Source organism: Vulpes lagopus, chromosome 10, assembly GCF_018345385.1.
Source record: "Vulpes lagopus strain Blue_001 chromosome 10, ASM1834538v1, whole genome shotgun sequence".
Classification (NCBI taxonomy): domain Eukaryota; kingdom Metazoa; phylum Chordata; class Mammalia; order Carnivora; family Canidae; genus Vulpes; species Vulpes lagopus.
In genome coordinates, this window is record NC_054833.1 from 11,862,932 (window position 1) to 11,935,020 (window position 72,089).

A 72,089-nucleotide genomic window follows, 5' to 3' on the forward strand; every position below is an offset into this window, starting at 1 on the left:
CGGAATTACTGTCCAGGCTGCCCTTTCTCCCCTTTCTTCTATTAAACTTACCCTGAAAAAAAAAAAAAACTAATCCAAGATCAACCCAACTATTTAGTCTCATCATCTTAGGCTATTTGGGGACCGGAGGAAACACACATATTAATAAGGGCTTGATATGGGAGACAGAAGACATTCTAGAGATTTCTAGCAGAAATGGATTTAATGCCATGAGTTGGGTACTGACAAAACTGTGAAGATGGGAAGGTGTGGAGATCAGAGTACCTCTGGATTCATAGTCACACCTGGAATTTGGGATTCACTTGGAAGGAATTGCTCAGTCTGTTGCCATGCCCAGCACTGCCATACACCTGGCAGGATGGTGTCCGGGTGATGAGATGCACTGGAAATGCCCACATCTGCAGAGCTTGCTTATTTCCTGCCGTGTCATAGAAGACGACCTTCAATTTCCCAGTATCACAAAGGGGCACTTGACTAGTACAGTCTATGAACAAGTCACGTTGAGATTTCTACCTGTACGGGAGCCTGAGGAATGTGGCTTTTACTCTTCTGGCTCCTGGAATGTTGGGAAGGGGTGATGGTTGTGGTAGTGGTGGTAGTGGTGGTGGAAGGAAGAGAAAATGGGTGCTGGGTGCCAACAACACCTAATGTGGTGGCCTGCTCACCTAAAACTCAAGGTCACCTCAAATTTAAGCCCCATTAGTTGCTAGAAGTCACAAAACCCACCCCTTTCGTTTTCCAAGCCAATCGCTATGGGATTCATTTTCCCTGTGCACTCCCCTTTGTGTCAATCTCTCTCTCAACCTTTTCCATGACCACAGCTACATTTCGCTGGGTCCTTGATGCAGCTAGACACCTCTAGGGGGACCATATTCTACTCACTGTTCTCTCAAACTACTCTTTATTTTTATTTTTTATTTATTTAAAAGATTTTATTTATTCAGGAGAGACACAGAAAGAGGCAGAGACACAGGCAGAGACTCCATGCGTGGAGCCTGATGTGGGACTCAATCCCCGGACTCCGGGATCATGCCCTGAGTTGAAGGCAGACGCTCAACCACTTAGCCACCTAGGCATCCCTCAAACTTCTCTTTAGACTTTGTATGTTGGGAGTACTTGTTGTTTTATTTTTTAAATCCAGTCTTAGGTTGTCTGGGGAGCTCAGCTGGTTAAGTGTCCCACTCTTGATTTTGACTCACTCAAGTCGTGATCTCAGGAGTATGAGATTGAGCCCTACATGGGGCTCCGCACTGGGCATGGAGCCTGCTTAAGATTCTCTTTCTCCCTCTGCCTCTTCACCCTCCCTCCTCGGACACTCTCTCTCAAAATAAATCAGTAACTAACTAAATAAATCCAGTCTCTGTTTTTTTTTTAGCTATGCTTTGTTATTTTTAGCATTTGATCCTTCCATCCAAATTCAGCCACAAAAATTTGAGGACATTAAATAATAAATACATTCTAGCCATCATTGCTTTATTCCTGATTGCTAACACACAGAGTGAATATATATTCACTCTGTGTGTATATATATGTATATATATATATATACATATATACATAGTGTGTGTATATATATATAAAATGTATATATATATATATAAATTTTTTGTTTAATGCATGTGACAGAATGTATATTTAAAGACAGATTGCCAAAGCAGAATTTGCAAATCCATTCAGTAAAATATCCAAAGACCTTTAGTTTCTCCAATGCACAGGAAATCAGAGATCTTGATGTATAAAGAACAGAACAGTAACTTCTATGCAGTCAACTGCAGACAGGACTTAATTTAGGGCCAGTAGAGTCATGGCAGAAACGAAGGCCAGACGACTGGAAAGATGATTCTAGAGAAAGTACTCCCCTGGCGAAAATAATTGTTTGCCCTATGAAAAGATTTAACACAATTATACTTTTAAACACATCATTTAAGATAATCTCAACTTGCCTATTCCCTGCCTTTGTTCTCTCTTTATAGTTTGCCATGTACTACAAGGGGGTGGATTTCCTGAGGAACTGAGTTAAGTACCACCTCCTTCCCTCCTTAGGCTGCCGAATCTTGCCATCTGGCCGTGGAGGGAAGTCAAATAGACAGTGTTTTAAGTGCCTTATCCACCCCTCAGATGCTCTATGTAAAGTCTATCTTTGACTCATGGTGGGAGGATAAAAAATGTGGGTAAGTTGTTACATTTTGTAAGAACGCGTTCTTTCCGCTTTACACTTGTAAATTATATGGCAATGTTGCAGAAAGTTATACCTTTGCTATCTCTTTATAGGCCATCTTATCCTGTAAGTAAAATTAATAACAGTAAGAAAAAAAAAAATTCCTTAGGAGCCTGATGGCCTGGCCCTTACAAAAAGATTCTTTGCTACGAAGATGACGATTTTACACAATCAGACTTCTCCTGTAGTCCCTCTCAGGCCAAAAACCAGAAATAGAGAACAGAATAATTGAGGTAAAGAACATTATCATTACTTATTATAGTTAATGGACACAAGGCTATAGAACCAACAGATAGTACGAACCTGAAATCCAGGCCCACGGAAGAAAATGTTAGCTTCTGGGAACGAGCCTCAGAGAATGGATGGAAGTAACTGGATCTCATCCCCCTCTGTGATTTGGAGATAGCTTACTTATGAAATTAAAGTGCCAGTAAGCAACAACCCTAAAATGTAACTAATGTCAGATAAGATGTAATCTAGGAAATTGTAATATGCCCATCATGAGGTAATGTTGTAATGGCAGTAGCTCTTGGGGGCTGATAAGGAATATTGGAAAAGGTGGCAAAGTGAGAGAATGACAATTTTTAGCTTCTCAGGCAGGGACCCAGCCTGCCCGTGCCCTGACCGCTGACTCAAGTGCACTTTCCTGGGTGCTGGGTGTCCTGCTGCTTTGTGGACAAGAGCGGATGGGGCTACCGCTGGAAGCTGTTCTGGGCCCCCTTCCCACTCCTCTCCAGCCACCCCTGGACTCCTCCAGAAGCTGAAAAATCTTCAGTGGATTTCCCAAGTTAATTCACCAGCGCTGGCAGGAGAGAGGGCTGAGTAGCTTGGGAGGCGGGAGCAGGAATGGGAAGAGTGTGGTCAGAATTTGGGGGCAGGTGGTCTTCAGTTAACTCTCCCAATCCGTTTTCTTCTCATCTGTATAGGGAGGATGACGGTATTTTCCACATGGACTCCCGTGGAATGTACACCAAGTCATTCACTCAAAAAGCTCGAGGCCTCTCCCAGCTCCACCCCCCCGAATATTCCAGTTAGTTTGGCACTTTTATTTCTCTAGGTAGATGAGAAAGTTTGCACTCTGTTTCTGTTCGTTCATTCTTTTGCTCCTCACTCATTCTTTTGCACTCACACTTGGTGCAGCAGATGTTTAGGAAATGAGGCTCCTGTGAGCTTGGGCAGTGTGAGTGGACCCTCCAGGGATACCCCCCCCCCCCCCAGCCAGGGTCATGCCACCCTTTTGAAACACAATGAAGGCCTTTGGTCGCTGTGGTGGGCATCAGAAGGCACAAGGCTCACTGGGTTGGCTTCCTTCTGGAAGTCTTTTCTGAGCACTTTGGCTCTCCCTCTGTGCTTTCCCCAAATGCTGTGCACAGAGAAGCAGGTCAGGATAGAGGTGGAGAGCATGGATTCTGGGGCCAGCTTGCCGGCATTTGAATCCTTGCCACTTACTGGCAGATGCTTACTCAGCCCTCTCTAAAAAGTGGGCATGATAACAGTGCCCATCTCTTGGGGTTGCTATGAGGATGAAAGGAGTTTGTGTGCAAAGAGCTTAGAACTTTGCCTGGCACATAAGAAGTGCTATGTGTGAGTTAGCTATTATTAATTATTATTATTATTTTAAAAGATTTATTATTATTTATTCATGATAGTCATAGAGAGAGGACAGAGAGGCAGAGACACATGCAGAGGGAGAAGCAGGCTCCATGCCAGGAGCCTGACGCGGAATTCGATCCTGGGACTCAGGGATTGCTCCCTGGGCCAAAGGCAGGCGCTAAACTGCTGAGCCACCCAGGGATCCCCTATTAATTATTATTATTACATTAGGTTGAACCATATGAAATTTCTGCTTTTGATGGGCAAAAACAACCCCGTATTGGCAACTTCATTTGGTTCAACCCCGTACCTGGCACAGTGTGCTGCATGCTTAAAGTTCATCTCCTGCAGTTGGGGCTGCGGGCAGTCCCTGCTGGCTCCCTGGGAGTGTCTGGGTGCTTCTGACTTACCCTGGTGAATTCCAAGGCAAGAGCAAGGTCAGAGTCACTCTTACTTGGGCCAGTGCAGCCACAGAACAGGCAAGGAAGTTTCATAATGTCCTGCCCAGCGTAACATCACAGTGTGCAGGGTGGTGATTCTGGTGCTTAAGGGGAGGGGAGAGGAGGGTTGTCCTGCATGGTTTAGCCACCAGAGAGCTTGGCCCTGGCAGGAGGCCAGGTCAGCAAGCCAGGCTGTCACTTGAGTACCTAATCCTCCATCTGTGCTCCCTGTCAGCTGCCTGTTGGCCTCTCTCTGGGGGCAGACCCTTATCCCTGGGCATTTGTCCTAACCTTGTAGTTGGCCACCTCCGACCTTATGACCAGAAGTGTTAAAATATCACTCGAAGATGGATATCCAGCGCAATATTTCCTCTGGCTCATGGCAAGAACAGTCCAGACCAATACCTCTCAGCCCGGGCAAACCAATGGACAGATGTAAAAAACAAATATGGGACACCTGGCTGGCTCAGGCATAAGAGCATGCCATTCTTGATCTTGGGGTCAGGAGCTGCTGTTCTTCCTTGTTGGGTGTAGATATTACTAGCTAACTAAATAACTTAAAAAAAAAAAAAAGTTTAAATGGAAAAATTTTGTTTGGCCCAGGGCAACACACACCCTTTATCAGGGTCCCAATGTCTTTATTTACCGGCATGGGGACCATAGCTATTCCCCAATGTTGAGTGAGGGACAAGAAGAAACCTGACATAGTGGTCCAGGAGCTCAGCTGTCATCTCTCTCTCTCTCTCTCTCTCTCTCTTTTTTAATTTTATTTTTTATTTTTTATTTTTTTTTAATTTTTATTTTTATTTATTTATGATAGTCACACAGAGAGAGAGAGAGAGGCAGAGACACAGGCAGAGGGAGAAGCAGGCTCCATGCACCGGGAGCCCGACGTGGGATTCGATCCCGGGTCTCCAGGATCGCGCCCTGGGCCAAAGGCAGGCGCCAAACTGCTGCGCCACCCAGGGATCCCTCTTTTTTAATTTTAAAAGATTTTATTTATTTACTTTTGAGAGAGAATGTGTGTGTAAGAGCAGGGGGAAGGGGCGGAAAAAGAGGGAGAAGCAGGCTCTCTGCTGTGCAGGGAGCCCGACTTGGGGCTGGATCCCAGGACCCTGGGATCATAACTTGAACTGAGGGCAGATGCTTAACCAACTGGCCCACCCAGGTGTCCTTGCTGTCTTATGTTTCCATACTTGTTCCTTTGGAGCAGGAGTGTCTTTTTAAAAATTTTTTTTGAGAGCAGGATTGTCTTATTCATCTTTCTTGTCTACAGTGCCAAGTCCAGTGTCTGGCATAACATATGTGATCAATAAGTATTTATTGAATGACCAAAGAGCAGGTACTCAGGAAATGTTTGTTGGCTGTTCCTCATGAACTCTGGTGTAATTACCTTCTCCCCTGACCTGAAGCCTGGCAACTTTTGGGTGTGTGGCCAGGGGAACCAAAGAGTAATTAGGTTGTTCTTCATCCTCATTCATGTGTCAACATGCTCTGAGCATGATGTGCTCAGAGAATTGACTTAGGGTTTCATGGCTCCTCTCCTTAGGCTGTGATGGCTGCTTATTTTAAAAAGTTCTCCTCCTAGCTTCCAGACAGGCTGGGGGAGATGGAGGGAAGGGTTCATCTCAGCCTGCCTCCCCCTACTCTGGCTCTTCTCATGAACCTTCCTCCTTCTGACCCCATGCCTACAAGAAAAGGGAATCATTTGTTCAAGAACATTTTTTTGAGCTCCCAGGATAGTGCCAGACTCTGTAGGGAGTTGAAAAGGAAGGCCTTCTACTCTTAGTGGGCTCATAGACTGAAATGTGGGAGCTTAGGATTTTGAGAAGAGTCAGGGGCACCTGAGTGGCTCAGTCAGTTAAGAGAAGTTAAGAGTCAGTGTAGAGTAAGGAGGCAAAGCAAAGCAAAGCAGCCATCACCACCACCAACCTACAGTCCAAATAACAATACACATATTAAATTCATTCTGTGCTTTTTTTCTTTTTTTAAGATTTTATTTATCCATGAGAGACACAGGGAGACAGGCAGAGTCACAGGCAGATATCCCTGCAGGGAGCCTGGTGCAGGACTTGATCCCAGGACCCCAGGCAAAGGTAGACACTCAACCCACTCAACCACTGAGCTACCCAGGTGCCCCTCATTCTGTGCCTTTCATGCTCAACCTTAGTACTTGTAAAGCCACATCTGTTCCTAAGTTTTAGCTCCAGGAGACATGTGAAATGATCAATATTCTTAGTTCAAAGCACTTAAGAGAATATTAGGAACTGAATAGTGTCCCTCCAAAGTTTATGTGTTGAGGGCCTCATCCTCAGTGTGACTGTACTTGGAGATGGGGCCTTTATGGAAGGAATTACGGTTACACGAAGTCATAAGGGGGCACTAACCCAATAGGACTGGTGTCCTCATAGGAAAAGGAAGAGACACCAGAAATCTCTCTCTCCCTGTGAGCATGCAGAACAGGACCGTGTGAGGACACAGTGAGAGGATGGCCTCTGCAAACCAGAAAGAGTCCTCACCAAAAATCAATCTTGCTCACATCTTGAGATTGGGCTTCCAGCCTCTAGAACTATGAGAAAACATGTTTCTGTTGTTTGAGGCTCCTGGTCTATGGTATTTTGTTATGACTGCTAGAGCAGACTAATATAGAGAATTTTAACTTTTCTATCAGTGCAGATTCAGAAGTAGATAAATTTATGTCTTTTTCTCTGCAAAATTTGTTTAGTTTGAAAGCTATTTGCTAATATCTGAAAGGTCTGTATCTCAACCAAAGTGTTCAAATAAGGGATGCAGCTCAAATGCTTTCTCTCTTTCATCAAAAATGCCAACATCTTGCCTTAGTTCCCCCTATCTCTCTCTCTCTCTTTTAAAAGATATTTTATTTTTAGTAATCTCTATACCCAACATGGGGCTCGAACTCACATCCCTAATAGCCAGAGTCGCACGTTCCTCATACTGAGCCAGCCAGACAGGCCCTCCCCCAATCTCTTTAAGTGCTTTCATCACAAACGTGTTTGGAAATAAAGACGCAATTCAGGCATCCTATATGTATTTTCGGTGGCATGTAATGCATGTTGATTTAATGCATGAGCACAGATTTTATTTATCCACTGCACTGTGGGATCAGGGATGGGCACAGGGGAGCTCTAGGTGAATAATGTGATGGTACTCAAATAACATCTGTTCCCCAAAGTCAGACAGCCCAGTTCTGCTGCAGGCATTGAGAGGGGCCACTGGTGGGGCTCACACACGCCGCCTGATCCTGACCAGCTTCTCTTCATTTTGTTCTTGCATGTATTGATACATATTTATACAATACTATGTATATTCAATCAGAATTTGTTGAATTGAATTATGTAAATGTGCGCGTGCCCATAGTATAAAAATGATACTGCCAGGATATGTGCTCTCCAATCCCGCGGTAGGTCTTATTTATACACCTCATAAAGAATGCTAAGCTCTGAGGTATCTGTAGAATCACAGCTTTCATTTATTGCAGGGGAAAAATATTTACAAGCAGGAATGTGGAATTTCATTTGTTTTGACACGTTGTGGGAGGTGTTCTCAGAAAGGTGTTTTGAGAAAGCACAATGTCATCTACCATTGATCTTATTTGGGGATCACCAGACTGCGCAGGGAAAATGAACAGACTGTCTTTGAGGGTCTGCAGCAAGCTGGGGGCTGTTCCCTCGCTGCACAGAAAGCCATCGGGCCTGCTGTTTCCTCTCACTTCCTCATCTTCTTGCCTTCATCTCTTCCTCTTTCCTTCCTTTTCAGTCTCCTTTCCCCGCCCCCCCCCATCTTTTAAAAACTTTTTAATTTGTCTTTTGTAAAATAGGAAATTGTTGGGTTGTTGGTCAAGCTTAGAGGTAGATGAGTGGTCATGTTTTTAGGAGGCAACCATGTGCCTTTTGCTGTTCAACCTAGTAAGTGAGAAGAATGAAAAAAATGGAAGTATGAGTATACATAACATTGTACGTGCATATTTCTTACATAAAACTCTGTGTATGTCTGTTTCCCCTGAACTTATGGGGAAGGTTTTATTTCTATTTCCTGGCTACCCCTCATGGAGGCTGATGACTAGAGGAAGCCTTGATTGATTTATTTTCAGGAATAAATCAGTCAAGGGGGATCCTGGGGCAAAGGCCCAGAAGGGGAGAAGAAAGAGGATTTGAATAGGTTTGCCCTCCTTCCCTTTAGCTTCTATTTTCCTATTTATTTATTTTAAAAGATTTTATTTAGTTTTTAAAAGAATTTATTTATTTATTTATTTATTTATTTATTTATTTATTTATTTATTTTAGAGCGAGATCATACATCAGCAAGCTTGAGTAAGGAGAGGGGCTGGCAGGGGTAGAGGGACAAGCAGACTCTGCCTGTGTACAAAGCCTGATATGGGGCTTGATCCCGCGACCCTGAGATCATGACCTGAGCTAAAATCAAGAGTTGGATGCTTAATCAACTGAGCCACCCAGGCGCCCCTAGAGATTTTATTTTTTAAAATAATACCTATGGGGCACCTGGGTGGCTCAGCCAGTTAAGCATCAGACTCTTGGTTTAGGCTCAGGTCATGATCTCAGGGTCGTGGGATGGAGCCCTGTGTGGGGCTCTGTGCTCAGAGTGGAATCTGCTTGAGACTCTCTCTCTTCCTGTCCCTCTGCTCCTCCTTGTGCCTACTCTAAATAAATAAATAAATAAATAAATAGGGGATCCCTGGGTGGCGCAGCGGTTTGGCGCCTGTCTTTGGCCCAGGGCGCGATCCTGGAGACCCGGGATCGAGTCCCACATCAGGCTCCGGGTGCATGGAGCCTGCTTCTCCCTCCGCCTGTGTCTCTGCCTCTCTCTCTCTCTCTATGACTATCATAAATAAATAAAAATTTAAAAAAAATAAATAAATGAATAAATAAATAAATAAATAAATAAATAAATAAATAAAATCTTAAAGAAACCCCAACTAAACAGAAAAGCAACCCAACCCCACCCCTGTCCCAAACCATGGGACTCAAATAATATGGAGCCTAGAGACTGTTTTTTTTTTTTTTAGAGAGAAAGAAAAGCAGCCCCTATAACATCATGGTAAACCTGGCTCTGAGAGTGTTTAGAATTTTCTGGGCATGGGTCCCTTTGCTTTTCCAAAGCCTTCTCAAGGTCAAGTGATAAATGTGAAGACAGGGCGTGGCCCATTTGGGGGATGAAAGGAGGTAGGAGAAGCTGATCTGAAGGTGGCTAGAAGAGCAATGGGTTTGAACCAGATGCTTGTTGGTGACAAGTGACACCCAAGGCAATTTATAGAACTTTTTTGCAATCCCTGGTGTTGCCAGATGCCTGGAAAGGGGAACTTGATGGAGTAATTGAACCTAGGATGGGTAGACTGGTTAGGTGGGCAATAGAGTGAAATGTAATATCACAGGGTTGGGAATCATGACCATAAGAATGATTGTCAGAGTGATACTAATTTTCATTTAATGAACACTCACTATGTCTCTGGGACTGTACTTTGTCTGAGTGAATTCATTTAATCCTCTTGACAGCTTATGAGGTCTTCTACCCACTGTAGAGATGAGGGAACTGAGGGTCAGAGAGGTTATGTAACTTGCTTAAGATCACACAGATGGTAAATGTTGGAGGCAGGATTTGAACTCCATTGGTTCCACTCTGAAACCCACATTCTGGGCCATAATACCAAGACTACCAGCCCTGTTGGTACAGGACCACCAGGAAATTAGCAACTCCTGGTGGCACAAATCATATCTCAGTTGTCATTTGCCTTTGATTCTTGCACAGTTTCAAGTACATAGCAGGTGCCTAATAAATGATCGTTGACTCAGTTTCTTTGCTCAAGGGGATTATATTCTTATTGGAAGAAAAATATCATCATGCCTGAGAAAGAAAACAATTTAGGACAAAATACCCAATGCCAAAAAACCGTGGGAGGGTCATAATGGAAGAAAACATATAATCATTTAGCAGATTGGATCCCATTAGCTCCTTCTCTTACAGCGAGGAAACCATCAAAAATCAAATTAAGATCAGAAGGTTGCTTGATGAATACAGAACCCAAGTAAAGGAAATTGGATTTCCTAGAGGGTATATTTTCATCACATGGTGACTGCCCCAGTGAAAAATCCTCCTTCAGCAAGGATTATGTTTGCCCAGTGGACTGGATGTTTGTGTTGGCCAGCTGTGTTCTGTCCTGGTCAGTGCTGGAAAAACACCTACTGTCTCAGCCTCCAGCTCTTTCTAGACTCCATGGTAACTCCCCACTTTCTGTTTGCACTTGTCATTACGACATCTCCCTCTTAGGTTTCCATACACTTTTCACATTACAATTTCCATGTCTACAGTTTATTTTACATGGATTAGAGTGCCTGCTGGTCAGGACAGTGGGCAACTTGTTTCCTGATCTCATTTTAGGGGTGTCTCCTATAAATGAGTGTTTGTTAGCCTTAATCAAGGAGCTAGCCTGTTCTGGGCTTGCATTGTTTTTACCTTTTCCTAAAGCCTGTATCAGGGCTTCTTTTTCTTTCAAAGTATGACTCTCTGGAAAGCTTAAGTTGAATTCATTTTCTCTCTCTACATGTATTTGAACTTATTTAAATAGGTATCATTATATAATTATGATATTTTTATTATAATACTATAATTATAACAGAGTTTATTTAAATATATAACTTTTTATTTTGAGATTATTGTAGATTCATATGCAGTCATAAGAAATAATACAGAGAGATCCTCTGTACCTTTGATATAAATTACCCCTATGGTAACACCTTGTAAAGCTATAGTATAATATCATAGCCAGCATTTTGACATTGAAACAGGACAGAGGACATTTCCATCAAAAATCCCTCATGTTGTCCTTTCTTTAGCCAGACCTGTTTCCTTCTTGTCTCTAACCCTTCCTTGACCCCTGGTAACCCCTAATCTGTCCTCTATTTCTATAATTATTTCATTCAAGAATGTTACATAAATAGAATCATACAGTAACAACCTTTTGGGTTTGGTTTTTGTCACCCAGCATATTCTTTGGAGATGATCCAGGTTGTTGCCTATATCAATAGTTTGTTATTTTATCTTAAATTTTTTTTGGTACTCATTTAAATAAATTTTTTTAGGTAATTGTTTTTATTGATTGATTGGTTGATAATTTAAAAAATAGTTTGTTATTTTATTGCTGAGTACTATTCCATGGAAGTGATGTACCACAGTTGGTTTAAATGTTCACCCATTGAAGGACATCTAGGTGTCTCCAGTTTGGGGCTATTACAATAAAGCTGCTATTCATGCACAGGTTTTTGTGTGAACGTTAATCTTCAATTCTCTGGGATAAATGAGTATGAGTGTAATTGCTGGGTCTATGATGTGTGTTTAGTTTTTTAGGAAACTATCAAACTATTTTCCAGAGTGACTGTGCCATTTTATATTCCCACCAGAAATGTATGAGTGATCCAGTTTCTTCATATCCTCATGAGAATTTAGTGTTGTCACTATTTTTTGGCTTGGTTATTCTGGTAGATGAGTAGCAATATCTCACTGTGGTCTTAATTTGCATTTCCCTAATGGCTAGTGATGTTGAACATCTTTTCATCTGCTTATTTGCCATCTGTATATTCTCTGTGGTAATATGTCTCTTCATGTCTTTTGGCCATGCTGTAATTGGATTGTTTGTTTTTTTACTCTTGAGTTTTGAGTGTTCTTTATATATTCTAGACACTAGTCCTTTACCAGATATGTGATTTGCAATTATTTTCCTCCACTGTCCAACTTGTCTTTTCATTTTCTTAAAAGAATCTTTCATAGACCAGAAGTTTTCAATTTTGATGAAGTCCAATTTATCAATTTTTCCTTTTATGAGTCATACTTACGGTATTAAGTCTAACAACTCTTTCTATAGCCCTAGATCCTGAAGATTTTCTCCAGTTATTTTCTAAAAGTTTTGTAGCTTTAAATTTAACATCTTACACCATAGTACATTTTGAGTGAATTTTTGTATCAGTTGTGAGAATTAGATTGAAATTTTCATTTTGTTTTATATATTTTTTAATAACTAAGTGCTCTAGCACCATTTCTGAAAAGGCTATTTTTCCCTTTCATTTTGGTATATTTGCATGAGTCTATTTCCTGGTTGCTATTCTGTTCCACTACTCTGTATGTCTATCCCTCTGCCAATTCCACACAGTTTTGATTACTATAGCTATATGAAATGTCTCAAAATCAAGCAGACTGATTTTCCTCTGTATTCTTTTTTATTTTTTTAAAAAGATTTTATTTATTTATTTATTCATGAGAGACACACACACACACACACACACAGAGAGAGAGAGAGATTGAGAGGCAGAGACACAGGCATAGGGAGAAGCAGGCTCCATGTAGGGAGCCTGATGTGGGACTTGATCCCGGAGTTCAGGGGTTCTGTCTGACGGACAGACAGACGACCAACCACTGAGCCACCCAGGGATCCCTGTATTCCTTTTCAAAATTGTTTTAGTATTCTAGTTCCTTTACCCTCCCATATAAATTTCAGAATAATCTTATCTACATTTACAAAAATATCTGAGATTTTAATAAGAATTTCAGGGCAGCCCCAGTGGCTCAGCGGTTTAGCGCTGCCTTCAGCCCAGGGTGTGATCCTGGAGACCCAGGATCGAGTCCCACATCAGGCTCCATGAATGGAGCCTGCTTCTCCCTCTGCCTGTGTCTCTGTGTCTCTCATGAATAAACAAATAAATAAAATCTTAAAAAAGAAAAAAGAATTTCATTAAACCTATATATCAGTTTTAGGAGAATTATTATCTTTACTATGTTGAGTCAGTCTTGCCTCTCCATTGATTTAGACCTCCTTTGATTTAAAAAAAAATCCACATTGTTTTGTTTTCTTCACACAAGTCCATGTTTTGTTAGATCTAAACCTGATCAGCAGATGTAAATGACATTGTATTTAAATTTTTTTTGTGCCCACATATTCCTTGCTAGTATATAGAAATACAATAGACTTGTACATTTATTTTATATCCTGCAAACTTGATGAATTATCATTTATTTTCTTTTCCTTTTTTGGTAGATTCCTATATAGATAATCATGCCATCTGCAAATAAGGGTATGTACACCTTTTATTTCTTTTTCTTACCTTCTTACACAGGCTAGAACTTCTAGGACTATGTTGAATAAGAGTGGAAAGAACAGACATCCTTGCCTTGTTCCTTATATTAGGTAAAAATATTCAGCCTTTCACCAGTAAGTAAAATGTTAGCTGTAGTTTTTTTTTTTTTTTTTTTTTTTGTGGATGTTCTTTTTCATGTTGAAGTTTTCTTCTATTCTTATTTTTCTAAGATTTTAAAAAACATGAATGGATATTGAACTTTGTCAAATGCATTTGTACATGGAATATGATCATGTGACTTTTTCTGTCAACATTGTGGGCCATATGAATTGACTTTCAAGTATTGAACCAGCTTTTTATCTGTGAAATAAACCACATGGTCATGGTAAATAATTCTTCTTGTATATTGCTGAATTCTATTTGCTAATATCTTGCTAAGGATTTTTTTGTGTGTGTCTATATTCATGAAGGATACTGGCATGTAGTTTTCATTTTTTGTACTATCTTTGTCTAGTTTTGGTATTAGGGTAATACTAGCTTCATAAAATGGATTGGGATGTGTTGCCTCCTCTTATGTCTTTCCATTAGAGATTGTGTAGAATTGTTGTTAATTCTTCTTTAAACATTTGGTAGAATTTGGAGTGAAACTGTCTGGGCCTATCTCTCTTCCCCCTTCCTCCCAATTTAAAAATGTACCTTTAAAAGTATTAATGTGTGTGTGTGTGTGTGTGTTTGTGTAATTAGTGCATCAGCTATTACATGGTTAATTACTTTTATTTTTTTAAAAGGCAGTATTTATTTATCTGAGAAAGTGGAAGCATGAGAGAGAAAGAGCACGAGTGGGGTGAGGGCAGAGGGAGAAGCAGACCCCTAGCTGAGCAGGGAACTCCCTACTGCGGGCTCAATCCCCAGACTCTGGACTCTGGGATCATGACCTGAGTCAAAGGCAGATGCTTAACTGAGGGAGCCACTCAGGTGCCCCCATGATTAATTACTTTTAAGGCACAAAAGTCAAGTTTCCTAAATGAAACATGCTTTTGAAGTTCTGTTTACAAAATACAAAATTGCCCTTCACAATTTGGGGGTGAAACTTAATGGTCAAAGCTTCATGTCTCCTTTAGTCCCTTCTCTGTTTGCATAGCATCCAGTGGGAATGTAAGTAATACCATGTACGGCAAGTTTAAGACCAAACCGCGAATGGCAGCAAGACTGCCTCCCTGCCTAACACAGACATCTATGGCTCAGGGTATCCTAGTCTAACACGTACTGTCTGTGTGACCTTGGCAAATTATTTACCCCCTTTAGTTTGATTTTCATCCTGAAAAAAGGGATGATCATTGGATAGCTACTTGCCTTATAGGGTTGTTAGGAGCAAAGTTAAGTTCTCAATAATTCCTAGTTGTTGTTATTCTGTCAATGTGAAGGGAATGACTACTTTCACCTGATTCCTTTAAACTGGGGAAGAGAAAAATCAGTATGTCACTTTCTTTGGATGCTCTTTGGCCCATTAGCAGGGTTTCTCAATCTTGGCACCGCCGGCACTTTGGGCTGGAAAATTCTTTATTGACGAGGGCTGTCCTGCGCGTTGTACGATGTTTAGCAGCCTTGTCTCTACTTACATGTGGCACTCCAGCCCCTACAGTTATGACAATTAATAATATTTCCAGACATTGCCAAATATCCCCTGGGAGTGCAAAATCACCCCTGGTTGAGAACCAGTAGCCATAGTTATATGAACTCTCACTCAAAAATTTCTTGAAATTAATACATGCTTGTGGGGGAAAGTATGGAAAATACTAGTAAAGGTAAAATACTAATTTAAACCCCAGCTGACTGCAGCTGTTTCAGCCCCTCAGGGAGCGGCAGAGATCCTCTCCGGAGTAAATAGCATTTTGTTTGGCAAAATACCCTGACAGAAGCTTCTAGGATGACATACCAGCAGGCCCAGTAGAAGGAGCCAGGAGATACAGCGGTAGTCAAAGTGCTCTGCCTAAGAAGGAGTGATTCCGGGTGGAGATGGAGGAGGATGGGAGAGGTGAGGGGGGCTGGGGTTGGAGGGGTGGCGGGGGGAAGGGCTGGGCTGTGGTGTGGCAGGTCCTGGTGGCCCTGGGCTGTGCAGATGTGGGCGGGGGAAGAAGCCACCTGCTTGGGGGTGGCTGGAGGAATTGTAAGTGCCGTGATGCAATGGGCACCCTTCTCTGCCCCACCCCTCTCCAACTCCTCACACCTTCTGTGGAGTCTGTTACACCCACAACCATGGTGTTTTAAGAAATGGGGGTGGTGGTGGCGGAAGGGTGGGGAGAAGAAGAGAACTGAGAGAGGTGAGATGTCAGTGGGACTGAGCAAAGTGGGGCAGGAAATGGAACAGCAGATCTGAGAACCAAGCCCTCTGGAATTCTTGGAGCTGGTGGAGGAGCTCAGACTTCTTTCTAGATAGGGGGTGGGGGTGGGTGGGTGGGGCGGCCATTGAATGAGATTTCTGTAAATCTCAAAGGAAGCAGTGATTTAGGCTGCTAGCCATATAGGAAAGGAGACCCTTTGCTGTATTTCCTTCCAGTATTTTTTTCTTTACAGCTAATCTTGGTGCATATAGCCATTTTTCTTGGCTGTATGAGACCCCGGAGGAGGTAGAAGCCATTTCTGCTGCTGCCTGTGCCACCATTTGGAGCCAATGCCGGCCAGAGACCAAGCCGCTGGAGTTGCAGCTCCCTGGTACCTCTGGAGCTGCTGGGTCCCTGGAGGGCAGGGCTGTTCTGAACTGCCCCAAATAGATGGGAGTGTGTATAGGGGGCGAGGGTAGGGGGGTGGGAGGAGTCAGGTGGGTGGAGGTTGTTGGTCGCCTCTCCCTTCCTCCACCTTTATGATACTCTTATCCCCAAACAGGGTTCCCAAGGTCTCTGAGAGTTTAGTAAAAAGGTCTTTTGTGTTCTCATTTTTACTCCTCTTTCTGTGACTCAGGCATTAGTCCTCAAGGACTAGGTTTGAAGGCTATCTGGAGATGGGGACCACGTGGCATTGCCTGGGGTGAAGTGCCAGCCCTCCTCCCAGATAGACTCCTGGCACGGCTGCCCCACTGGCCCACCAGATGGGTTGAGTCCTAGGATGAAGACAGCCTAAATTTAGGTTTAAATTTAAACTGTGGAGAAGGAAAAAGAATTTCCCTTCTCCCTTAGAAGGGTAGCCTAGAAAGTTCTGTGGCCAAGATCCCCAGCGATGAAAGATGAACAATAGGAAAAACAGATATTTAAAAACAGGGATCCCTGGGAGCTACCCAGGAAAACTGAATAAAACTCCCAGAAATCACCCCCAACTCATCACCTTAAATACAATCTTCAGCTAAAAACAAAAGAAAGCTGTGGGGGTGGATGTGGGGAGGCCAGTTTCAGGAAGTTACCCGGAAAAGCAAGGTAAACAAGGAGAAGGTTCTTAGTTATGCAGACTTAAGTCGGAGTCTTCCCCATGGATTAGGGCTTCTGGTGCTTGAGAGCGGTGCTTCTCTTCCGGGTAAGGTGAGGATGACCCTTAAACAAATGAGTTCCTTTGTAAATGTAAATGTTCCTTACAAAAGGCTAAATTCTACTCTGTTTTCAGAGATTCTCCTGCAGTTTCTCAGGAATTATCATCTCAAAATAAGTCTTATGCCAAAGAAACAGATTTGGGGGTGGCCCCTCTACTACCCTTCAAAGCAGTGACCACCTTCTCTCAACCTTTGCTACCACTCGCCAGCTCACACAGGCTCACACAACTAGGCATTGACCTGTGGGGAAAAAAAAGTCTCTTCAAGATAAAAATGAAAACTACTGAGGTTGGAGGTAGTGGAGACCCCAGGTAAACCTGTGAGGGAGGAAGTGAGGCGGACTGCCATCTTGGCCAGAGTTCATCAGCTCCCACTCCTCCCCTTCTCTCTTTGGGGACACAGTTCTGTCCCTAGCTTGCTGTGTCTATTCTTCAAAGGTACTGTCAGGATTTTGGCTAACTGAGGAAGCTTGAAAACTGCTAAGGACTGAATTGTGCCTCTGCCCACTCCCCACCCCCACCAACCGCCAACCCAACTTTATAAAATGAAGCCTGTAGGGGAGAAGAAATTTTCCTCCGCTCTCTTCTGTTCTGCAAAATGGAAGCCTTCGAATTAAGCTGACAAAGGACAGATTGACAGAAAAAAAAAAAAGCTTTATTATTTGCAGGCATGTGGAGCTAACAAAAGGAATAGCTGGCTGGTTAAATGGTCCAAGTTTGAGGTTTCTATCCCTAATTTAGTAGGGGAAAGGGAGTGGGAAAGAAAAGGCTTTTATGGAAAGAACAAGTAGATTTCTTGAGGAGTGACAAATGGGTTTTTAAGAGAACAAATGGGAGATAAGAAAGTTTGTGATAATGTTTGTCTATACACGAGTATTCTTTCCTTCTCCTTCAGGGGCACTGACCTCCCATGGAGAAGGGATTTGAGGTTTTCCCTTTGGGGAGTAAATTCACCCTGAAGAAGGAAGTTACTGCAATCTTATTTCATGGAACTTGCTGCTTTTCAGTCAGATAAGGGAAGATCTGAGAAGGCTTCTTTCTGCATTTGTTGATTCCCAGTGGCTTTTCATTTAATATAATCCTTATGCCAAAGTGGCATATTTTGGGATGGCACATCCTATAAGCCCTCCTCCCCTCCCCACCCCCCTGCCCCCAATGTGACTGTATTTGGAAATAGGGTTTGTAAGGAGGTAATTAAAGTTAAATGAGGTCTTCAGGGTGTGGCCCTAATCCAGTAGGGTTACTGTCCTGATAAAAGGAGGAGAAGAACTTCTCCTTGCCCTCCACCCCACCTCCCCCACCAGCTCACAATGAAATCCTTTGAGCACAAAGCAAGATGGTGGCTGCCTGTGGCCGGGAGGGAAAGCTCTCATCCATCAGACACCGATCCCGTGGACACCTTGATCATGGATTTCCAGGCTACAAAACAAAAAATAAATTTTTGTTTAAGCCCCTCCCCTATCTATGATATTTTGTTATAGTGGTTCAAGCAGGTGAAGACAAAGACTAAAATAGTCTTCAAGAACCAAAAAGCAAAGTTTAAAAAAACGGTAGCATTGTAGGGTGTGATGTTAGGCATTCCACAAACATACAAGGGCCGCCCTGGTGAGGTACCTCGATTTTTGTCAGGAGTTGAAAAAACTAGGAGGAACTGGGAAATCCTACGTGTGTTTCTAAAAGATAGGAGTTGCATTTCTTGAAGCCCTTCCCTCTGCTGACTTCCTTTCTGTCAGAAACCACCTGGGCCCTGTTCAAAGCAGAGCGTTACCTGCTGATGGATCCAAATCTCGGACTCCAGCCCGGGAGCCCCCGGCTCATTCCCCTTTCACAGGGCCTGATCGAGGGGAGAGCTGCCAGAGGAACCTAATCAGATGCATGCTATCATCTGGAAATGATTAATCCTAAGGACAGATAGAAGCCATGTTGATAGCATTGATTGGTTCCTTATTCCTGACTTGGGCCTGCTTCATTGTTTAAGATTCCACCCTAATTTGTTGGGATTTTCTTTCGGCATTGTAAAAAGCAAACTTATTTTGCTGGATGAGAACAGAACCTTTTAAACCGGGCTTTGAAGTTTGCAGCTTTGTAACGTGTCAGCCATCTGAAAGCCTCTGCTCTCTTGCCAGCTCCAACCAACCCACAGCCACGATTAGCATATCAAAGAGCAGGGGGGTGTCCTGGTGGGGGCTGCCGGAGTGGCACTGGGCCCACGTTTAGGATGTGAAAAGATACAGGGCCTCTCTACACGCGACCTGCTGCCGGGGTGGCTACTCATTTCACCTTTAATTCCATTTCCTGTCTTCTTCCGGCTGAGCACTTTTGACAATTAAGAACACACACACACACACACACACACACACACACACACACACACACCCCTTTCCCTCTCAAAGAACAAAAGGAATTAGAAATGGAAAAAAAAAAAAAGAAAAAGAAAAAGGAAAGAAAAAGGAAGGTTGGTGTTTCAGGGGGTGTAAAACCCTCTCTAAAATCCAAACAACTCCCACAGACAAATACGCCAACTCTTCAATGGTTATTCTAGTGCCTTCGTTTTAACTAATTGCTGGGTTAGCAAAGAAACTTCAGAAAGGTTGGCGGAAGCAATTTAGAGTACAATTTTTACCGTTGCCCTGAGGTGACATCCGAAATAATTGCAACCCTTAATAGCCAGGCCGAGCGGGGTGGTGGATGGCCTGGTTACTTGATCCTAACGAGAGACTCGGGCACCGCTGAGAAGATCGTCCCCGGCCCGGCCTGGCCTCTGGGGCCTGACCAGCAGCTGTAATAAGTCTTGGGGGGCCCCCAGGCAGGCAGGCAGAAATGGGTGACCCTGAATACAGACGGGGACAGAGAGGAGAGAAAATAGACAGAAACTAAAGACTCCCAAGATAGTATTCAGGGGAATAAACAAAAGGCGACAGGAATGACAGGAGAGATAAGGGAAAGATGCCCATAATGAACTGATTTTGAGAGAAAATCATCTGAGTGCTTTTCATGTGAAAAGTATACACAAATGGGTACCATGAGCGAAGGTGGTCAAAAGATAGAAACTTCGAACTTCCAGTTATGAGAGAAGAGGTCCTGGGGACCGTCCTGGGCAGTGTGGTGACTCTACTTAATGATATTGAATTGTATATGTTGCTTAAGGGAGTAAATCTTAAAAGTTCTCATCACAAGAAAAGAAAATTGTAGCTATGTGTGGTGATGGATGCTAGTTAGGCTCGTGGTAATCATTTTGCCTTACCCACATGTATGAAATCATTATGCTATAATATTGTTATGCACGTAACCTAACATACAACCTAGTTATGTTAGGCGTATAACAGACACGGGTATTATATGTTATGTCGATTGTATGCCATATGCCAATTTTATCTCAATGAAAAAAAAAATAACAGAAAAAAAGTATGTATCATAAAGAACTGTCTTGCTTTTGGGGAGAATCTAAATTGAGTGAATTTTATTTTATTTTTTTGAGATCCCTAAAATATGTAAGGGAGGATATAGTAATATCCTAATTGTTTCTTCAAATTTCAACTGTTCCTTGAGTTAAAAAACAAATCAGGAAGGAAATTCATCAAAGTATTAATAGTAGATATGCTTGGGTAGATTGGAGAAGGTTTTATTTTTTATTTACTTTTAAAAAGATTTTTATGTTTAAGGGGCGCGTGGGTGGCTCAGTTGGTTCAGCATCTGCCTTTGGCTCAGGTCATGATCCCAGGGTCCTAATATTAAGCCCCCATCGGGCTCCCTGCTCAGTGAGGAGCCTGCTTCTCCCTCTGCCCCTCCCCTTGCTTATGCTCTCATGCTCTCTCTGTCTCAAATAAATAAATAAAATCTTTTAAAAAAATTTCATGTCTAAGATATCTCTATACCCCAAGTGGGGCTTGAACTCACAACCCCAAGGTCAAGAATCCCATGCTCTACTGACTGAGCTAGCTGGGCAACCCTGTGTTATTTTGCTTTTATACTTTTTTTGTATTTTTCAAATTTTCAACAATGGGTATGTACTAATTTTACATAAATAAATATCATGGACTCCATTTGAAATTGGAGGAATGGCTGTCTTCCCACTGGTATGCAAGTTATGGACACAGTAGAATTTAAACTAGAAAGAAATTTGAATGTTTAGTTCTCCCTGTCTGCTTAAATGGGAGGGATCTTAGAAACAGGGAGGTGAAATCCAAGGTCATGTAGCTCGTTCCCAAAAGATCAGAATCTAGAGCAGAGCTGTTCAGTTCATCAGACACATGTGGCTACTGAGCACTTGCAATGGGGCTAGTCCTAACTGAGATGTGTTCTAAGTGTGAAATATACTTGGATTTTGAAAAATCTTTTTTTGCCATGCATGAAAAAATAGAAAATATCTCAATAATTAAATTCACTACATGCAGAAATGATGAATTTTGGACATAACAGGCTAAAATTAATTTGTTTCTTTTTATTTATTTTAGTGTGGCTACCAGGAATTTAAAAATTACATATATGGTTCCCGGTACAGATTCCTATTGGACAACACTGATGGAGAATACAAGTCTTGATTCTCAACCTAGTGTTCTCTACATCCTATTTTGAAAGGGAGAATGTCAAAAGGTAAGGACAAATTTACTTCTCCTTTTCTGGAATTAGGTAGTGAAACATTACTCAAAGTGACAATATTATTACTGATTTTATAATTTCTTGTTTTGTTGAAGATATATGGTCTGTATCTTCCGTAGATAATGGAGGATTGTTTATTGCATAATTGCACATGGATATTCATGCCTGAGGTGTTTCCTTGGAGTTATTTTTTGCTGTTATGCATCATTACCACTATGGGTCAAGTTGTTCTTGCCTCCTCCTCAAGAAGATTCAGAAAAAGAAAATAAATATGCATTCAAAAACCAAACTTCAAGAATGGAAGGAAGTTAATTTTACATAATGGTTTACAACTCCTTTTTTTTTAAGAGAGAAAGAGAGGGAGAGAGAGAGTGCACGGGGGTGGGGGGTGGGCAGAGAGAGAGAATCTTTTTTTTTTTTTTTTTTTTTAAGATTTTATTTATTTACTTGAGATAGAGAAAGAGAGAGAGGGGCGGGGGCATGTGCACAAGTGGCAGGGAGGAGCAGAGGAAGAGGGAGAAGCAGGGAGCCCAACGTGGGGCTGGATCCCAGGACCCTGAGATCATGACCTGAGCTGAAGGCAGATGTTTAACCAACTGAGCCACCCAGGTTTCCTGAGAGAGAGAATTTTAAGCAGAATCCACTCCCAGTGCAGAGCCTGATGCAAGGGCTTAATCTCACAACTCTGAGATCATGACCTGAACCAAAATCAAGAGTGGGATGCTCAACCAACTGAGCCACCCAGGTGCCCTTGGTTTACAACTCTTTGTGCAGTTATGTGAACATTTCCTCAATCCATTGACAGACTTATTGTCTCGCCTAATCTTCTGTCACTCCTGGTCCCCCTCGTACCAAAGTATGCCACCCCACAATATTGCTACTTTGACATAAAGATTGTTTTGAGCAGGAGGTGATAAACTCTGCCCGCCCCCTTCCTGCCTAAAAGCTGGGTATAAATTTTGCTTTGTAAACGTAACATACATTTTCATTTGTACAGGTGTCCTGTCCCACATTTGCAAGAGGACAATAGTTCTCAGTCACTAGAGAAGATTCTCATCATTGGAAAAGGCACTGCTTGAGTCTGCATAACAAACCTTACTGAATATAAATAACTCTCATCTGCCAGTAGTTTCTGCTATATATTTACCTTCCCACAATTTACCACCCCTAAAAGTCCAATTTCCCCACACTTCTCTTGTCTAATTACTTCCCCACAATTTATTGTCCTTTGTTAAAAATAGTGTGTAAGTGTCTAGGACTAACAGCTCCTTTGGAGTTTCCATTTCTTTTCTGTGAGGCCTCTTGTGTGTATCTAAAATAAACCTTTTCTTCTGTGAATCTGCCTTTTGTCAGTTTAATTTTCAGGTCCCAGGCACAGAACCTAAGAGGGTAGAGGAAATTTTTCCTTTCTTACACATGGTACTAGACATATGAGCTTTTTTTTTTTTTTTCCTAAATCAGTTGACAGTGAGGCTGATTAAATATAAAATATTCATTGGATTTTTGGGGAAAATTCAGTACAGATGTTCTTTTAAACATATATATTTAACTGTATCCCATAAATTATATTTCCAATAGAAGTTATTTTGGCATATTGAATTAGATATACTTTTAAGAAACCAAGAATTTATAGACACAGCCGCAGTGAACAGATTGCTGTGCCACCCTGACACGAAGAAGGCATGTTTCACATCACACCCAAAGATTCAAGAAGCTATGGAGTGTGATTCTTGTGCAAACACTAATGTGCTAGGTCCTATGAGGTGAGAGAGGGTAAGGGGACAGATGAAGATGGCCTTGACCATCAGGGAGCTGTCATGGTTAGGAAACAAGATTAAATCTCAATCTGCATTAAAAAGCAGTGTAATTTGGGGTGCTGTGATGGCTCAGTCAGTAAAGCATGCAACTCTTGATCTCAGGGCTGCAAGTTCAAGCCCCATATTGGGTGTGGAACTTACTTTAAAAAATTATTTAAAAAAAGAATAAATGAATGAAAGGAAACAGTATAACTTAGCACTGAATAAGAGCCTACCTGGGTAGGCTCCAGGTACCAGGACTGTTAGGGAAAGGAAAACTCAGAGCAAGATCAGAGGAAGGTGAAGAATAGCCAGGAGGAGCTCAGGTCTGAGCAGAGAGGGACTTCTCAGGCAGTATGGGGAGAGGCACAGAGATAAGAATTGATAAATTGTATGAGCCCTAAAAGAAGGCTAATAGAAGACAAGATCACAAAAGCAAGTACCTCATCGCTTTTGTTTACTGCTGTACCCCCACACGTCTAGAACAGTGCCTGGCACATTGGAGGCATCTACTATTACTTGAAGGAATGAATGAACACATTTATTGAGCCTCTCCTGAGTGCCAGGCATTTTTTACTTTTGTCATTTAATTTTCTCAAAGATTAAATGAAGTGACCATTTTTTTTCTATGTGGCAAAAAATACATAACAAAAAATTTACACTTTTGGCCATTTCTAAATGCACATTTCAGTCGTGTTGAGTGTATTCACGTTGTTGTGAAACAGATCTCCAGAACTTTTTTTCTTGCAAAACGTTTTCCTCCTCTCTCCTCCCGGTCCCTGGCAACTACCACTCTATTTTCCAACTCTATGAATTTGACTATTCTAGGGACCTCATGAAAGTAGAATCGTATACTATTTGTCCTTTGGTGCCTGCCTTGTTTCTCTTAGTGTAATGTCCAGTTGTAGCATGTGACAGGATTGCCTTCCTTTATAAGGCTGAGTAATATTCCATTATACTGACATATCACATTTTGCTTATCTGCTCATCCTTTGATGGACCCCCTTGAGTGCTCCCACCTCTTAGCTATTGAGAATTGTGCTGCTATGATTATGGGTGTACGAATATCTCCTCAGGACCTGTTTTCAATTCATTTGAGTCTATGCCCAGAAGTGGAATTATTGGATTAGGTATGCATTTTTCTCCTTACTATATGAATGATGACACAGAGGCCCTGGGATCTCCTGAAACTTGCCCCTGGTCCCATGAGCAGAAGGCACAGAACAAGGTCTGACTCTAGACTCTAGCCTGTGCTCATTTTCATCCCATTCTGAGGATCAGCTTTACCTGAGTAATTGGAGAATACACCCAACTTTAAGTTGGGAAATTGGGGATTACATTTATGCCTACTCTTGGGAGCTGCTGACTTTGTGGTTTACATAATTGGAAATGGAAGATGGCTCAGAGCTCTGTTCTATCCAAAGCTCAAGTTACACAAGTGGTTGACAACAATAAATTGGCTGAATTCTTTTCTGGACAGCAGATTCCAACATTGTTCTGCATTTGTTGCCGTTTTGCAATGATTAAATGCTAACAGAAGTCCTGGGTGGATTGTTTTAGAATTAGCTGACCAAGGACCTACTTATAATTCCTTAACCTTGAGCACATCAGTATTCAAAGGCAATTTTAACCCGAGCTGTTTGACTATGAAATTGTAATGTATGCCAGTCACCATATTGCCAAATAGTTTTAAATCCATATTAAGATTTTAAATGGAATTTAGTGAGTCTGATTTTGTAGTGGTTCGAAGATCAAGATGCGTGGGGAGAAAAGAAATTATTTCTTTATTTCCTTTCTAAGCTTATTGTCTTTTATTATTATTGTTTTTTAAAGAATTATTTACTTATTTTAGAGAGAATGAGAGCAAGAGCATGAACAGTAGGGAGGGACAGAAGGAGAGGGAGAGAAATCCCCAGGCACAGTCCCTGCTGAGCATGGAGCCTGGTGCAGGGCTCGATCTCACAACTCTGAGATCATGAACTGAGCCAAAACCAAAAGGCAGATGCTCAACCAACTGAGCCACCCAGACGCCCCTGTCATTTATTCTTGATCATCAGTTGAAGTGACACTTGGGATTTGTGTGGTGTGGATGGTGGGGATAGAGATGCTCTGTATGCATGGAAGGAGAATAAATAGTAACAAGGTGGGGGGAAGGGCAGGGAAGACAGAGGAGGGAAGATTAGGATGATCTTATATCTGGACGGATACTGAGGGCCATTTAGGCCCTTTGTTTCGTTAAGGGGGAGGTCCAGATGCAGAGAAGTTGGGTGGTTAGCCCTGCTGTGTGGTGGGTAACAGTTCTGCTGGAACTCCTGCAAGTCACATCACCATCATTCCAGGGCTCTCCAGACTTCCATATACCTATTTGTACCTGCTCAAAAGTTATTTTAGGGCCCAGGCAGGGAAAGAAGGGTACACTCCAACTGGGTCATTTAAGGAGAGTTTTGTAAAGGAATTGCAGGGCAAGATGAAGGGGAAAGGTTAGGGACAGTGCAGTATGCCAGGATACATAACCTGTGAGTCGCCTCTATGATCCCTGGGTTGGAAAGAGTGGGGTACAGGAGTAGCTGCCAGAACCTGGACAGCGACAACTCTAGGCAGAGGGCTGCCGGATAGGAGCCACGAAATTTGGTGATTAGGTGGTGGCCTATATCCGTGACTAGTATTTCTGGAGAAAGAATGGTCCACATTGCAATCTGGCCACTTTTCCTGGGCAATTATACACCTTAATTTTAATGGGGTTCATTCTCATCAGCCCAATGAATTATGGTAGATCCTGTAGAATTTCATTTCAATTGGGCACTGAAACCATACCTGAGGGGACACCTGGGTGGCTCAGTTGGCTAAGCATCTGCTTTCAGCTCAAGTTGTGATCCCAGGATCCTGGGATTGAGCTCCAGTTTGGGCTCCCTGCTCAGCGGGGAGTCTGCTTCTCCCTCTGTCCCTTGCCACTCTGCTCATGCTCTCCCTCAAATAAATAAAACAAAAAATTAACAACAACAACAAAAAGAAACAATAACATGAGACTGGGTGTGACCCAGGTTGGCAAAAAGGCTTTATGCACAGAGCCATGCATTCCTTTGGAGGGGCACATAGGGGCTAGATGTGTTGGGGTAGTCTCCTGGATAGTCTCTTCTGAACCCTGGTATGGGAGGAGAGTTGACTTTCACCATTAAGTGCTGTTCTCTATATCAGTTTCATTAACTTATGCAGCAGATAAATTATATTCTTCATTATTCAGCAATCCATAGTCTTTAAAACTTTTTTTATTTATTATTTTTAAAAGATTATTTATTTATTTATTACTTATTTATTCATAGAGTCACACAGAGAATGAGAGGCAGAGACACAGGCAAGAGGGAGTAGCAGGCTCCATGCAGAGAGCCTGACGCGGGACTCGATCCAGGGTCTCCAGGATCACGCCCTGGGCTGCAGGCAGTGCTAAACTTCTGCGCCACCGGGGCTGCCCTAAAGATTTTTTTTTTTTAAGATTTTATTTATTTATTCATGAGAAACAGAAAGACAGAGAGGTAGGGACACAGGCAGAGGTAGAAGCAGGCTCCCTGGGGGGCGCCCGATGAGGGGGTCAATCCCAGGACCCTGGGATCACAATCTGAGCCAAAGGTAGATGCTCAACCACTGAGCCACCCAGATGTGCTAGCAATCTATGGTCTTAATACAGTAGATAATTAGGGAGTCTATTTTCTGTCACTCCTATGATTTTATTGTTTGGGGGCTAAATAAAAGTGAATGGACAAACATAGTGTCTTTCTTTCTTAATTGGTAGGCCAAAGTCTATACAGGCTCTGAGAAGTATGAGTTTCTGAAGTCAGATTATGTCAGCTTGAGTTCTAGATCTCCATTTGTCTAGCTATTGGGCTTTAGACAAGCTACCTTCAGGTTCAATTCTCTTACATGTAAGATTGAGTAAAGGTGTATCAGTTAGGACTAGGTTCAAGAATGCAAACCAGAACATCCTAAATAATAGTGGCATAGTCACCTATGAGTTTATTTTTCTCTTGTATAAAATAAATCTGGTGGTAGACTGGCATAGGCTGGGATAGTAACTCAAAGATTTTATCAGAGACCTAGGTTTCTTTCATCTTCATCCTCTACCATCTTTAGTTTGCGTTTCCCATATATAGATGACAAGATGGCAGCTGGTGCTCCAGCCATCTCACCCAAACTCCTAATATAGGGAGAAATAGAAAGGGACAAAGGGGCACATACAATCATCCTGTCCCCCTTTCTGCAGGCTTGACTCACCCACTCCTGTTTTATTTTATCCCATTGGCCACTGCAAGGTAAGCTGGTAAATTAGTGCTTTCACTGGGCACAGTGAAGTTTCATATAACATAGGGGCTTCTTGGGGATCCCTGGGTGGCTCAGCGGTTTAGTGCCTGCCTTTGGTCCAGGGCATGATCCTGGAGACCCAGGATCGAGTCCCATGTCGGGCTCCCTGCATGGAGCCTGCTTCTCCCTCTTCCTGTCTCTCTCTCTCTCTCTCTCTCTCTTTCTCTGTGTCTCTCATGAATAAATAAATAAAATCTTAAAAAAACAAAAAACAATAAAAACAGGGGCTTCTTCTAAGGAAGAAAGGGAGATGGATGTTGGGTAGGCAACTTTCAGACTGCCAGAGCAGGTGGCGATAGACTTTTTCAACCTTCATGAAGTTGAGATGATAAATCCACAGAAAAGTGTTTAGCAAACTGGATGACACTTGGGAAGCTTTCATTTCCCACAATATGTAATTATAATCGAATTCTAAAGCAACGGGATTGCTCTGAAAGTAATCAAATTAAACAGAACAACATGTATATGCTTTTACCTTCAAAAGTAGTCACCTTGGAAGGCAACATAACATGTCCATTAATTTTATAGTCAGAAATCAGTTCAGAGACATTTTACTATTTATACAAAAACAATAGCGTTGTTGGGCACATCTCACCACCATCAGCTTCATCACCCATTATATTCAATAAAATTAGATTTGAATGGCATTCAAGGGACGACAGTTGTTGATGGGTAAGAGTATTTATTTTTAAAATGTTCAGTAGGCTTTATAGGGAATTCTGGTTCAGTTATCTCCTATTTCCAGAAGCCAGACTTGCACCGTTTCCACACTAATGGGAGATATTTATATGAACATAACTGAGGAAAGTATATGAAAAACGTATTTGAACTAACCATGAAGATGAGTGCAGTTGAAAGTGCTTAATAGGGGCACCTGGATGGCTCAGTTGGGTAAGTGTCTGCCTTTGGCTCAGGTCACCATCCCAGGGTCCTGGGATCAAGTTCCGCATAGGGCTCACTGCTCAGCCAGAGGTCTCCCTGTCCTTCTGCACCTCCTCCTGCTCATGCTTTCTCTCTCTAACGTTCCCAAATAAATAAAATCTTTTATTTTTTTTTTAAATAAAATCTTTTAAAAAATAAAAAAAAATAAAGTACTTAATAGGCTTCGTATACTAACCTTTGTTGAGATATTCATGGTGATTTATGCTTATATCTGAAATTGGACAGTGATCCATTGGAATTATACAGATATTCTCATTCCCTTATTGAAGGTGGCTGGAAGTTTGTATAGGAGAAATGCATCTCTGTATCTTTATAAACATGTGAGACTCATTTACATACTTGATCATGCAATGATTTTCATAAAGTAGGCCTATTTTATATATTGCATTTAAGACCAAAAACTTGTCATGATGTGAGTTCTGGTCTTTTGTTGGTCAACTTGAGAATAGGTGTTATATTACACAGTCTACCCTGTCATATTGTCTATTCTGACATCATCACCTGTAAAATCTAGAGGTGACCTCAGCTATCTCCTGGCCCCATTTAAAATTTTATAGGTGAGGCTGCTGAGGCTCAGAATTTAAATGACTTGCTTGAGATCTCTTAGCTAATGTATGACAGAGCAGGTACGAGAACTCAGCTTGTCCAGGTCCTGATGCCAGGCCTCTCTCCTTATACCAGATCCCTTCTTACTCACTTCAGGGTTGACATGGTTCTGTATGTTTTCTCCACCTAGGACAGAGGAGAGGAAAACACTGGGTCTGAGAATTGTAAATCTTGGCTTCTCAAGTGTAGTGAGACAATGATTACAACTTCTCTGCCAATATCCATTCTTCTCTTCCTTCCACAACTCCCAAGTTTTTGCTGCCTGATGAGACTACATATCCTAGCCCCCCTTGCAGCATGGTGCAGGCAAGTGGCTGTTCTGGCCAATGGGGTGCGAGAGAAGGTGAGAGGGTACAACTTCGATATTGTGCCCTGTTCTCCATTCCTTTCCCACCAGTTGGGAAGATGACCCTGAAGTAGACACCTCCATCACAAGACAGAAGCCACATATTGAGAATAGCAGAGCTGCCCTAACTATCTCTAGACTATTTTTTCCTCCAAAGATTTTATTTATTTATTCATGAGAGACACACACAGAGAGAGGCAGAGACACAGGCAGAGGGAGAAGCAGGCTCCATGCAGGGAGCCCAACGTGGGACTCAATCCCGGGTCTTCAGGATCACACCCTGGGCCAAAGGCGGCGCTAAACTGCTGAGCCACCCGGGCTGCCCTAGACTATTACTACATGAGACAAAAACAAAAATTCTGTCTTTGTTTATACCACTGTGTGTGGGGTTCCCTTGTTATAGCAACGGTGACTATACCCTAACTAGCACCCCTGGTGTCAATCACATCGTTCTGTGATACAGTGGGAAGCAAAGTAAGTTGCAATTCACTGAGGCCATTTTTGCTTAGGCGCAGATTTTAAACTTACGTCCTTATTTTATGTCAGATGAAGCATTCGTGCTACCAGTCAACGTGGTTCACTACAAGGAGCATTGATGGGGGAGCTGGATCCAGGCTTCTCACATTACCTTGCTGCTAAGTCCCAAAGCACCTCCGTGGCATGCTTCCTTACAGAATGGAGAGACGTTGTTCAGTTACCTCCCAGAAAAAAATGGTTGTGAAGCATTTGGCAAATGCTTCTTTCTGCCTACAATGTTGAACAAATACAGTAGTAGCTTTCTTGGCATCTCCTGAATCTCTAAGGATTTATAGATTGGCCTTTTTACTTGAAGGGGGCTCGACTTTGGCATGACTCACCTGAGCTGATGAACTCTCTCAGTCTTAACCTTTAGGATTTAGTGCAAGTATGATCCTTTCCTCTATCTTTGTTAATAGCACCGTGATGAGGAAGACATCTGAGCCATGGACAGGGAACCTGGAGGACCCCAGCTGACCATTTTCTCTCTCTTTTTTTTCTTCCAGAAGTGGTCTTTGTGTCCATGTTCTGGTGATTGTCTGAACCTAGAAGTGTTAAGTGAAGGAGACTTGCTTCTGAAACCTTTCTGATGTGACCAACATCACATTTGTAAGAATCACCAAGTTGGAATCACGTTTTTGGCACTAATTCCCAGGTTAAGTCTCTGTGTCGTACATATGATAGCTCATGATGACGGCTGGACCAGACTCCTGATACTTTGCCTTGAAGACCTTTACTTAAGTAAGTGACTCCTGACCCTTTTATTTCAGCACTTTCTGAACTTTGCCAGAAAGTGTTTGCTTATGCCAGGCAGTCCTTAACATTTCCCTCTGGGCAAACTTGGGTCTTTGGTTCAGTTACTTTTGACCAATTAATCCTTCTTTTATCCTAAGCATCTCTATAAGGGAGAGACCAGGAACACTTTCAAGAGCAGACCCTTTTTTCAAGGGAGCATAAATTGTTAGAGCATGTAACAGTATGTGAGAACACAATCCAAGCACATTTTTAACACGAACTACAACAACTGATGTCAGAACAATGAGTGGACAGCATTGTTGCCATAATAGCCCTGCATGGAAATGATTGGTTGTTATCAAAACCCGCTTACCATGTTGGAATACGTTTGGGTGAAATGAACAAGGCTGTTATTTTTCACTGTCTGTACGGGGCTCATCACTGTGTCATGTTCTCTGTGATGTGGATAGAAGGGAAGAAGGTAATGATGTGGGCTAGGAGAGGAAAGAGTGGAAAGGTCTGGATTCATGGCTGCTATATGCTACAAATGTATCATCAAAAAAAGATTTATTTACTTGAGGGAGAAAGAGAGAGAGAGAGAGAGAGCAAGTTGGGGGAAGGGTTGAGGGAGAGGGACAGAGACTCTCAAAGAGTGACATGGGACTCGATCTCACCACCCTGAGATCATGACCTGAGCTGAAACTAAGAGTCAGATACTTAACTGACTGAGCCACAAGTGCCCTAGTTGTATTATTTAACCTCATGAAGATTGTGTCACTTAATTTTCTCTGTAGCCCTGCATGGTAGGTAGCATCCCAAATGTATGGAGGAGGAAGTTGAGATTCAGAGAGGCTAAGTAACATTCAGTTAAAAGGTGTTGGAGAGGTGTTGGTGTTGGAGCCTGGCTGGCTCAGTTGGTAGAGCGTGTGACTCTTGATCATGGGATTATGAGTTCAAACCCCATGTTGGACATAAAAGCTTACTTAAAAAAAAAACAATGTTGGAGAGAAAATCTGAATCTATATTCGCCTGACTCCAAAATCCTTACTCTTGCCATGATACCATATTTGCTTCCTGGTGAATAGAAAGTGTGCCAGAGGGAGGGAAAAAAAAAAAAACCAACCCAGATAGCAAAGTCTGTTATCCCAGCCAGTTTAAACAGATGCCAACTTGGAACACACTCAATTTAGGAAAAGTAGAGAGAATGAGGAGCTACCTTGCAGCATCCTTGGAGAAAACCAGATGTAGGAATAAGAAGTATAGCAAGAATGCTTGCATTAGAGAAAGGAGTCAATTACACAGGGTATGTGATGTAAACTTGGAAAAAACAGGAAAGCTACAGCTGAATACTTAGATTCACAAAGTAACAAGGTTTACTATTTTTTTTTTTTTAAATAGTAAAGATTGGGACACCTGGGTGGCTCAGGGGTTGAGTGTCTGCCTTCAGCTCAGGTCATGATCCTGGGGTCCTGGGATCGAGTCCCACATCGTGCTCCCTGCATGGACCCTGCTTCTCCCTCTGCCTGTGTCTCTGCCTCTCTGTGTGTGTGTGTCTCATGAATAAATAAATAAAATCTTTTAAAAAATAGTAAAGATTTTATTTATTTGAGAGAGAGAGAGATTGTGCATACCAGTGGGAGGAGGGGCAGAAGGAGGGGGAGAAGCAGACTCCCTGCTGAGCAGGGAGACCAATGTGGGGCTTGATCCCAGGACCCTGAGATCATGACCCAAGCTAAAGGCAGACCCTTAACCAACTGATCCACCGAGACACCCCCAAGATTTACTTTTATTAAAAACCCACTAATAATTTAGTAGGTTGAGACCCTTTGGAACCTTGGTGGGACATGAATGTTTGCATTTGAGAGGGGTATTAATCTTTGGGAACCAAGAGACAAAATCTTAATACAGCTGTCCAAGATTTTGACCCTTGGTATATATATTCCATCTCTCAGTTATTCGCTCAAACACTGGTCTAGGTAATCCTGTGAAAAGATTTTGCAGGTATAACTAAAGTCCCACATCAGCTGACTTTAAGATAGGGACGTTTCCAGGGGGACTGACCTAATTATACAAGTCCTTTTAAAGCAGACTTTTCTCTGTCTGGTTGTAGAAGAGGAAGAAACAAACATCTCTGTTGTGAACTGCCCGTGGGGGTCGATGCTGGCCAACAGGAGCCACATGGCAAGGAATTGTGAGACAGCCTCTAGCTCCTGACAGTGGTCCTGGCTTGACAGCGGGGTGGAAAATGAAGACCTTAGGCTTACACTCACAAGTAAATGAATTACTGCTAATAATCTGTGAGCTTGGAAGAGAACCAAGCCCCGGATGAGTACACAGCCCTAGCTGACACCTTGATTTTGGTCCTGTGAGACCCTGAGTAGAGGATATAGTTATTCCGTGTCCAGACTTCTGACCTCTAGAAATAATGAGATAATAAGTAGATGCTGTTTTAAGCCAGAAAATTGTGGTGGCTTGTTATGCAGCAACAGAAAACACACACATTCCATTTTGCTGGTTCCCTGTAGAAGCCATGAAGAAGCTATGGCAAGTCTTTTGCTCTATGAGCAAATTGATGCACAAATAAGCTTAAATACCTTGCTCAAGTTCGTTTAACTCATTGATCATAGAGCTGGGAGTAGACTGGTTCTTTGGGATCTGATAGTAAATAAAGAACTTTTAGGGCAGCCCGGGTGGCTCAGCGGTTTGATGCCTGCCTTTGGCCCAGGGCGTGATCCTGGGGACCCAGGTTCGAGTCCCATGTTAGGGCTCCCTGCATGGAGCCTGCTTCTCCCTCTGCCTGGGTCTCTGCCTCTCTCTCTCTCTCTCTCTGTGTCTCTCATGAATAAATAAATAAAATCTTTAAAAAAAAAAAAAGAACTTTTAGCTCGACCCTTGCTTGCACATCCTGACATGCTCATGCATGCTCTCATTACCAGGGCGATGCATTTGATCATGTTTTGGTTCAATGAAACAAGTAGTAATAAGGGGAAGAATGTGGCAGGGGAAGAAGTCAGGAGAGGGGCGATAGGGATCCCATGCACCTCTTCCTGTGATTCCTAGACTCTGCGTGAGCACAGGCTCTTAGGTATATACCTGTGGAGAGAGCCTACTTTAACCTCTTGTCCACACTCTTGGGTCTAGTCTATAGTATCTTCTGATGTAAGGGTCTATAGTCTTTATCATTTATTTTAATTATTTTATTTTATTTTTTTAAGACTTTATATATTTATTCATGAGAAACAGAGAGAGGGGCAGAGACACAGGCAGAGGGAGAAGCAGGCTCCATACAGAGAGCCTGATGTGGGACTCGATCCCGGGACTCCAGGATCACACCCCGGGCTGAAGGCAGGTGCTAAACCGCTGAACCACCCAGGGAATCCCTATCATTTTTTTTTTTTAATGAAAGACTTATGGCTAACCATGTATTATATTTGTGTGTGTGCCTGTGCATATGGGTATGTATCAAATTCTCCAGTGGTTTCCTGGGAAGCCCTTGAAAATCTGTGGCTGCTTCAGATGGGATGAGAGGAAGAGGAGAGCTCATGTCTCCATTTTCCTTTCTTCGTCTTAGCTGTGTTCATGGCTGTCCTGAATAAAGACTATGTTCCAACTTCTTTGTGGTCAGGTACAGTCATGTGACCAAGTTCTGATCAATGGAATTTGGGGGAGAAATGATGTGTGCTGTCCCAGGCAGCATTGTTAATACAGGGGAATGTTGTATCCTCCTCTTGGTTTGCCCCCCCTCCCCCCGCACTTCCTTCAGCTGGAATTGAGATGTAGCGGTGCTCCACTCTGGACCAGATGGCCGACTACAACATCCAAGAGATGGTGGAGCAACAAATCAGAAGGACTTTCGTCATCGAGCCAGTAGCTGCCAGACAGCTTTGGATGGCTCAAGCCTAGACTGTTATGTGAGAAAGAAGAAAATTCTTACCTGTTTGAGCCACTCTGACTTTAGATCACACTCAGTACCTAAGTCCTCACTAATGCATTTGCTTACCAAAGCATCTGGGAACAGTATGTGCATTATTCAAATGTAACAATCCTTGTAAGAGCTTGTACAAATGTAGCTTTACCTGTTACTGTCAGTGATTTGGATGATGACTTGCTGCTTTGTTCTCTTCCACTTTTCTCTGACTTATTCCTCCTTTTAAAGAACCTAGCTCCAGCGTTACCAACTTTGGTCTTTCTGGGTCGTTCAATGTCCTCCCTTGTGTGGTCTTGAGACCCCTTGCGCATGGCTCTGCAGTGGTACCCGGCCTCCTGTGGTAAGATTTCTCCCATCTTGGGTCTACCTGCCTTGGATGGAAATGGCCTGGGTCCCACAGGGCTGTGGACTCCCTTAGGGCAGGGCCGACTCCTGTGCAACCAGAGAGCCTGCTGCATATTAAGTCCACGACACGTATTTGTGTTAAGTGATCATACATATGAATGAAAGAAGACATGGAGGAATGGATTGTAAACCAGAGCGTTTACAACGACTGTCTCCTTGTTACTGCTGAAAACTCACTTCTTTATGCCTGATGTCGGCACACTTGGGACTCTGCAATACGGATGTCTGATATAAAATGGGGTTTTATTTGGGAGGGACACACTACACAGTTAACATTAAATGCCCTTTATTTTTTGTACAATTGGAGCTTTCAAATCAAGTCATAGTCATATAACTTTTCATCTCCTTTCTCTCTTACTCTCCTTGTCTGTTTCCTTGCACCCTCAGGAAAATCCCCCTATCTCTATCCCTTTATTTTCAAGAAGCAATCATGTAGTAAATCCCATCCCACTGAGTCAAATTTAGGTCATCTTTTATTTGGTCAAAATATAGTCTTCCTGGCAAGTGGTATCACTATTATTCAGGGACACACATATTGTTTTACTTACAGCTCTGTAGTATTTTATGTTCTCATATAAATGTTATGCCTGGATTATAGCTGAAGCAAACTGGACTCCATTTATTTGAAAAAATAATGGGGAATCAGGTTTATTCTATCCACCTTCCTGACAGTTTCCTATTTCTCAAAGGGGCCCTTGCACGGGCTGTGTGGTGCTGTTCTGCAAACAGGCTCTACTCCGATTCTCAGGGATGGCTTTCCTATCAGCCTGCAGCAAGCTCTCTGTGGGAGAGGGGATGACGCCACAGGGCAGGGAGGGAGGGAAAGCTGCTTTGCTGGGCTACTTGTAGAGACGGTGGTGGACAAAACCATCAGGTTCTCTCTGGTTAAGGTGTCTTGGAAAGGTGTTAGTAAAATGGTGACACTTTCTTTGGGCAAGGTGTTCAGCACAGATGGAAGACTGCAGGTCTGAGTGTGGATTTGTGCAACCTCATCGCCACTACCCTGTAGTCAGAGAGGGACTGTTTAGGAGTGTGTGTGTGTGTGTGTGTGTGTGTGTGTGTGTGTGTGTGTGTGTGATTACTTTGCCTGAGCTTCCCCTCACTAGCAAATGGTGAAGCCAGAATAGCAGTCTGGCCCTAAAATCCAGGCTCTGTCTGCCATACTTCTCAGTTTTTCTAAACACACGATTGCCTATTCCACTTCTCTATTTACAACATGTTACCTTGTACTTATACATGTATATACATATGTATATACACATATTGCTATTTTTATGGTTATGTGTGCAGGAACATAGCTCTGGAACTTCTTTCACAGAATTACACAAATAGGAACTGCATTCTGGAACCTTGTTTCTGACAGAACTCAGTTGCCTGTGTAATGAGACATGTGCTACGTACACATGAAATTGAATGTTCAAATCAAATAGGAAAATGTGCTCACTGATGCACAGCGTTCCTCTCCTCCTGAAGCAGCAGGAGCTACGTTTTCGTCAGGTGCCTTAGTCGAGTGGTTGTGCCTTCCCCGGGCTCTGAAGGAAGGCCAGCGTGTCCCATAGGCACACACCCAGGAGGACTACCAGGAGAGAAGGGGAGACAGGGCAGCAGTAGATGCAGGATTCCCTGGATTAGGACACCGTGTGATGACATGATAACTTGATCTCATCATTCTTCTCAACTCCCCTGGTCTGGGGGATGGTGGATGGATAACTCTAAACCCAGGCTCCCATCAGACTGTCTACGTGGACACACAGAGAAGCAAGGGACAGAGGGTATGATTCCACACAGCAGAGTCTGGGGTGCTAAGAGTACATGCTGGTGTCAGTTGACTTAGGTTCCAAGCCTTGGTCCATTACTTTCGTGACCTTGGACAAATTACAACAATACTCAGTGCCTCAATCTTATGCTGTGTCATAGGGTTAGTGTGAGAATTTGGTAGGATAAAAATATGAATACTGCCTGGAACAGAGTAAGCTTCCAGTGAATATAGCTAATATTATCATTAAAACATGGTCAGAAAAAAAATAAAAAAATAAAACATGGTCAGGATGGATAGTTTCTCACAGATTATTCTTTTTACCAGTGCCTGATAGATTGTGTTAAAACATTTGTTTATACCTTTTGAAGGCATATCACTAGACACTACATGTTACTATTTATTAAAATTCTGGTTTGTTGAGTTAAAAAATTAAACATCAAACTTCCAGTAATTTTTGCTTAACCTGTTACATTTAAGAGTATTGCTAAGTGGGGCACTTGGGTGGCTCGGTCGGGTAAGCATCTGCCTTCAGCTCAGGTCATGACCTCAGGGTCCTGAGATTGAGCCCTACATCAGGCTCCCTGCTCAATGGGGAGTCTGCTTCTCCCTCTGCCCCTCACCCTGCTCACGCTCTCTCTCTCTGGCTTTCTCAAATAAATACAATCTTTAAAAAAGAAAACAAAACAGAAAGAGTATTGCTAAGGAATCATGGTAGATTCACAGAACATAGGTATCTGGTTTTATACATGTACACACACACACGTTTGTGGTAAAAAGCACATAACTACCATCTAAACCATTTTAAGTGTACAGTTCAGTTATGCTGCTATATTCACATTGTTGTATGAACTCTAGAACTTTTTATCTTGCAAAACTGAAACCTTATACTCACTAAACAACTCCTCTCTTTCCCCTTCCCCTAGCCCCTGGCAACCACCATTCTGCTTTCTGTTTCTATAAGTATGACTATTCAAGATACCTCATATAAATGAAATCATACAGTATTTATCCTTTTGAGTCTGGTATATTTTCCTTAGCATAACGTCCTTAAGGTTCATCTATGTTGTGGCATGTCATGGGATTTCCTTCATTTTTAAAGACTGAATAATATTCCATTGCATGGCTGTAACATCATCCTTATCTATTCATTGTTGATAGACATTAGGATTGTTTCTGCTTCTTGGCTATTGTGAGTAATGCTGCAATGAACATGGATGTGCAAATATCTTTCTGAGATCCTGCTTTCAATTTTTCTGGATATATACCTAGAAGTGGGATAGCTGGATCATATGATAATCCTTTTTTTTTTTAAGATTTTATTTATTTATTCATGAGAGAGAGAGAGAGAGAGAAGCAGAGACACAGGCAGAGGGAGAAGCAGGCTCCATGCAGAGAGCCCGAAGTGGGTCCATCCCAGTTCTCCAGGATCAGCCCCTGGACTGAAGGCGGCACTAAACCGCTGAGCCACCGGGTCTGCCCTAATCCTACTTCTTAAAAAAGATTTATTTACTTATTTGACAGAGAGATAGGAAGAGAGAGAATCTTAAGCAGACTCTCCACTGAGCACAGAGCCTGATGCAGGGCTCAATCCCACAACCCTGAGATCATGACTTGAGCCAAAATTGAGAGTCGGACACTCAACTGACTGAGCCATCCAAGCATCCCTGATAATCCTAATTTTAGTTTTTGGAAGAACCTCCATACTGTTTTCCGTAGTGGTAACATTTTATGCATCGTACATTCCCACCAACAGAGCAAGAGGGTTCTATTTCCTCTACATCCTTACTGACACTTGTGATATTCTGTTTTTTAGGTAGGAACCATCATAAGGGCTATGAGGTGATATCTAATTGTGGTTTTCATTTGCATTTCTTTGATGACTAGTAATGTTGAGTACTTTTCATGTGCTTTTTGGTCACTTGCATATCTTCTTCAGAGAAATGTCTATTCAAAGACTTTGCCCATTTTTAAAAATGAGTTACATGAGTTTTTGTTGTTGAGTTGTAAGAATTCTTTATGTATTCTGGCTATTAACCCCATATCAGATATATGATTTGCAATTATTTCTTCCCATTATGTAGGCTGCCTTTTCACTCTATGGATTGTTTCCTTTGGTGTGCAGAAGTTTTTAAGTTTGATACTGTCCTATTTGTCCATTTTTCCTTTTGCTGCCTGTGCTTCTGGTGTCATATCTAAGAATGGCCAAATCCAATGTCATGAAACTTTTCTCTTTGTTTTCTTATAGCAGTTTCATGGCTTTATGTATACTGTTTAATGTGTAAGTCTTTAATCCATTTTGAGTTAATTTTTTTTAAGATTTTATTTACCCATTTGAGAGAGGGAGACAGAGCATGAGCAGTGGGGAGGAGACAGGAAGAGGGAGAAGCAGGCTCCTCACTGAACAGGGAGCCCAACCTGGGGCTGGATCCCAAGTCCCTGAGATCATGACCTAAGCTGAAGGCAGATGCTTAACCAACTGAGCCACACAGGTGCCTGAGTTAATTTTTGTATATGGCATAAGGCAAGAGTCTTCATTCTTTTGTATGTGAATATCCAGTTTTCCCAACATCATTTGTTGGAGAAACTTCTGTATTGGGTGGTCTTGGCTCTCTTGTTGAAAATCATCTGACCATATACTTGAGGTCTGGTTCTCTGTTTTCTTTTACTGGTTTCTGTATTCTCTAGGTCAGGGCCATACTATTTTATTACCGTAGCTTTGTAATACATTTTGTAGTTAGGAAGTGTGAGGCCTCTAACTTTATTATTATTATTTTTTTTAAGATTGGTTTTGCAGTTCAGAGTCCCTTGATTCCATATCAATTTTAAGGTTTTTTTTTTTCCTGTTTCTGCAAAAAAATGTCCTTGGGATTGTATTGAATCTATACATACATATATACATATAGGTATATATATATATGTGTGTGTGTGTGTATATACATCTTTAAATATTTATTTATTTATTTATTTATTTATTTATTTATTTATTTAAGTAGATTCTATGCCCAGTGTGGAGCCCAAGGCAGGGCTTGAACTCATGACCCTGAGATCAACACCTGAGCTGAGATCAAGTCAGTTGCTTAACTGGGTGAGCCAACCAGGTGCCCTTGTATGTATATACTTTTAAACAAAGGATTATAATAACAGCATGGATATTTGTTGAATGTTGGGTATATATATATATATATATATTTCCTCAGGGCTCCCATAACAAAATACCAAAACCAGGTGGCTTAATAACAGAAAGTTAGTCTCTCATAGTTTTGGAGTCTGGAAAAGTGCTGGCACGGCTGTGCCCCCTCCTCCTAGCTTCTGGTGGTTTGCTGGCAATCCCTGCTGCTCCTTGGTTTATAGCTGCAGCGTTTCTAACTCTGCCTGGCCCATCACTGGGCTGTCCTCTCCCTGTGTGTTACTCTCCCCTCTTTATAAGGACAGCATGACTTTGTCGTAATAATTACATCTGGAAAGACCCCATTTCCAAATAAGGTTCCATTCTGAGGCACCAGGACTAGGACTTCAGCATATGTTGTTTGGAGGGACACAATTCAACTCATGACAGTATGTTTTGGGCACTATGCTAGAATCCAGACATCTCCTTTACTCCTTATGATGACCTTAGGAAATTAAGAGTTATTGCCTTCCTTATGTGGAGGAGGACATTGAGCTTTAGAGGAACTGCATGACTTGCTTAGGTTTTCCAGCTACTGGACAGTCCTCCAAACACTTGCCTTTGCAAGTAACCAGGCACTTAATTTTTTTTTTTTTTTTTAGTATATGTACTGCCGAAGCGAGCACTAAAAAAAATTTTTTTTTAATTTAAAAAATCTTTTAAAGATTAATTTATTTGAGAGGGAGAGAGAGAGAGAGAGAGAGAGAGAGAGCAGAAGCAGGGGGAGGGGCAGAGGGAGAAGCAGGCTCCCGGCTGAGCAGGACTCAATCCCAGGACCCTGGGCTCCAGACATAAGCCGAAGGCAGACACTTAACCAACTGAAACACCCAGGTGCCCCTAACCAGACATTTGATTTAGAGGAGAGACTTTGCTTTTAGGACCCTCTCATATGTCAGTATTTTAGTAATGGTTTTCGTTATGTTTCTGTTTGATCCAAAGATTTTTTCAGATGGTCAGCTCACCTGGTCAGAAAGGTTTCTCAGAAGCTGGAGCAGGCCTGTCTGGTCAGATTCCCCCCAGCCTCCATTCTTTTGGATATGAGTACAATGTGTGCCATTCAAGGGACTTTGGGTATTCACCCAGGAGTACAGAAAGGTCTAGAATCTAGGACTTAGAGACAACTCAGAGAAGACTGAAGACGCACATGGGTGGTGATTTCCTAGTTGCACGGATGGTATCTATAATATTGGATACACAGTGATATATATAAGACCCAAGATGAACACATAGTTATTGCCTTTCACAAAGAAGAGAGAAAATGGGCCATCTGCTTCCATCTCTTCCCCTTCCTGATCCTCTACATCGCTAGCCTTCCAAAGACTGGGCAAATTGGGGAAATGGAGGCAATCCAGTGTTATTTTCCATCTTCACCTTAAAATTGCTTCCAGAAAAAAACAAGCCAGTGAAATAAGCATGTCTAGCTCTCCTCAGGACCACTCATATCTTAGCAGAATGCAAAGACAAAAGAATCGAACTAGATCTATTCTTCTGACCTCCTTTCTCAAAGCAAGACATTAAACATTTTTTAAAACATTTTTTTAAAAATAAAATTTATATACAAATCCACAAAGAAAAGTAGATGGAATGGGAGGCCCCTTGGCTGGATCAGGGGTGTGGGAATCCTGGAGCAGTTCTGTTTGCTCCTCCTTACTCTTTGGGGCAGCCTGTGTGGACTACCGCTCTCCCCAGTACAGAACCCTTGGGGCCCTGGGGAGCCCAGTTACAAACCACTGGTCCGGGTAACCATTTAAATTTTTTGAATAAAGAAAGATCTCTATGAGAAATAAAAGTAAAGGACAGAATAGCACATGTGGCATGGTCCCATTCCTCTTCTCAGTACTTGGCAGGTCCCAATGACTTATGTCTGTGTAAACATCCAGAGAAAGAACCAGAGGAATCTACAATTCCTGCGAGAACAGGTACTTCTAGGGAAAGGCAGAGAAATTAGAGAGAGGACATCAAGTGGGCTTTCAAACCTGAACTGTGTGCATTTTTTTTCCTGCAGTGTTCATGCACTTAGATGTCATTTGCATAATTAAAAATAAATGGAAAAAGAATGAATTTTAAAAACTAAATGCCTATGTGTCTGTAACGTAAGCATTTCACTTATCAACTCAAATCATTTTATATTTATTTATTTAAAAGATTTTGTTTATTTATTTGAGATATTTATTTGTTTATTTGAGAGAAAGAGAACATAGGGGGTGGGGTGCAGGGAGAGCAGAGGGAGAGGGAGAAGCAGACTCCCTGCTGAGCAAGGAGCCCAAGGTGGGACACTGGGAGGCCAGGCTGGATCCCAGGACCCTGGGATCGAGACCTGAGTGGAAGACAGACACTTAACCACCAGAGTCACCCCGGTGGCCCAACTCACATCATTTTAGGAGACTGTATTTGTTTGGGTCAAACAATAAGTTACTTCTTATTTATACACATCCATGTTCACACCAGTATCTCTTTGGTAGCTTGGAGATATTTGATCCATATAGCTCTGATTTATTTATATGTATCGACATAGCGAGATCCTCTACAGGACAGGCTGATACAAGACTGAAGTTGCCTTTCACAACATCGCTTTGCTTTTGCCTTTGTCTTCCCTCAATCAATAAGCAGTCACATTTTACCAAAGGCAGACTCTGGCCCAAGGATGTTTGGGGAGACTTTACAGAGAAGGGCATTCATCTCACGTCGAGAGAAGGTGTTTTACTTTTTCATTTACGTGGCAAGACAGGCCCAAGAATGAGAATTCCCCTCAAGCCCAGAAGGAAACTGAGTGGACTATGTTTTTTTTTTTTTTTTTCAGAAGGGTTTACAGCCTGCCCGAGATTTTACCACCTGCTGCCTAGCACGAGATTTCTATTTCCGAGAAGGCAAGGAGGAGGGCAAGATGAACAGTCTCACTGACTTGATTCCTAGTCTCTTGCTGCCATAGCTTCATGACAGTTAAAGCTCAATGATTCCGATTTGTTGTGATTTCTGTTAATATCTTGCCTCTGCCAAGGAAGAAGTGACTCTCAAAGTTCTGCTTCTTTCTCCACTCGTTCTCATTAACCTGTCTTCTCTGTGTACCTGCAGCCAAACTGTAAAAAGAGCTCAGAACCTATTATCTGTGAGTTGGCAGAAATGTGGAGGGGTGCCCAGGAAAAGCGTTCATTCATTGACTCACATAGTGGTTTACTGAGCATCTACTATATGCCAGCTACATAATAGTTATGCGGGATGAAAAGATAATTGCAACACGGTCCATGAGCTTACCCCCGAGGAGCCTGGAGTCTAAACATGTGGATATTTCTGAAGAATCACAGACCACGAATTCAGAGTCAGAAAGAAATCTGAAGGTATTACTGTCTACTTCATAGAGAGCTGGTCTTGATCTAGTTAGTAAAACTGAACACGGCTAGCTAGGTGGTAGATAGACATAGATCTAAATCAGTTAAAAACTGATATTATTATCAGTATTACATAGATCTTGATAAATTATAAATTATCCTTTAAAAAATTACTGTTTCCTTTTTCTCATTGCTAGTGGCATGTGACTTTTTTTTTTCTTGTCAGATGAATTAGTTGATTGGGGAACATTAATTTATTTGAATCGTAGACAACCACACACACACACACACACACACACACACACACACACACACAGAAGTTTGGGAATGTCCTCTCAAATAAAAAGCACTGGTCCAGCTAGAAAGACTATCGTTGGGACACCTGGGGAAATTTAAATTTAAATGTGGGCTGGCTGTACATTACGGCATTAACTTTCCTGGTGTGATAACTGTCGTAATTTTATGTGGTAGGTTGTCCTCATTCTCAGGAGGGCTGAGGTAAGTGTCATGATGTCTGCAAGAAACTCTTAAGTGACTCAGCTGTAAATAGATGAAAAAATTAAGATAAATAGAAATAGCTAGAATTATTCAATTGGAGAGAGATAGAGAGAAAGCAAATATGTACTTGGTAACAATTGGTGCATCTGAGTGAGGACTATGTGGGTGTTTGTTATACCATTTTTGGAGCTTTTCTGTAGGTTCAAGAAACCCCATGGCATAGGGGTATAGCCTACCAATGGAACTTTGTCCAAGTTCCTGGCACCACTTGGACCTTTCATTATTGTACATATTGTACAATAGCAAAATACTTGGGGGATATCATAGATTCTGGATCCATTGCCTTTCCTTCATTCTAACGTATTCTGTTGGCTATGATCATTAAAACAACTGATGCTTACTGTTGGGATACCAGTTGTCTGTGATTCATTCTGAATTAAAGTCCTTGTCATAGCTAAGTGCCATTGATTGATAGGATGCATCTTTTTTTTTTTTTTAAATATATGCCACTATGAAAGAGTCTAAATTTTTTAGATGCCATTAACCCCAACTGCACAGTGATATCACAGATGTGAAGATTTGGAAAAAATTGCATCCAAGATTCAGTGAGACTTCACACATCACCAGGATTCTTACAAGGAGGCGCCAACGCAAAGTGTAGGCAAGGAGAGGCTGACCAATGAGTGCTACCCGAGTAAGCGTCCGGGAGCCAGTATTCCTGGTGGGCAGTGCCTGGGAGTACCCATCACTGAAATGTAAAGAAACAGAACATGTGCCTAATATGAGTTTAGGCATCTTCATTTGGTCACTCCTCTTCCTGTCTGTGTCCTAAAAGTCAGGCCCTTTGCACACACCATCTCATTTTATCTTCACTACACCCTTGTATTTATGATTATGCCCTCTTTGGAGACAGAGAAAGCTGAGGGCTAGAGACATTGCATGCCTTGCCCTGGGCCACACAGGAAGGAGGAGGTGGAGCTGTGTCTCTCAAGCAAGCAGACCACTGTCAAAATCCACACTCTAACTGCTGTTCTGTACACTTTGCTCCAAATGCAAAAAAAAAAGCATGAGGAAAATGGCTGTGGTTATATAAGAATTTAAAAATATGAACACACATAAAGTGACATCTAGAAATCTGGGTCCTCTTGTCAGTGAGGTCTCCCCAGATGGTTTTTTATTAAAAAAGCCCCCCCTTTCCTGCTCCCACATGCCCATCCTCCCTTCCTCTGCTTGTTTTCTCTCGATGGCACTTCGCAACATCACCATCCCCCCTACAGCCTATTTATCTATCCTTCTCCTTGAATCTAAGTGTGAGAAGGACGCTGTCTTTCATTCATTGCTGTGTCTCCAGCACCTACAGCAGTGTCTCTCACATAGCAGGTGCTCAGTAGAGCAGGTACTGAATGGGGTCTAGTCCTGTGTTTGTCCCTTGGGAAGCCATTGGTCTGATTCCAAAGCTCTTGGTCTGAACTTTCTTCCAACCAGCCTAGGACCCTCCTCCTCCCCCATCTGTATCAGCACTTCTGTGCTTCCTTCCTGTAGCTCTTTGCAATGGGACAGGGCTCATCTTCACTTACCATTTCAGTCCCTCCCTCCATTGTTACCTGGTCAAAATTAAAGTTCTTGTTCCTCATTTGTCTTCAAAGCAGTGGTCTTCCTGGGATCATGACCTGAGCTAAAGGCAGACACTTAACTGACTGAGCCACCCAGGTGCCCCTAGCATGTCATTTCTATCAGAATTTAAACCAACTTGAGTTTCTTTCATTTGAAGGGGGAAAAAAAAAACAACAACAAAAGACCCTAAGAATAAAGCATCAGCATCACCTTCCAATCAAACTTCAAAATTTACATGCATACATATGTGTGTATAAATATATAAAAATGTAAAATATATTGTGTTTTATATAAAATAGTATGTACAAATATGTATTATGTATCTTTGTATGTGTATATGATTTTTCACAAATGTACAAATGTGATCATATCATCATACTGTGCCTGAATATTTCATTTTGGAAAGGGGATGCTGTTTTTGCTAATAAGAAATGGGGGCATTCAATTGTCTTTCTTATGTCATACTTTTTGGCCTATAATTTCCGAAGAGGGGACTTTGAGGTTTATCCTTCCGGGAAGGCCTTTTGCCTCTTTAGCAAGACAGTAGGTTTGACGGAGTAACACAACCTCACTAGTTCCCTGCCCTGACCCGCACCTCCTTCCAGTACACTCACCACACTGCTGCAGAGGGACGCCTCTAAAGGACCAATCTGAGACCTTTCCTAAGCTTTTCAATGAATCATCATTGTCTTCAGGGTGAATCTCAAACATCTTTATGTCTTTTGCAAGATGCAACTTAACTGTGTTCTCCCCACCTCCCACCTCTTGGGGCAGACTGTTATTGTTCTCAACGGTTTATGGCTACTTCCTGGGGGAGAGATTATATTTCCCCTGCCCCACTGGTGGCAAGTGTGGCGACATGTCTTGCTTTGGCCAGTGAAATGTGAGCAGCCATGGCATTTCCAGGCAGAAGTTTAATAGCCAGTGCCTGACTCACTTTCCCTCCCTCCTGAGACCAATAATGTTCCATATAGAGCTTATTTCTACCATCTACTAGCTCCTGGGGTGAATACAAAATAAGCAGAGCTCCCTCTGGTTTTCAATGGCCAGGTAACATTAGGAAGAAGTCAATGCTTGTTATAAACCACTGAGATTTGGGGGTCATTTGTCACTGCGCTATAACCTCTTCTGTCCTGACTGAGGCACGTTTGCAACCTTATCTCGTCATTCCCACTTTGCATCTTAAGCTCGAATCTAATCATGTTTCAAATGTTTTTGAGTCCACCCACTGTAAGAAATATATTTTACGTGGTAACCTGGTACTTGCTTCAAGGATATACGTAGATACACACGTAAATTGAACAAAAGCTCGGCAGAAAGATCCTTACTGTGTGCAATTCACTCCGATCTATTCTATTCTATTCTATTCTATTCTATTCTATTCTATTCTATTCTATTCTATTATTTTCTATTCTATTCTATTCCATTTAAGCAAAAAAGCTGGTCAGGACCCACTAAGTTGATTCCATGACTCATGGATGAGTCACAATCCTGTTTGGAGAACATTGCTCGACCCTATTGAAAAACTGCATTTCGGCTTACACACTCCTAAATGTTCTCCAGGGCTCTGCGAGAAAGGGACCTATTCTAGGAAGAAAAATCTTCTATTGTAGGGTGGCCTAAGTGGTCCCATAGCAGCTAGTAGTTCACTGTTTTATACTCAGCTCTTTTTTTTTTCTTTTTTGTTTTTAATTGTGGTAAACAACAACAACAAAACAACAACCACGTAACATAAAATGTATCATCTTAACCATTTCTTTTCTTTTAAGTAGGTTCCACACCTAGCATGGAGCCCAACACGGAGCCCAACATGTAGCTTGAACTCACAACCATGAATTCAAGAATTGGATGCTTAACCTACTGAGCCACACAGGCACCCCTAACATCTTAACCATCTTAAAAAGTACAGTTCAGCAGTGTTGAGCATATTCCATTGCTGTCCGGAATGCCTTCCATCTTGCAGATTTGAACTCTGTACCAATTGAACAATAACTCCCTTACCCCACCTTTCCCTAGCCAACTGCCATTCTACTTTCTGTGACTATGAGTTTCACTACTTTAGATACTTCATAACAAGCAAAATTCTAAAGTATTCGCCCTTAAAAAAAAAGATTTTATTTTTAAGTAACCTCTACAGCTAACGTGGGGCTCAAACTCATGACCCTGAGATCAAGAATCACATGCTCTACCCACTAAGTTAGCCAGGTGCCCCATTATTCACCCTTTGGTGACTAGCTTAATTCACTCAGTGTAATGTCCTCAAGATTCATCCATGTTGTAGTGTGTGTCAGAATTTCTTCCTATTTAAAGCTGAATAACATTCCATTGTATATAACATTTCTTATTTCCTCATTTACCCATTGATAGGCATTTGGGTTTCTTTTACCTCATGGTTATTTTGAGCAGTACTGCTGTGAACATAGATGGGTGTGCAAAGATCTCAAGAGCCTTTCTTTCTTTCTTTTTAAAAGATTATTTATTTATTTATTTATTTATTTATTTATTTATTTATTTGAGAGAGAGAGAGAGCATGAGTGGGGTGGAGGGGAGTTTGGGGGAGGGGCTCTGTAGGAGAGGGAGAAGCAGACTCCCTGCTGAGCAACACTGGGCTGGATCCCAGGGCCTGAGCTGAAGGCAGATGCTTAACCAACTGAGCCACTAGGTGCCCAAGAGCCTGCTTTCAATTCTTTTGGATACATATCTGGCAGTGGGATTGAGGAATCTTCATACCATTTTCTATAGCAGCTGCGCCATTGTACATTCCCCAAAACAGGGCATAACAGTTCCAATTTCTTCATATCCTCACCAACACTGTTATCTTCCGTTTTTTTGATAGTAGCCATCCTTTTTTTTCCTTTTAAAATATTTATTTATTTATTTTAGAGAGAGAGCACATACATCGGGGGAGGAGCAGGAGGAGAAGGAGAGGGAGAATCACCAGGAGATGCCGCACTGAGCTCAGAGCCCAACACGGGGACTTGATCCCAGGACCCTGAGATCATAACCTGAGTTGAAATCAAGAGTTAAATGCTCAACTAACTGAGCCACCCAGGTACCCCAGGGTTTTGTTTTTTTAGTATTTATTTACTTGAGTAATATTTAATATTACTTTATAATATATAAAATATTACTTTAATATTTATTTATCTAAGGGAGAGAGAGTATAGTAGCCATCCTAATTGGTGTGAGGTGATTTTGTTCTTAAGTCATGTGTATTCCCCAAGTGACCTGTACAGTCCTTGGAGACAAGAATGATTATTATCCTCCATAGCACCTCCAGTCTTAACATGATGTTTGTCATAAGCATGTACACAATAATATGTATATCATGAAAGAAGGTGTTCCCCTCTGGTAGTTTTAAAATATGTCTGCAAATTCTGTCATTCTTTCCTTCAAAAAGATAGTACTGATTACTCTCCTCTTCGATGTTGGCCAGGTTTACTAACTCTCTTCTAACAAATAGGATGGGGTGGAAGTAATGCTGTGGGACTTCTGAGGCTGATCGTGAATAGATTATAGCTTCTGTGCAGCTCTCTCTTGGATCACTAGCTCCAGCGGAAGCCAGCTGCCATGTTGTGAGGACATTCAACAGGCCTATGAAATAGCCATGAAATAGCAACTGAGGCTTCCCAAGAGCAGCCGGGGCCAGCTGTCCTACATGTGGTTCCTCAGTCCTCCCATCCCAGTCAAGCCTTCAGATGACTGCAGCTCCAGCCAACATCTGTCTGCAACTCCATGTACAACCCTGAGCCAGGACCTCCCGGGTCTCTAACTTCTGACCCAAAGAAACTCCAAGAGCTAACAAATAGCTGGTTTAAGCTACTCAGTTTTGGGGATAATTCATTACACAGCTGTCCTCCTACTTTATAGATAATCAAGTTGATGCTTGTAGAAATAAGGTAAGCTGCTCTGGACCACACAGTAAGTGGAGGTCTTGAATCTCAAGACTTCTAGACTCCATGACTTTTATCAACATGCAATAGTTGACTCTGGGTGAAGGTGTGATGGCCCTCACTGTGAGAGTCTCTCTGGAATGGCCCATGCAGCATGCCACAGCATCATTACTCTGGGCTCACATCTTGGGCTGGCTTGGGTCTCCTCCTCATTACTAACCTCCAAAGAGTAATTTAGAGAAAAGAGTAATTGGAAATTGTATTCAATGAAATAAACCCCAAATAACCAAAAAGCATCTAGATTCTGTCTTTTCTCCTTGGCCCTTCGCTTGCTCTCTGGCTTCTCTGGAGTCATCTTTACTCGGGTCAGTTATTTGACAACAAACCCCTCTTGCTCCTGGCTAGACCATGCCCGTGGTTCTGTAGAACAATTAAGCTTCATTTCAGGTTGAGCTAATTTCATGACAGCTTTCCACACTGGAGGCCATCATCTGTACGGGATCAGAGTGCTCGGGCTGCGCGGCTGTGCTTTGGAAGCCATCCCTGGCAAGTGCTCCTCTTGCCTCCATGCCCCCTTCTGTCTCCGCTGAGTTTGGGTCATGGCTTTTGCATCCTTTCCCCCCCTCTCTCCGCATTCTCTCCTCCGTGCTTTACTCACTGGCTCATATTTCAGGTAATGTTGTGTTCTTGGGAAGTCCATCTCTTCTCCAAATCTCAGTTTACGTACCTGAGGAATGGCTGTAAGAGTATCTGCCTCGCAAGGTGGTCCTGCAGGTTTAATGACAGGACACAGGTAAGGCCCCCCAGTGTGGCGTCTGGCACAGGGTCTGAGTTGTAATGATGTTCATAAATGAGAGCTTTTATCTAGTGTTTCTCTTTCCATTATCAGCTCTGTTCCCTAATTCTCTCTCAGCCCATTACAGAGATCATACCCTATTTGTCCTGTGGCCTAAGATCGCTTCTTCCTTCTGTGTTTTTCCCTCTGTCACTGGAGCAGCTGCAGCATTTCAGACCTACCATTTGGGATTCAGCTTGCTTTTCTGCTCCCCTCCTGGGCCACGTGGCACTAAACTAGCCCCTCCCACCTTCTGGTTTGTCTGTCCTCTTGTTTAGCTTTTTACTGCCCTCCCCAAGGTTCATGAAGCCCTCTGCCATCTGCCCTCACCTGGCCCAGCTGTTTTTAGGTCACCTAATCCTTTTACATTATTCCCTTCCCAGGTAACCAACAAATGGCTCTATTTTCCAAGTGACTCCCACAGATGCTTCCTCCGTCTCTAAAAAATACTTGACACTGACGTTTCAATATGACTTTGGCTCCTGCAGATTCTTCTTCCAAACTCCTAATCCTACTCTCCTCTTGGGGGGAAGGGGATATCCCTCACCAGCTCATAGAGGGGCACACCCTCCTGAAGACACGCGGACTGCAGTCCTGTGCAATGATAGAATTTTCAACGTTTAATCTAAGTTTTGGATTATAGAAGTAAGAAGCCCTTAGAAGTCCCCAGGGGCAGCCTGAAGGACACATCTGACCCATTCTGAATTTTATCGCTGATTTGCAAATTACTTGGGGACACGTTCCTTTCTATCCAGTTGATTAGAAGAACTCCTCCATGACCTGCTAACATTTCAGACTGACTTCACGAAATATATATACATATATATATGTATATATATATACACATATCACAAAATATGTAATTACTCTCTCATCTCCCCCACCCCATTCCCCTGCATTCTAGTCAAGAGTCTTTCAAGCAAACACAGTAGTCCCAGTAGGAAATAGGGAAATGAAAGAAGCTGAATTTCTCTTTTGCTTTTTTGGCAGGAGTTTGCTCTGAAGGCTCCAATAACCCAATGGCCATATGTTGTATTGGCATTTTGAGGTGACCAGAGTGGATTAGTGGGGATAGGAACTCAGGGTAGGGATGCTAGGTTGTCATTGTCTCGAAAAGGCAGTTAAAAGGGGCCAGACCTCCTTCATGACCTGCATCTGCCCTTAACTAGGCTGTGTGATATTGAGTGAGCTACTGAACTGGATCAAGTCTTAGACCTTTCCTCCAAGAGGATGTTAATGAAACTCCCTCCCTTGGACTGTTGAGTTGTAATGATGTCACACACAAGTAGCTTCTGGGACTGGGTGTGGAGGGGGTGCGGAAGGGAGGCAGGACTGTGGTGGGCGTGAGGGTTGGTCAACTCTGATTTCTGTAGAGTTGCTTGTACTTTTCTGATCATGGATGAACTGTGCCTGACCAGTCTTGAACTGTGATAAACAGCAAATTTCAGGCAAGGTTATAAGATTCTGCAGGGCAAAGCTGAACAAAGCTCACTTACTGCCTTTTTTTTTTTTTTTTTTTTACAGCCTGTGACTTTTAATGGCTCTTGCAGTTGACAGTCCTTCTCCCAGAAGCCAAAGTGAACTTGTTATCCTGCAGTTTACTTTGCATTTAAATAGCACTTTGCATTTCCAAGGTGCTCAATGGTCATTAATTCATCCTCCCTCTGCTGGGTCCTACTCTCTTCCTCTATTTATTTATTTATTTATTTATTTATTTATTTATTTATTTATTTATCTTTTTTTCCTGCCAAGTGGGGAGCTGGCTGAAACTTGGAGATTTGCCCAAGGTCACTCAGACCTGTTCAGGGAGGTGTGAGCCTGTTCTTTTTCACATCCTGGTTCTATGCTAAGTTCACTGTAGCGTGTTACTTCTCACTGCTCAGGGGTCATCAGGTGAGATCAAAGAGCTTTTGGGTCTTTGGGAAAGGATTCCCAAAGTTAGTGTTGCTAGAACTTCTTTTCCTTCATTTTGGGAAGTTTGGGGGCAAATGTTCAGGTAGTGGCCCTCAGACCTTAGGATACTGAGCTGCCATATTGAGTCTGAGGCGAATTATCCCAGTTAATTCAGATCCTCTGCTTAATGTCACTTTGAGTCGATCTGGCCATGGTTCAGAGATTAACCCAGGCATTTGGGTGATATAGCCAGAATCCATTTTCCCCTTCTCTCATAGACGGAATCCATTTTATAAGAAACGCACAGAAATCATCCACTCATCGCTCTCCAAATGCCTGTTATTCTACCACCCATTCTCCCTTTTCTTCCTTCCAGGTCTGTGGCTCTGCTGTCTCCCATTTCTCAGAACTGTGCACAAATCTACACATGGACTCCTCCATCCTTTTCCCCTACCCAGCATCTACCACCCTTGCCCACCCTCACCCCCCACCACCATCAAGGGATTCTTCTCTACTTAAGACAAAATTCAGTGTTCATGTCACAGTCAAGTTATTTCCCAAGAGCAGTCCAGAGGTTTGTTTGTAGATTCACCCATATACCACTGCTACCAAAAGCAGTTTATCTCTCTGCAGGTTCTGCTATTCAGTTTTCTTGAGTTGTTAAGTTTTTCCTTTTGTACCATTTACTTCTCTTGCTTGTTCTGTTTTGTCTCTCCTACCCCAAAAAAGCATAGTTTAGAGACTCACTACTTCCATTTTAAGAGTAAATCTTTTTTTTTTTTTTTTAAGATTTTATTTATTTATTTATTCCTGAGACACCCAGAGAGAGGCAGAGACATAGGCAGAGGGAAAAGTAGGCTCCCTGTGAGGAACCTGATATGGGACTCAATCCGAGGACCCTGGGATCATGACCTGTCATGATCCCAAGACAGACGCTCGCTTGACCAATGAGCCACCCAGGTGCCCAATAACGAGTTTTTTTTTTTTTTTTTTCCAATAACGAGTTTTTAATGAGTATTACATTTTAGTTCCTATGACAATCTCCTGGTAAGGAGGGAAGGAATCTAAGCCAGTCTTAGCCTTCAGGCCAACCTATCAGCATAAATACCTAAAATGCCTCAAAGAAAGGCTCTGGTCCCTCCTTAAATCTAAAATTGTATCTTAACCTTACCTTTGTCCCCATGGTGACTTACTAAAGTGCCATGTTTATTTTTCCACTGATGTTTCTATCTTCTGGAGATTATCCAGCTACGGTTAGGACAGCTGAATCTCACTGAGAACATCAAGGTCTTTGAATTGTTGTTTGGGTCTTTATTTTTCCTTTCTGAAGGGCAGTTTCCTTTAAGCTACTCAAGAGCAAACACCAAGGACAAAGGTATGAGGCCAGAGAATGACAGGTGAATGGTTGGGTGGCAAGATAAGCTGGAGAGATAAGTGCAAGTCTTACTTTTTGCAGAAGTGCAGAGACACGGTCACATCTACCCTGAAAAGGGGATTAAATATGAGGTGACTTCCTCTAAAATATCCAGCATTTCTATGAGATTTAAAAATATTTGAGAATGTAAAAAGTTTGGCTTACAAATGTGTAAGTTCTCGGAGCTATGTTTAAAGATAACTTTCACGTACACAAAATGAACTCAAGAACACAGGGCAGACATCCAAATGAACAATTCATAAACTGATAAACATTTGTCAAACAGCTACTATGGGTCCAGCATGGGGCAGGGAGGTGAATAGGACAGACTTCCTGCTCTCAATTTCTCAAGTAAGGGATTATAGAATGAGATGAAAATCACTATAGAAATATGGATAAAGCACAGGGTAGCTCTCCAGAAAGGGAGGACGGTGTAGTTTAAGTTCCTAGGGGGATGGTAATTCTGAACTAGGTCTTGAAGGATAAATAGGAGGTCACGAGTCGGGCAAGGTAAGATATTTATAGGCACATAATTTTGTGTGGTGTTTAGGAGACCGTAGGACTGGGCTGTACAATGGGAAGGGGGTGCTAAGAGCAGAGCCACACTAAGAATTTGGGGCTTGATTCTTTTAGGTGAAGGAGAACTAATGAAGCATTTAAAGTGATACGATCATGATTGCTTTGCTTTAGCTTATAAAGCACCTTTATAGCAATGTCAGCAATAGAACTAACTCATAGTTTTTGTTTAGTAGCTCCTCATTCTGCTTTGTGTGATGATTCTGTTGTTATTAGCATATTTGAGTTGCTCTGTATACATGCATGCTTATAATACCTTCATTATTCATGGGCTGATTAAGGGCTTTGGGAGTTGCCTCAACTTTGCTGGGGTGTTTGGCTAATTCTTAGAATCATATAAAGGTGAAGTAAATTACAGAATTTAATAGGTGTTTAAGCTGTACGCTAGGTAATAAAGGAGGGAGAGAAGGGAACTCTTATTTATTGTATTACTAATAAGTACGTTTGGAGGCAACTCTGAGTATGCTGTACAACCAAGAGGGTGGCTCATTCATTTTGTTGGATCTCTGAGATTAGAAATTGTACCACTGCGCTCTCAGTAGCATGCATAAGGAGCTGGGTGCTGCTGAGAAGATATTTTCTTTCAAAAAAAAATTTCATTTAAGTTTATTGCAGATCTCATAATCGAGATGGTAAAACATTACCTGGGGTGTATTGCAAAGGCGCAGAATCAGAGGAATAGCATCACAAAGCCATCAATTGAAGAATACATATATAAAAGGCTAAAGATCATGAAGCAATTCTAAACCATAGATAGAATGCTGGAATGCACACGAAAAGTGGACGAATGGCTTAGATAAATTTCCTAGATTTTTCTTTGGTCAGATGCCAGGCAGTGGTACCTTTTAAATAAAAATGAAAAGAATAAAACCTAGGAAATGCTATTACTATTTTGAAATGACTCAAAATCCCTCTCCTTTTCCTTGTCAAATAATAAGGCAAATTGCTCCTAAATTAGAGGAGTAGACACACAAATAAAATAAAATCACACTGATGTGTGCTAAGTGCAATGACACCAAATGTATATGGGTTATTAGGAAAGCACATAGTAGGGGTTTCTCACCTACACCAGGGAGGGTTTTGTGAAGGCATTAGTGAGGAGGTTTTTGAACCATGAGAGGTTGCTGCAGTTTTCAGGCAAAGTATGAAGAGGATAGTAGAAAGAGGTAATGAGAAAGAAGACCCCTCCCCTTTTTCTTTGAAGTTTATTTATTTATTAGAGAGAGAGAGAGAGAGAGAGAGAGAGAGAGAATGAGTGCACTTGTGCACACAGGGGAGAGGGGCAGAGAGAGAGGGAGAGAGAGTCTTAGGAAGACTGAGGTGAGTATATAGTCCAACATTAGGGCTCAATTCCACAACCCTGAGATCAGGACCTGAGCCAAAACCAAGAGTTGGACCCTCAACTAACAGTGTTACCCAGCAACCAAAAAGAAACCCTCTTGAAGCCAGCTGTTCTGTATCTATGATCTGGGGCAAATTACCTCATCATTCGGAGCTCTGATAAGCTCATCTGTAAAATGGGTATGAGAATACCTAGCTCATTGGAGGGTTTTGAGAATTAACTACATTATTGAAGTGATATTGTTAGGAGTCATGGGTGTGGGCTCTGGAGTCAGATGATGTATTGGATGAAATAGTGTCCCTCCAAAATTCATGTCTTCTCGGAACCTCAGAATGTGTCTTTCTTTGGAAAAAAGATCTTTGCAGATGCAATTAGTTAAGTTAAAATGGGGCCCTACTCAATAACAATAATGATAATAATAATAATAATAATAATAATAATTGGAAAATAGTAAGTGTTGACCAGGATGTGGAGAAACTGGAACCTTGGTGTCTATTGCTGATGGGAATGTAAAATGGTGTAGCCGCTATGGTGTGAAGGTTCTTCAAGAAGTTACACAGAGAATCATCATATGATCCAGCAATTTGACTCTTAGGTATATCCCCAAAAGAATCGAAGAGACTGAGACTGATACTTGTACCACAATGTTTATAACAGAATTATTCGCAGTAGCCCAAAGGTGGAAACCACCCAACTGTCCATCAAGAGATGAATGAATAAACAAAATATCTATGTCCAACAACGGAATGCCATCTGCAATCAAAAACCCTGAAGTTCTGATTCATGCTACAACATGGATGAACCTTGGAAACATTACACTACATGAAATAAAGCCCCCCCCTGCCTGGGTGGCTCAGTGGGGTAAGCATCTGCCTTTGCCTCAGGTCATGATCTCAGGTCCTGAGATTGAACCCTGCATGGGGTTCCCTGCTGAGAGGGGAGTCTGCTTCTCTCTCTCCCTCTGCCTCCCTCCCCCAATTCATTCTCTCTCTCTCAAATAAATAAATAAAATCTTAAAAAAAAAAACAAAACCAGATACAAAGGGAGAAGGATTGGGTGATTCCAGTTATATGAGGTACCTAGCATGGGCAAATTCATAGAGCCAGTAGAATAGAGGCTACCTGGGGCTGCGGGAGAGGAGAAAGAGGAGTTAATGCTTACTGTGTAAGGTTTCTGTTTGGTGTGACTTAAGGGCTTTGGAAATCATAGTGATGATTGTACAACATTGTAAGTGTAATTAAGGCCATTGGACGGTATGCTTAAGAATGGTCAAAATGGCAAGTTTTGTTAAATGTATTTTCTCACAATAAAAAAAAAAAATGAGGCTATACTGGATTAGGGTGAGCTCTAAGTCCAATCACTGTTGTCCTTCTAGAAAGAGACAGACACATAGGGAGGAGAATGCCATGCGAAGTCGGAGACCAGATTGGAAGGACAGTGAGCAGCCACCGGAAGCTGGGCGAGGCATGGGACAGATTCTCCTCAGGCTTCCACAAGGAACCAGCCCTGCCAACGTCTTGATTTCGGGTAAATCCTAGCTCTGCCACCTTTATTTGTGTGAACATGAATAACTTAGAACTTCCCTGAGCACCGGTTTCCTCATCTTTCAAGTGGAGATCACAGCACGTACCTTCCTGGGTTAGTAGGAAGATCAAATGAGATGCGACCTTGAACTCTCAACATAGTGGCCGGTGTGTAGTGATGGCTCAATACATGTGTGTCACGACTGGCAATCATGATGACAATTAGCAACACAGAGAAGCAGGGGACTGACTCTGAGGAGAGGCTGGCTTGGCAGCCCTGATGCCAACAGGATTTGTTTGAAAATCAAAAGGATTTACTTCAAAGAAAATTTACTTTCTCATTCTCATCACAGAAGGAATGTGGGGGAAATGTGTTGAGTTGGCGTCATTGAAATGGATATGAAAGTTGAATGATTCGTTCTTCAGGCTCCATGAGGCTTAGGAAAGTTGACAAGTGCATCGTCTTACTGCTAACCATCTTCCTCTCTGGCTGATACACCTCCCCATGCACCCACGCGTGCTGTCACAGTTAGAAGGGAGCTGTGTTCTCACATGGCAAGTGTGCTTTTGCTGCCGGGTGGGCACGAGGCGGGGGTGGGGGGGGCGGCGACGGTGCAGGTGGGAGTAGACTGCTCAGGAGCACTGTGAAAATGAGGAGGCTGCCTCCAAGACCAGCAAAGCCAGGATTGCTCTAAAACAACAGAGGAAGTGTATTCGATTGCATTTGGGAATGTAAATGGGAAAAAACAATCAATTTTTTTTTTGGTTTTTGTTTTGTTTTCAAGTAATTTCTTTGTTGTTATTTTTAAAGAGATTTTATTTATTTGAGAGAGAGAGAGACAGAGGGAGTGGAAGAGAGAGCACAAGCAGGGTGAGTGGCAGACAGAGGGAGAAGCAGGCTCTCCATTGAGCAGGGAACCTGATGCGAGGGGGTTTGATCCCAGGACCCTGGGATTGTGACTGAGACACCCAGGAATCCCTATTATTTTTCTTTTGATTTAAAACCCATTAATTAATATACAGCGTGTTATTAGTTTCAGAGGTAGAGCTCAGTGATTCACCAGTGGGATAGAACACCCAGTGCTCATTCCATCATGTGCCCTTTTTAATGCCCATCACCCAGTTACCGTGTCCCTCCACACCCCTCCCCTCCAGCAACCCTCAGTTTGTTTCCTGTAGTTAAGAGTCTCTAATGGTTTGTCTCCCAAAATTCCATTTTTCAGAAAGCAGTCTAACTAATACCCTTGATTTACTATGATGGAGCTGAATCCATAGGTGAGTGGGAAGCTTTGGGAATGGTTTGGGTGGGATCGCAAAGCTGTCGTCTGTTGCCTCCTGGGAGATGAGCTGTGATCTCCACCAACACATTCATTGTCTCCAGCAGCATGAACACGCCCACTCTCACTGGTGCTGTGTTGGATTGGTTAGGTGTATGTGCTCCCCAGCGCTGGCAACAATTCAGATGTGAATCCGTATGTCTGTCCAGGACCAGCTTAGATCCTAGATGCTTCAGGGTCTCTTTCACTATTGGGCTCTATGATTTATAAGGGGTTTCAATATGGGTCACCCAACATGGTCCTCAAAGCAGCCTTGGAGATATGATTGGCCTGACCTGTCATCTGCACAGCAAGCAGGGACTCTGGCTTGCCAGGTGCAAAGTGCTGGTAGGGGTTGTCTGGTGTGTCCCGCAATGGGGCAGGCTCCCCACCTTTGGAGTTCTGGAGGGCAGAGACAACTATAAAACCTTCTCCTGAAGGAGGCTGGAGGGATGGAGCCACAAAACACATACCCCTGGAGGTGAGTGGTGGAGGCTGGGGTCTGGGCCTCAGGCAGGCAAAGGTTCTGAGAGCACTCAGGGGGTGGGGTGGGGGATGGGAGCGAGGGAGAGGGCAGGACGCTGGTGTTGGTGCTCGGGGTTTCTATCTTCCCCCATCCCGTATCTGCAGGGGCAGGTTGAGTCCACCATGGATGGCTCCCAGTGCCCAAGTCTATGCCCACCAAGCCCTGGTCTTTTGGTGACTCATCAAGTTCCACTCACCCGGCATCCCAGGTGATGTGGTCCCCCACGTTGGTCCATTGCCATCTCCAGGACTTTTCCAGACTTGGTTCCCTACCACATCAGTTAGCCTGTTATTGGATACTGTGTGGGGCATGGCTTGCTGACTGTTCCACGGACACCACACCTTACATGCCTGTGATGTGTTCTTTGTCCTCTTTTTGCTCTTGGGATAAAACACCAACTCTTAACCTGCTCACCAGGCCCCACCTCTGGTGCCCCACACTCCCCCACCACCTTCCCCTCCGGCCACCGTGGCCTGTCTTGTCGTGGTCTTCCTCACTCATCTTTTCACCTCTCAGTTTAGAAGTTTCTTGTTCAGAGAAGCTTCTCTGCATCCCTGAGTGAGGATGTCTGCCTTTTGCTTTGTAAGAAATGGAGGTAAAATAGATATAGCACACAATTTACCAATTTGACTTTTTTTTTTTTAAGATTTATTTATTCATGAGAGTCACAGAGACATAGGCAGAAGGAGAAAGAAGCAGACCCTCTGTGGGAAGCCTGATGTGGGACCCGATCCCAGGACCTCGGGATCACACCCTGAGCCTAAGACAGACACTCAACCACTGAGCCACCCAAGTGTCCCCCATTTTGACTATTTTTAAATGCACAATCAGTGGTGTTAAGTTGTATAACCTATCCACAGAGCCCTTCTTGTTTTATGAAACTGAAACTATGTGTCCATTAAATAATAACTCCCCAGTCCTTCCTCCCCTTGGCCCCTGGCACCCACGATTGTATTTTCTCTCAGAATTTGACTACTCTCAAGATATCCTGTAGGTGGGATCAAACAGTATCTGTCTTTTTGTGACTGGCCTATCTCAGTTAGCTTCAAGTACTTGAGGCTCACCCATGTTGCAGCCTGGGTCAGAATTTCCTTTCTTTTTAACGCTGAATACTATTCCACTGTATGGATAGACCACATTTTGCTTATCCATTCATCTTTTGATAGACGTGTGGGTTGCTTCTACCTTTTGGTTGTGAATAATGTTGCTCTGAACATGGGTGTGCAAATATCTGTCCAAGATTCTGCTTTCAATAATTAAACATTTTTTAAAAAGATTTATTTATTTATTTTAAAGAGAGAAAGAGAGAGATCACATGAGTGAGGGGAAGGGCAGAGGGAGAGAGAATCTCCAGCTGACTTCCTGCTGTGCACGGAGCCCAAAGTGGGGCTCCATCTCACAACCCCGAGATCACAACCTGAACTGACATCAAGAGTTGGACACTTAACTGAGCCATCCAGGAGTCCCTCCTGCCTTCAATTCTTTTAGGTATACCCAGAGTGGGATTGCTAAACCATATGGTAACTTTGTTTAATTTTTGAGGAATGTCCTTACTGCTTTCCACAAAGACTGCACCATTTTGCATTCCCACCAACAGATCATAAGAGTCCAATGTTTCCACCATAGGGTGTCTGTTTTTTCCTTCTAAAATTTCCGCATAGAAGGTCTCTGGTTGCAGTTAAGTCTCTGGCAGGCACAGCTAGCTTTCTACGAAGGAATGCACCCTCAGTCAAGGAGAACCACCAACGTGCAAAGCCAACCAACTTTCTCATCAGGGCCTCACATTTAGGTGTCCCTAACATTTGCAGGGCACTGGGCAAGAGTATACATGGAGGGTCTGGGACTATGTACTTACATATTTAAAAGTTATAGACCATAACTAACAATTTGCTAAATAATATTTTTTTAATCTTTGACCTTGTCAAATATATTGTCATTAACAATCAAATTTATAAAGCTGTGGTTTTCCTATGACTAAAAGTTGGCAATATATCAAAGCCAACTGAATTTAATTATGATTGCTCATGTCAGTTCTACTGATGGGCTGGGAGGTGTTTGGATCAGTGATGACACAAAGATGCACATGATTCATAAACATTATGTGTTGATTCTCCAACACTTACTTTTTCTTATCTTTGTTTCAGCAAGATCACTTATTCTGTTATATTCATGATTTTCACATAATTTGTGGCTTGTGGATGGTGATACTATTTTAACATTTCGAATGTATTTTCATCACATTAGCATTCATAATGCTAAAAATTCAAAAATTAAAATTATTTCTCCAACTTCCTGTAAGTTTTCTCCCTAAAGTTCAAAATTATTAAAAGCAAAAGGCAAACATACAAATTATATTTAAAGTACCCAGAGGTTTTTACAAATCAAAATAACGATTGGAGTTATTATCAAATTTAAAAAACAAATTGTTTGCAACATTGGAGATTCTTTTGTTCAACATCTAGTTACAGCTTACTCAGTGTTATATAAAAGTAAAACGATTTGCACTTCTAGTGTTCTCTGTCCATCCGGTTGCTAGTGTTGAGAATCACTTATCACTGAGCCTGTATCAGGGTCCTTATATTCCTACAAACACACTTTTGTATATTTAAGGGTAATATGACTTGTTTAGTATTATAAAATATTCCTCGGCTGTCATGTGTAACAGTTGGAAAGCCCATGCTAATTTGTGAGTAACTTTGGAGCCACCGGTTAGAACACAAAGAGAAGATACTTCGTTATGCAAGAATGTATGGCAGTTATGCAGTTTGAGAGGAAGTTTTTGACAAGCTAATGGATTTATCTAAAGCTTCTTCCTCTCAAGTTCTCCCAGCACTTTGAAGCGAGGTCTGTTCATGTTGGCTGATCGTGTTGGAACACAGTTGCCTTTGAGGGAGTAAGGCAGGAGAGTGGAGAGGCGCTTCCCCAGGGCTTGGGTGGAGTTGGGAGGGAGGGTGTCTGGGGTTGGGGCAGGGACTCCAGCTGGGGTCTCCAGCCCACAGCCTGAGGCTGCTTCTGATAGGGGCTCATAACACCAATTACTTTTCTAATGAGCATAGTGAATGTTGGAAATGGGGTTCTATTACTGAAATCACGGCTTGTTGATTAGCTTGATGAATGCTAGGAAGGGCGTCCTGAAAGAATTGTAGACACTCCGTGTTCTGCTTGGAGCATCTCAGAGGCTCCCTGACTTGCAGGAACAGAATGTGAGAGTGCGATGAGACCTCTAGCCTGTATCCGTGGGAATGGCTCCCAGGGCTTTATTCCTCACGGTCCTGTGCCCAGCCGAGGGTCTGGAAGACTTCTGGTTGCTGCTTGATGCCAGCGACCAGGTGGCAGGTTGTGAAATGCTTATTCATCTGAAAGAACAGAGAGCAGGGACCCTTGGGCATACAGAAAGATTTCTAGAAAATGGGTTGTGCTTGCTTGCTAATAAAAGTTTCTGAAATGTCAGTATGGGTAGTAGAATTTGATCTGTGACTGGCCTTCCCTATAATTTGGTAGTGAGGTTATAGGAGCACTGCTAATCCTCACACAATTCAAAACCTGCATTCTGCTTGACCTTATCTGTTTTGGTCAGTTTTCAAAAAAAATTTATTTTATTTTTTAAAGATTTTGTTTTTTTTACTCATGAGAGCACATGGAGAGAGGCAGAGACATAGGAAGAAGGAGAAGCAGCTCCCCCACCCCCAAGGGAGCCCGATGCGTGACTTGATCCCAGGACCCTGGGATCATGACCTGAGCTGGAGGCAGGTGCTCAATCACTGAGCCACCCAGGTGTCCCTGTTTTGGCCAGTTTTACATGCTCAACTAGGGTGGGTCACTCTAGACTTTTCCTTTTTAATATTAGACATTGTGAATGAGATGTGTATGTGTTCCTTATGGCGGATTTTATATATGATGACTAATGACCATCTTTTACAACTGCTTTGGGGTTTAAAAGAGTAACATTTGATTTATTAGAGTTTTAAAGAAAAAACTTCGGAGGGGGGTTCCTGGCTGGCTCAGTCAGTAAAGCATGCGATTCTTGATCTCAGGGTCATGAGTTCAAGCCCCATGTTGAGTGTGAAGCCTATTTAAAATTAAAAAAAAAAAATCTTACATATCTTACTCTTTTAGTTAAAACTCCAGCAGATTTTTACACCCACGAGAGGCTTTTTGTAAATTAGTTAATTATATTCCTCAGACACTTTTAGCTGTATTTACAAATTTAATATGTTCAATTTTCTTTTTAAGCACATCAATGATCTGAGTAACAAACAAAACCTTCCCAAGCATTTAAATAGTTTTTCTAACTTGAATAAATTAAACTTATAAATAGGGGGAACCTTAAGTTGTCTCAAATAGGACTATCTATCTACAAATAGGAATATTTAATTTAACACATTCTACAATAAGTCTTTGTTGCACACTTACTACGAGTCCCGTGGGCTGGGTGCTTGAGACTCATCTGTGAACAAAACAAAGTTCCTGCTCCCCTGAAGTTTACATTCTTGTTGGAGAAAAAGGCAATGAATAATGAGTAAATACATTAAGGAGGACATTAGAAGGGAGTTAAGTGTTTTGGGAAGAAGAAAGTAGGGTTGGGGGGATCCGCATTGGGGTGGAGAGGGAGAAATAAATTGTAATAAATTGAGTGGTCAAGTTTCCCCGAGAAGGAGGAATTTAAGCAAAGGCTTAAAGGCGGTAAGCAACCAGCCAGAAACCGTGAGTTGAAATCAATTATTCAGTTATGCATCTTAAATCAAAATTGCAAGGCCCACCTACCAAATACTTTATTTGCCAGATTCTTTCAAATACCACAAAAACTTCATGTGTACTCATAATATTCCTAAGTTTAACATAAGAGTATTAATACCATGGGTTTGGTTTACTTTATTAGTTCTAAACATTCTCAATGTTAAAAGATACTTTCCCACTAAGAGAAAATGGATTTTCCCAAGCAAGCTGGGAGTCCTGTCTCAGTACACTGGTGTTGCCTTCCAACCAGACAGATGTTTGGCCAAGCCAAAAAGCTTGATTCTTGCCCATGACATTTATGGGGCTCAGTGAACCATTTTTATCATTATTATAACCAGGATTCCATAACTAACTTGTTTTCTTTTTTTTAATAACATAATTTTAAAAAATTTAATTTAAATTCAGTTAATTAACATATAATGTGTTATTGCTTTCAGAGGTGGAAGTCAATGATTCATCAGTTTTATATAACACCCAGTGCTCATTACACCACATGTCTTCCTTAATGTTTGTCACCCAGTTATCCCATCCTCCACCACACCTCCCCTTCAGTGACCCTGAGTTTGTTTCCTATGATTAAGAGTCTCTTATAGTTTGTCTCCCTCTCTGATTTCATCTTGTTTTATTTAAGGTGTTGTTTTCACAGATGGATTCTAATTAATGGAAGTATTCATTGCCCAATTTTTCTGTCTGATTTTAATCTGCAATGCTCATCCCAGCTTGAGGGTAATTTCTTCAATGCTTGGTGGGATATTGCATTTCTCTGGCTCTCCTAAAGCATCTAATGTCTTCCCATCTGACTGTGGTCATTTTAAAACATGGCTGCATATCCTTTGACCTACCTTCCATCAACAATCAAGATCTATGTACCCTCTACTTGGATCTGAGCAGGCTTAGGGACCATTTCAACCAAAAAGAGTACCACAGAAGTGGTGACTTCCAAGGCTAAATAGGAGAAGACATGCAGATTCCGCTTTGTTCACTCAAACACTTGCTCTTGGAGATCTGATCCACCATGTAAAGAGGTCTGATTACAATGGAGTCACCGTGTTGCGTGAAACCCCAATGTACATGGAGAGACCATGGTACATGGGAGCTGGTCCCAGCTGGGCCTTAAATCATTCCAGCCAAGGGGCTAAATGTTTACATGAAGAAGCTTCCAAAAAATTCCAGCCTGTCCCCATTGGAGTCTTTCTTTCTTTCATTCCTTTTTCTTTTTTTTTAAGATTTTATTTATTTGAGAGAGGGAGAACAAGTAGGAAGGAGGGGCAGAGGGAGAGGGAGAAGTAGACTCCTCACTGAGCTGAGAGCCTGACACAGGGTTAGATCCCTGGACCCTGGGATCATGATCTGAGCAGAAGGCAACTGCTTAACCAACTGAGCCATCCAGGTGCCCCCATTGGAGTCTTTCCGACAGAGGCTCCAGAAATTGTGGAGCAGAGACACACCATCATTTTGGTTTACTGCCTGCATTCCTGACTTTCAAAACCCTTAAGTATGGTAAACATGGTTTTTGTTTTACTCTACTAAGTTTGGGAGGGTTGTTAAACATCCCCATAGGTAATTGGAATGGACACCAAAGATTCTTTAATGACATTCCATCGGATTCTTTCCTAACCTTTTTGAACTTGTTTTGCATGGATTGGTTTCTCTTACAGACGTGATGAGAAGATGCCGTGTGATTGGATTCTGCATATCCCCCTTGACTTTTGCTTTATTCTCCAGTTACAACATCATTAATGTCTATAAAGATTACTGCTGTAATTAGTCAATTTTGTAATCAATTGCTTAATATCTACTTTCCTTGCCATCATATAATCTGCACGAGGACGGGAGTTATATTTATTTTATTCTCAAGCAACTAGCACAGGGCTCGGCACACTTTTTAGTAAAGGGCCAGCTAGTACATATTTTAGACTTTGCTGACCATATGGTCTTTATCACAACTCCCTACCCCTGCTGCTGTTGTAGCACAAAAGAACACATAAATAAACGGGTATGTCTCTGTTTCAGTCATATTTTATTTATGGATAATGCAGTTTTAATTACATATAACTTTCATGTATCATGAAACATTATTTTTCTTTTTTCTCCCCCCAACCATTCAAAAATATGTATTTGTTTCCTAGGGCTGCCATAACAAATGACTACAACTGGTTAAGCCACCAAAACAATAAATATTCTCTCACAGTTCTGGGGTCTACAAGTCTGAAATGCAGGTATTGGCAGGGCCAGTTTCCCTTTGAAGGATGAATTTATATCAACATCCTTAACTAATTGTAGGTCCCTGGTAAACATGAACTTTAGGAGGACACACTATTCAACCCACTACAAAACAGAAAAAGCCATTCTTAGCTCTCGGTTATACAAAAATAGCAGGCATAGTTTGCTGACTCCTTATCTAACATACCGTCTTGAACTTATGTTCGAAATCCTCGTGGAAGGAATGAAGTGTGTCCCAAACAGCACTGGAACCCTAGTAGGGCCTTAAGAAACTAGTTGGCATGAAAGCAAGACATCCAAAACCTTAAACAGATTCCATCCATACAAAATTAACGAAGCATCACAAGTAACTACAGCAACACTGCAATATCTGCTCTAATCCTTATGTCAGTTCCATGAAGTCAACATTTTTACTTCCATTTGTAAGTTGAGATTGACTTAACAAGTTTATTTATTTTTAAGATTTTATTTATTTGAGAGAGAGCACAAGCAGGGGCAATGGAGAAGCAGACCCACCACTGAGCAGGGAGCTGGGCTCTATCCCAGGACCCTGAGATCACGACCTGAGCTGAAGGTAGACACGTAACTGGCTGAGCCATCCAGGTGCCCCTGATTTAACATATTTAAATGACTCCCATAAGATCAGTGCTGAGGTAGAACTTGAACCTTTCCCAAAGTAGCAAGTACTGTGGCACGTCCGGGGAGAATGAAGCTGTTATATAATAAAACAGGTTAGAGGAGTCGCGGTGGCCAAGAGGGGAAAGAGGGAGTCAGGAGTGGAGACATCACCTTATAACTTAGAGTTAGGAAAACCTTTGTGTGGTGATAGGATATGTAACAGATCACCAGCTGGGGAAGGCACTGGCTGAGCTGGGAGAGGGTGTGGGAGGCACAGAAGCATCGTGAGAAGAAGCCAGAGCTTGAGGAAGGACAGCTGGACACATCCGTTCCATCTGGGAGTGAAGGAGGGAGGCTGAGTCATCCTCATAACCTCCATAATGACATGAGGGTTTTGAACTTGACTTAGAGGGTACAACAATGACTTCAATGGCTGAAGGTGATCAGAGTATGCTCCCTCCCAATATGCCACTTCGGCATAAGGCTTATTTTGAGCTGAAGGCAACTGAGAACAGACACAGGAAGAGCTCTCTGTCCTCCCCCATCTGACTAAAAGCAGGACATAAATTTCCTTTGAGAAAGGTGCCGTCCTTGTACCAGGGAAGGGGAGAGTGACTCTTATCACTACAGAAGGGGTGTCAAGGCCGAGGAGAATCTACATAAACAGACCTTACTAAAATAACCCTTATCTTCCATTAGTTTCCCCCATATACCCTAGTCACCTTCCCGCAATTTATGACTTACAGCCCCAACCCCCTCTCCTTTGCCTAGTCAGTTCTCCACAATTTATCATCTTTTGTTAAAATGGGGTTTCCATTTCTTTTCTGGGAAGTCCCCCATGTGTATAAAAATAGTAATGTCAACAAAAATCATGTGCCTTTTCTTCTGTTAATCTGTCACTTGTCGATTTAATTCGCAGGCTCCAGACACTGAACCCAAGATGGTATCAGAAAAGTTTTTCTTCCTTATATGACTTTGCCTTAAGATTTTAATTTAAATGGCTCAAATTCAAAAGTTTTAAACCCTCTTATAGTCATCTATAGACTATGTGTGGAACACTTAAAGAAGGATATTTGACGAACTCTAAATGACGAAAATGCAGCCTGCAGCCCCCATGGTGTTAGTTGGCAGGTGGTGATTGTAATTTTTAAAGCCTTTATCAGTGGGAGTCAAAAATGGACAGTGATCCAGGCGGGCTGTTGTACATTTTCGTATATGCCTCAGTTCTTAAACATTCCGGTGTTGACTAAGGTCTTGTCTTACCATGGTTTAGGCTGGTATCAGCAACCAGTGGCACCATGCCAAGAGCTTGACAGTGCCAAGTGGGAGTTTCCTCCCTCAGTGCTGGGGGCCAACTCGCCAGGCCTCTGATCCTGCAGGGACAGGACTACATCTTGTTCCTCTGAGCATCCCAGGCCCTGGCCCACTGCTTGCCACACAGCAGGCTCCCTATTAAAATTTGTATCACAACCAGGGCAAATCTGTCTTTAACTCCCTTCTCGCTAGCAATCTCTCACACCTGTTGGCCTTTCTCTTCTGGAAGCGAAAACCCTTTGCAGCTTCTTTCTCTCCCCCTCAGCCAAGATCCTATCTTGGCCTGTTACTCCTATCTCCTTCCCTTTAGTCAAAACCTCCCCCATCTGGGGGTGGGGGCTAAATTCAGCCAAGAAGAAAGCAATCTGATTAAAATAAGTGAAGCTTCAGCCTTCTGGGGCAGTATTTGCATTTTAAAACGGGGTTTGGTTTTTCAAAATACTCTACTTAATAGACTGGGGGGTAAGAGGGACTTTTGAGTTTGAGGAACTTCCTGGTGCACTTTATCTAACCCAGACTGTTGGGATTATAAACTAATCCTTCAGCTGTACTCCAGCATCTGTGGCGGTAGCTGTGGCACCTGGGAGCTTATTAGAAAGGCTGACTCTCTGGCCCACCTCAGCCTACCGGAGCAGAATCACCTGGATCAGAATTTGCATTTACACTCCAGTTGAAGGAGCAGTGCTCTGGTCCGTCTTCCCCAGGGGCCTCTGAGGGTGAAAACAACAGACATCCCGATTCCTCCTTGTGAGGACTCTGTGACCCTTGCCCTAGGGTTGTATACTTTTATATCAGTAGTTTTCAAATTTTATTATGTACAAGATTCATCCAAGGGCACTAGCTAAAAATGCAGAGCCTCCTGAAAGTGGGATTCAGTAGGTTGGGGGTGTGATCCAAGAGTTTGCAAATATGTGTATATATATATATATATATATATATATATATATATATGTTAATTTAAATGGCTCAAATTCAAAAGTTTTAAACCCTCTTATAGTCATCTATAGACTATGTGTGGAACACTTAAAGAAGGATATTTGACGAACTCTAAATGACGAAAATGCAGCCTGCAGCCCCCATGGTGTTAGTTGGCAAGTGGTGATTGTAATTTTTAAAGCCTTTATCAGTCGGAGTCAAAAATGGACAGCAATCCAGTGATTATATATATATATATATATATAAATTTGCATTTGCATTTTTAATAAGGTGCTCAGGTGATTTGAAAACAAGTTTCACTGAGAACCTAGTCCTTACTCTGTTCCAGTCTGGCACAGCGTTTTATGGGAAAGGCTGCCTGACTTTAAGATGGGAGCCTGCTTGGGGTTCCCCGGGTGGCGCAGTCCATTAACCGTCCAACTCTTGATTTCAGCTCAGGTCATGATCTCAGGGCCTGGGGATCAAGCCCCACTGGGGTTCTGCTTGGGATTCTCTCTCCATCACCCCTTTAAAAAGAAAAAAAAGAAAAGATAGAAGCCTGCTCGATGCACAACAAAGAAATGCCAGGAAGAAGGCTGAGTTTCACCTACAAGCTCTAGAGTATCAAGTGCTTGTTATTTACAGCCTGGACCTTCTGCTTGTTTGTCCCTTAAGGAAACACGGCAACTCTAAATTTCAGGGTTGGTTTAAGACAAGTAATTGGAAGTCATGTTTACCACCTGGGCATCTGTGTCACTCTGCAAGGGGAGTGTGAGGTTTTGTTCCCCTCCACCCACCCTGGCTCCCTCCCACCATCGCTCCCCTTCCCACCCCTGGGAGCTGGCGTAGCCACGGGGCTGCTGGCACTTTCTGGAGTCTGGGGAATGGCTGCTGAAGGCAGCAGGTTAAAGCCTCTCAGGTGGTTGAGAGAGAAAGAGACGGAGTTGCATCACTCGTTTTCTTGATCCCTTCAGAGTTATTATAGAGAGTGGAGTCGTTGGCTGTGGGGAATTCGTTGAATCAGAAGAGCCCAGAACTGCAAAGAAATGAATGACCTGTCCCGAGGCTTTCTGGAAAAGAGCCCCGTGGATTGCTTTTCCAGCTTGTCCCTCTCTCTCGAGGGCTCGGGTGCAGGGGGCTGCCGAGGCCGTCGGGCCGGGTAGTGCGGCCACATGCTGGATGCCAGCTGCATGCAGATGTGGCAGGTGTACAGAGGTGACTGCGTGCAGGCTGCTCGTCAGTCGTGTAACAGAGGGCTCACCGTGTTGGGATGCTCCCTACAGCTCTGAGGGCCACGCTTCTTGCCGAGGCTCTGGGAGTCTCTAGGAAGAGGCCTGTGGAATATTCCAGAAAGCGTGTGTGTGTATGTGTTTTAAAGATTCTATTTATTTATTCATAAGAGACACCGAGAGAGGCAGAGACACAGGCAGGAGGAGAAGCAGGCTCCATGCAGGGAACCCGATGTGGGACTCGATCCCAGGACCCCAGGATCACGCCCTGAGCCAAAAGCAGACACTCAACCACTGAGTCCCCCAGGCGTCCTCAGAATGTGTGTTTTCGTTGGGAATGTGATGATGGCAACCGTGTGTGACGTGGCACTTTTACCTGACAGGAGGGTCGGAGGGAACAGGGACCTGGGGAAGTGCATGTGCCTGCGTTGTTGAAACGAATGGAGCTAATTCCCAGTGTTCTGTTATGGCCCAGCATTGGGCTGAAGCTCCTCATCCTGTGCCTCTTGACGTCTGCCCTGTGTGTTCTTTTCCAGTGAGACAGGCAGTTTATTCTTTTGTGCAAATGCCCGAGACAGTGACATTCGGAGGTATTCTCCTCCGGCAGGCAAAACCCCTCCCGATCTCATCTGTTTGGAGCGCCCTGCCCAGTCCTTCCCTGTGAGCCCCAAATGGTGCCTTGGCCTTCCCCTTGATGGATTCATTGTTTTGATGTAAGTCATTGTGGCAGAAAATCTGATGTCATCTGCAGCTGCTACGCTGCGATTCAAAGAAGGGGTCATTAACCCTTACAAAGATCCACACGAAGGCACCATGGCCTTCCCAATATTCCGTGTGTCAACAACCGTGCTGTGAGTCAGATTTCCGTATCGTATTTAACATTTGTTCGGCATTTGCAAAGGAGTTTGTAGCTCTTTCACACATTCGGTAAATACACACTGATCATTAAACCCTTACAACGTGCGAGGTGAAGGGAGCTCAGTGTGTACTGCCCTAAATATGCCACTTTGGTATAAGGAGTATTTTGAGCCGAAAGCGACTGAGAATCAGGGGATGCAGGATGAGTTCTTCTCTGTCCCCCTTTCTGCCTAAGACTGGCTTTGATTTTCCTTAGTGAAGGTGTTCCCCTCTCGCACACCAGGAAGAGGACAGTATCACTGGAGAGAGGGAGCTGGCATTGAAATAAATCCACCTTAGAAAACCTTACTAAAACAATCCTGATCCTCTGTCAGTTCTCCTGTGTGTGTATTTCCTGGTCACGATCCTATGATTTTTTATCTCTTGGACCTCAAACCCCCTTTCCTTTGCTAAAATGGTATATAAAGCCCGAGTCTCATCACTTGACTTTGAGTCTCATTTCTTTTCTCTGAACTCCTGTGCACATAAAATAGTAATAAAATTTGTATTCCTTTCCTTCTGATAATCTGGCTTTTGTTAATTTGCAAGCCCCCTGGACATACACCTAAAAGAATAGAGCAAAAGCTTTTCCTTCCTGACACAGGCAAGTAAGGAAGTCTGGTCGTGTCCTTAGTCTCTCTAATCATGTAAGGATTCCCCAGCCTTTAAGAAAACCTTTGGTTCAGGGGCATTGGGGAAGAGATCCTGCTTCCAGAGAGGTGTTAGGAACTTGCAATGCTGCTGCCCGAGCCTCAGGCAGGCTTTTGGGTAGAAAGCTCACTCTCAGATCCTTGGCCCTAATAGCCCTCAGGGAGTAGGAGTGGGAGATTTTGGCATGGACAATAACGCCAACTCACGTTGTTGGCTGTAGGATCCATTGTAGCTCTTTGGAGTAGGACCCCAAATATTGGTCTTTTTTTTTTTTTTTTTTTCTATGATAGTCACAGAGAGAGAGAGAGAGAGAGACAGAGACAGAGACACAGACAGAGGGAGAAGCAGGCTCCATGCACCGGGAGCCTGATGTGGGATTCGATCCCGGGTCTCCAGGATCACGCCCTGGGCCAGAGGCAGGCGCTAAACCGCTGTGCCACCCAGGGATCCCCGGTCTTTTTTTTTTTTTTTTTTAAGATATTTATTCGAGAGAGAGAGAGGGAGAGAGAGAGAATGAGCAGTGGGGAGGGGCAGAGGGAGAGGGAGTAGCAGACTCCCCGCTGAGCAGGAAACCCAACTCAGAGCTTGATCCCAGGCCCCAGAGACTACGACCTGTGTGGGAGGCAGATACTTAACTGACTGAGCCACCCAGCCACCCCCAAATATTGGTCTTTAACTTTTATATTTTTGGATATCCTCAAGGGCTGTTATCTTGTATATGAAAGACAGT

General features: G+C 42.6%; 1 long non-coding RNA gene across 2 annotated transcripts; it reads left to right on the plus strand.

Moving 5' to 3' along the window:
• The first annotated feature begins 15,147 nt into the window (after nucleotides 1–15,147).
• LOC121499429 lies at nucleotides 15,148–42,883 on the plus strand. Of its 2 annotated transcripts, XR_005990126.1 has the most exons (5): nucleotides 15,148–15,387; nucleotides 15,927–16,064; nucleotides 21,323–21,461; nucleotides 30,533–30,767; nucleotides 42,820–42,883. It is a non-coding gene; the product is annotated as an uncharacterized LOC121499429 (long non-coding RNA). The 2 variants fall into 2 exon arrangements; XR_005990125.1 differs by lacking the exons at nucleotides 30,533–30,767; nucleotides 42,820–42,883 and adding an exon at nucleotides 22,465–22,805.
• Nucleotides 42,884–72,089: the final 29,206 nt, after the last annotated feature.